The 72,089-nt window shown below is 37.9% G+C and overlaps 1 protein-coding gene and 5 non-coding genes across 6 annotated transcripts; 1 reads left to right on the forward strand and 5 right to left on the reverse strand.

Moving 5' to 3' along the window:
* Nucleotides 1-12,492: 12,492 nt before the first annotated feature.
* LOC127086205 (uncharacterized) lies at nt 12,493-16,749 on the forward strand. Its single transcript, XM_051026925.1, has 4 exons — nt 12,493-12,649; nt 12,750-12,828; nt 12,963-13,067; nt 16,352-16,749. The coding sequence occupies exons 2-4, from the start codon at nt 12,760-12,762 to the stop codon at nt 16,391-16,393; spliced, it is 216 nt and encodes a 71-aa protein (XP_050882882.1). The 5' UTR covers nt 12,493-12,649; nt 12,750-12,759; the 3' UTR covers nt 16,394-16,749.
* A 4,964-nt stretch (nt 16,750-21,713) lies between these two features.
* TRNAN-GUU (transfer RNA asparagine (anticodon GUU)) lies at nt 21,714-21,787 on the reverse strand. The gene has a single exon. It is a non-coding gene; the product is annotated as a tRNA-Asn (tRNA).
* Nucleotides 21,788-24,811: 3,024 nt separating this feature from the next.
* On the reverse strand, nt 24,812-24,885 carry TRNAN-GUU (transfer RNA asparagine (anticodon GUU)). The gene has a single exon. It is a non-coding gene; the product is annotated as a tRNA-Asn (tRNA).
* A 3,163-nt stretch (nt 24,886-28,048) lies between these two features.
* On the reverse strand, nt 28,049-28,122 carry TRNAN-GUU (transfer RNA asparagine (anticodon GUU)). The gene has a single exon. It is a non-coding gene; the product is annotated as a tRNA-Asn (tRNA).
* Nucleotides 28,123-31,555: 3,433 nt separating this feature from the next.
* Nucleotides 31,556-31,629, reverse strand: TRNAN-GUU (transfer RNA asparagine (anticodon GUU)). Its single transcript has one exon. It is a non-coding gene; the product is annotated as a tRNA-Asn (tRNA).
* Nucleotides 31,630-36,538: 4,909 nt separating this feature from the next.
* On the reverse strand, nt 36,539-36,612 carry TRNAN-GUU (transfer RNA asparagine (anticodon GUU)). The gene has a single exon. It is a non-coding gene; the product is annotated as a tRNA-Asn (tRNA).
* Between the last annotated feature and the right edge of the window lie 35,477 nt (nt 36,613-72,089).

Raw genomic sequence — 72,089 nt, forward strand, 5'->3', positions numbered from 1 at the left:
TGGGCATTTTCTTTTAGAATTTTTGCACTTCTGATTTGAGTCATAAGCTTTAACTTAAGTTATATCAAGAAGATTTTTTTTGAAAACAAATTAAAATGAAAAGATGCAAAGTTAAAAAAAACTTAATGAAACGCAACATTAATGATATGCAAATTAATGAAATGCAAAATTAATGTAATGAAAAAGAAAAACCTTAATGATACATGAACCAAAGTTATTTGAATAGTGCATGTGTGAGATATTGGATCGAACTCTAGTATGGTCGAAGGGTAGCTTCTTGGCTCAATAATTCGACAGGATCTTAGCATTTCGTCAAAGTCTGTTCACATGTTGCAGTCGGAGTATGCTAGGATTGTTAGCATGTCGAATTAGGCCTGTTAGTTATGCTCAATTGTTTAAGTTAGATTGGTATCTAAGTTAGCTTGTGTAATGGGCCTGTGTGTAAAAGGCCATTAGTTTAGTATGTTAGTTTTCTTATAAATAGCATACTAGTCTCTCATCAAGATGATTTTAACTCATTTGATATTCTTGTGGTTTCAAGCGGCGACTCAAGTCAAGAGTGGATTATGGATTCAGGTTGCACTTGGCACATGACTCCAAACAAAGACTTGTTCTAGGAACTATGTGATTAAGATGGTGGATTTGTATTGCTTGGAAACAATAAATCTTGCAAGATTACATGTGTTGGATTTGTGAGATTCGAGCTCCATGATGAGTAAATAAGGTTGTTGATTAAAGTCATGTATGTACCTGATTTAAAGAGAAATTTGATTTCTCTTGGTGAACTCGACAAGAAATTATATGTTTTCAAAGGAGATAAAAGTATTCTAAAAGTCATGAAGGGGTCAAAGGAAGTCTTATGAGGAGTGAAGAAACAAGGCTTGTATACCCTTGAGGTTGAAGTTGTCAGTGGTTCTGCAAATGTTGCATCCACAAAACCTTTGTCGAAGATAGAAACCTGGCACATGAGGTTGGGCCATGTCAGTGAAAGGGGTATGGTCGAATTGGGGAAACAAAATCTACTTGGTGGAGACAAAGTCGAAAAGCTGAAGTTTTGTGAACCCTGTGTACTTAGAAAATCTTGCAGAGTGAAGTTTAATAAAGGCAAACAAAGAACATATGGATCCCTTGATTACACCCATGCTGATCTTTGGGGGCCTGCAAGATGTCCATCATGTTCAGGAGCAATGCATTTTCTATCCATAGTTGATGATTATTCTAAAAAGTTATGGGTATTCATCTAGAAGACTAAGGATGAAACTTTTGAGAACTTCAAAGTTGGAATACTTTGGTTGAAAATCAGACTGGCAGGAAGGTCAAGAGGTTGGGAACCAACAACGACCTTTAATTTTGCAATGAGGCGTTCGATAGTTTTTGTGCAACCTCTAGTATTGCAAGGCACAAAACTACTATAGGTACTCCCCAACAAAAGGGTTTGGCTGAAAGCTTTAATCGAACCATTTTAGAAAGAGTTAGATGCATGTTGACTAGTGTTGGGTTGAAGAAGGTGTTTTGGGCAGAGGCTATTTCGACAATAACATATCTGATAAACATATGTCCTTCAACTGTGTTGGATATGAAGACACCTAAAGAAATTTGGTCGGGACATCCACCAGATCTCGATAAACTTAGAGTATTTGGATGCATAGCCTATGCTCACATTAGGTAGGAAAAGGTCAAACCTAGAGCTCTAAGATGCATGTTCAAGGGATACCCTGAAAGAGTCAAAGCTTATAGGATATGCTGCCTAAAGTCAGGTCACATGAGGTGTATCACCAGTCAAGATGTAGTTTTCAATGAAGCTGAGACGGCTTTCAAGAAAACTAAGGACGTTAGTCGAAGTTCACGGATATCTGAAGAAGAGATGGAACAAGAAGAGATTCGTATTGAGGTGGAGCATGTCGATGTTGAATTGCGTATCCCAGATCAAGTTGAAGAAGAGGCACAAGATGTTGAAGATACTGAGGAAGATGAGGAAACTTTCAATGACTACCTATTGGCAAGAGATAGGCCAAGAAGTGTCATCAAGCCACCTCAAAGACTTGAGTATGCAGATTTGATAGCTTATGCTTTAATCTCTACAAGTGAGGTTCTAGATGAAGAATCTAGAGACTATAAGGAAGTTATGAGAAGTCTAAATAAGACTAAATGAATGAAGGCCATGGATGATGAGACGAAGTCTCTTCATGATAACCACACTTGGGAACTATTCAAGAAACCTGTTGGAGCCAAGTTAGTCAGTTGTAAGTGGATTTTCAAAGTTAAGGAAGGAATCGAAGGAGTGACTTCAAAGAGATATAAGGAAAGATTAGTCGCAGGGGGTTCACACAGAAATAAGGTGTCAGCTTCAATGATGTTTTCTCTCTTATTGTGAAGCACAGATCCATTCGAATGTTATTTGCCATAGTGGCACAATTCGACTTAGAACTGGAACAAATGAATGTGAAGACTGCTTTCTTGTATGGAGATCTAGATGAAACAATCATGATGAGGAAACCTGAAGGCTATGCAGAAAAGGGTAAGGAAGATTATGTGTGCAATCTGAATAGATCTTTATATGGACTGAAACAATCTCCTCGACAGTGGAATAAGATATTCGACAAGTTCATGGCATACATATATTTCATTAGAAGTTAGTTCGACCACTGTTTTTACTTAAGATTTTGACCTGGAAATTCATTTGTTATTTTATTGATTTCTGTGGATGATATTCTCATAGAAGACAACAATGTCGAGGATGTAATAAAGGTGAAGGTTGAACTCAATAAGGAGTTCGATATAAAGGGTTTAGGAGCATCATCTAGGATTCTTGGGATTGACATCTGAAGAGACAGACATCATTAAAAATTATGCTTATCTTAAGAGACATACCTATGGAAGATTCTCGACACGTTTGGTATGTTGAATTTAAATCCTGTTGTGACTCTGAAAAACCCTCAATTCAAGTTGAGTATAGACCAGTTTCCCAGTACTGAGGTCGAAAGAGCTTATATGAATAACATCCCATATGCTAACATAGTAAGTTCTTTGATGTATGTTATGGTCTGTACTAGACCCGACATAACATATGCAATAAGTCTTGTAAGCAAGTACATGGCGAATCCTGGAAAGGCTCACGTGTAAGCATTGAAGTGGATTCTAAGGTACATAAATGGGTCTCTGAACAGAGTCCTGATTCATGGTGGAGCATGTGGTGAAAATAGTAAAGCATAAATCGAAGGGTATATCGACTCAGATTATGCAGGTTGTATGGATTCCATAAAATCTATTTCTGGATATGGTTCACTATGTTTGGCATAACAATTAGTTGGAAAGCAACACTTCAGAAGGTTGTTGCCTTATCAACCACTAAAGTGGAATATATTACCCTCACTGAAGCTACGAAAGAAGCTTTGTGGCTTGAAGATTTTGCTAAGGAACTAAAACTTCAAGGTCGAGTTATCACTGTTAAATGTGATAGTCAAAGTACTATACACCTGTCAAAGAATTCAGCCTATCATGAGCAAGCCAAGCACATCGATGTGAGGTTGCATTTCGTCAGAGGGGTAATCGAGCATGGAGAAGTCCAAATGCTGAAGGTTTCGATCGATCACAATGTTCTTGATATGATCACCAAGTCATTACCAAGTTGCAAGTTTTTACACTGTATGCAGTTGATAAAGTTGCATGACGAAAGCTAGTTTGATCTCGTGATGTTATAGAGTTTGTTCCAAGGTGGAGATTTGTGAGATATTGGATCAAACTCTAGTATGATCGAAGGGTAGATTCTTGGTTCGACAATTCGACAGGACCATAGCATGTCGTCGAAGTCTGTTCACATGTTATAGTCGAAGTATGATAGGATTGTTAGCATGTTGAATTAGGCATGTTTGTTATGCCCAATTGTTTAAGTTAGTTTGTGTAATGGGCATGTGTGTAAAATGCCATTAATTTAGTATGTTAGTTTTCTTATAAATAGAATACTAGTCTCTCATAATTGTACAATGCAAATCTTAATTAGAGTGAGAGAGGTTAATTGCTATTCTGTAACACTTGTAATCTTGTTTCAAAGAGAAAGTAAAGAATATCAATTTATAACTAATTTCAGTGTGTTCTTATTGTTTTATCCTTTTCTACCCTTGTGGGTTTCTTACCGATCAAGAAACCAATTATACTTTGTAATTCCGACATCATTTGCACAATAACATGAATGAATGAAGAATGCTCAAGTGAAGTAATAATTTGATGCACAATATGTTCAGATGAATGAAACATGAAATAAACATACACACATTTAACAGAAACATCACATTTAGCATAAAACAATAATCATAAATAAGCGTACTACAATAAGAATGAGGGAGGTTAGAATAATTATACCAATTATGAAGATTTATGTTTAACTTAGTGCACACATAAAGGATTAGTAAACGATAATAAATATATTATAAGCGAAATATGATCAAATCATATACAAATGGATAAGATTCCTTTACACGTACGAAATGCACTATAAGACACTTTGATGACTTCTCGGCAAGTGTACTGATAGTGTCGCAGTAATAAAATATCAAATCCACATGGACTGCTTTTTAACAAGATAAAAAGTGTGCAATGCGTAGAAAATAGTAAATGGCGGGGTTCAAGTTCAAGTGCAAAAATAAAACAAAGTGTTCTGACAGAATTATGAAAACAATGAGGTTGTGTATATAATCCCTTATTTCTCTATTCTTGGTGTTTGATACCTTACATGAATAACCTTATCACTATAATCCCATAGAGAATTAACAAAACCATTATAACCAATCCCTTGCGATATAGCTCACTAATCACTACTCTGAGTTTCCTATCCCTAGCCCACTAGCATAAGCAGGATTAGGCGATGCAACAAAGGGTTAATTCACTATTCATTACTCAGGGTTTTCTATCCAAAGTCAATCAGCGTAAGCATAACAATTTCCCTAGGTCCAACACATAGACTATGGTCAGTATTCCTTATATGCTCAAAATCAGATTAAAAGAGTAGGTCACATAAAAAGCATTATGAACAAGAAGTAATTGAATTAATATAGATCAAAGAATTCATGCAAAATGAAATCAACATATTATCTAACAATATTAAAACAGTTTCATCAACACAACCTAATCTAGAGGAGTTTAGCTACTCATAATTCAAAATACAAAACCAAAAACAATTAAGAAGAATTGTATATGAGATTCCTTGAAGGATTGGACTCCAATGGCTTCAATGCTCTTAAAATCACCTTTGATGCTGTAAAACTCATACTCCTTATGCCAAAATTCGTAACCCTTGAAAAAGCGTAGAAAATCCCCTTAAGAGCCTTCAGAATGGACCATAACTCGTCAGAAAACCCCATAAAAAGTACCATCCCGCGTGTGATGACTTGTATCGCATGCACAATATTGTTGATATATCCTTATCCCGCGTGCGATGCTGTGCGTGATTATTCCAATAGTTGCACGATTTTGCTCCCTTTTCAACTGATTTTTCACTAAGTCATATTTCTTCACACTTAGCTATTTTTTCCTCATTATTTGGTCTTTCTTCATTTTTTCTCCTCTTTAACTTGTTTTGATTTGTCTCTTTGGCCGAATTTATGTAATGACAGGTTATCATCATAATCCTAAACTTGAATTATTGTTTGCCCTCAAGTAACTTGCCAGCAACTGCACATTTAAACAAAAAACATGTTACACAATAACAATTGAACATCACCATATAATTTTTTTTCTTTACTTGGCCATCGTTCTAACTTCCAACTTCCATCCGGCAAATTCGAAAAACATCCTCAAACTTTGACGAGTACTCAACTTGGCTCTCATCTCACCTTGACTCACTCAATGGATAAGGTAATCTCTCAATCAACATGCAAAATCATTTATGCTTAGCTTGATCATATTCTAATATAATTCATCAAAGAAATAAAAACACACGCATTTGAGGACTGTTTAGGTTGTAGCTTGGCTTATGTTTGGGTGGGATATTTTTAGGAATATAGGTTTGAAACTTTGGAGTTAGGTGCATAGTTTTCCTTCTATCATCACACCTCTTTGTTCCTTCTTGATGGTATTAGAGATTTTTCTATTATGATCCTTATTATGCTTGACATTCTTTTACTTTTTTTTGAAGAAATGTCCTTTTCCATTTCTTATTTTCTCACAATTTTTGAATTTTTGACAAATTTTCTCTAGTACCCCAACCCCAAACTTAAAACTTTGCTCACTTCCAAGAGAAACCCCAAACTTAATCTTTTTTCATACAACTTAAGAACTATAATTCTACTTAACTCCAAAGAGAGGGTGGAAAGATAAGATCTTTCAAGTCATACGACTAAAATGGAGGCTAAGTCATCAAAAGAAAGTCTAAGCTCATAGTGGTTAGCAATGGATATACCTAATACTACAGGGTGGCTAAAAAGACTCAAAGTTATAAACAAACAATTGACTTAGTGTATGTTAATCAATCGATACTAATTTAATCAGAAATAGTTCAAACCAGATAAAATAATAATGCATGAATACACTCAATAAGAAAGAATAATAAACAATGGAACTTATTTGACTCAAACCTTACTAGTTGAGGCATCTGAGGGTTGAGTACAAGTCTTTTGATTTTTTTCTCATCCTTTGCCTTCAAGTTGTAAGTTTCTTTCATGATGACAAAACTCCTTTTGGTTCATTTGTTCAATGCTAAAGTTTCAAATTTGTAAATATGAAAGAAACACAGCTATAAACTTGTTCATTAAAGACAAGCATAAATTATTGGTGCAAAGGAGAATCAAGTATTGTAGCTAATACTCTAGATTGACTTGTTGGACGTAAAAGGGAATCGCAGAAATTAATACAAATTCAAAAAACTCCAAATTAACATGTCATTGGAGCGGAAAAAGTCATGCATGTCGTGATTGGTGTTATTAAAGTCTTGGTTCTGCTTCGTCCACTCTGCCCTTGTTTGATTGATGATGATGCTCGAGAAGAGCGGTTTCGCTTTGGACCTATTGCCTGAAATAACAACAATAATAACACTAGAAAATGCAAAGAGATTAGAAAAAAATATAGGATTAGAGAGAGTTTTTAGTCTCTCTTTCTTCTTTCAATCCCTTTCTCAAGTCTTTGTCCTACTGCTCCAAAATGTGACATGCTACAAAACAAAAATAATTAATTGAAATAAATTGAAATTTAAATGTTGCAAATGAAATAAAAACTTATCTGATGGGTTGCCTCCCATTAAGCGTTTCTTTAAGGTTCCAAGCTTGACCTTTCGATTTTTGTGTTAGGGCGACATATATGACACGAAAAACACATCATCATTCTTCTTCCTTTTGTTTGGTAGGAATTCTATCACTTTCAGGAATTGAAGGTTTTTCTTCCATATTCTCTTCAGCTTGATAATATTGAACAATGCATCAATCTCATCCAATACTTCATATATTTCTCCTCTTTTATCATCCTTGTTACTAGGTGTAGGACTATTCTTTTGTTGAAGATCTTCTGGTTGGATATCTAAGTCTGAACGAATTATTAAAACTGAAGCTTCATCCAAAATGACACAATCTTCATCTTGCATTCTGGATCTTTTTCCACATATCTTTTTCACCTTTGTTGCTTCTATTTCTTTATCAGGTGTTGTGCATTATCCTTCTTCCTTCTCTTTTTCAACTTCTCCTTCATTGACTACCTCACATTCCTGTTTGAATTATCATTCAATTTCTTTATCTCTAGGACTATCTAAATCATTTCCATTAAAATCCCCACTAGAGCTCAGCTTTAATGCTAATTTGCTAGATACTAGACCAAGTTGCATAGCTAAGTTCTCGAAGGATGCTTCCATGTCCCTTTGAAAGGTTTCTTGCTGCCTGTTGATTTTCTGGAAATTGAGTTGAGTAATCTTTATGAATTGGGTCAAGGTTCATTCAAATGAATATGATGAATCCTCCTCCCATAATTGCTCAGTGTTGATGTACGGTTCTGGTTCAGAATAAGTTCTCGCAATCTTTTGAATTAGAGTTTCTGCTCCACGTTCCTTCGTATAAGCTACGGACTTTGCTAACGTAGTAGCTATATCCTTTTGCATGATTGTCTTGATCTTGCATCCAACAAAAAGAAAAATACATTAGTAGCATTGCACTAGATAATTTTTAAAAAAAAAAATACAACTAAAAAGAAAAAGAATATGAAATAAAATTTAAGAAGAAACAAAAATAACAAATTACAAAAAAAAAATATATTAACAATTGAAAAAAAATTAAAAGTTGTACAAGCGTCACCTTGTTGAAATATCAATAGTCCCCGACAACAGCGCCAAAAACTTGATGACTTCTCGACAAGTATACCGATAATGTCACAGTAATAAAATATCGAACTCACTTCTTTTTAACAAGACAAAAAGTGTGCAATCTGTAGAAAATAGTAAATATGCGTGTGTGTGTGTGTGGGGGGGGGGGGGGGTTAAGTTCAAGTGAGAAAATAAAATAAAGTGTTAAGGCAAAATTATAAAAACTGCCAGGTTTTGTATATAATCCATTATTTCTCTATTGTTGATGTTTGATGGCTTACATGAATAATCACTATAATCCAACGGCGAATTAACAAAACCGCTATAACTAATCCCTTGTGATATAGCTCACTAATCATTGCTTGGAGTTTCCTATCCCTAGTCCACTAGCGTAACCAGGATTAGACGATGCAACAGAGCATTACTTCAATAGCCATTATTTAGGGTTTTCTATCCTTAGTCAACCAGCGTAAGCATGACAATTGCCCTAGGTCTAACATATAGATTAATGATCAGCATTCCCTGTATGCTTAAAATCATATTAAAAGATTATCTCACATAAAAATTATTACGAACAAGAAGCAATTGAATAGAATTATAGATAAAAGAATTCATGCAAAGTCAAATCAACATATTACCCAACACTATTGAAACAGGTTCATTAACACAGTCTAACCTAGAGGAGTTTAGTTACTCATAATTCAAAATACAATACCAAAAACAATTAAGAAGAATTACATATGAGATTCCTTGAAGGATTGGCCTCCAACGGCTTCAAATTCTTTCAAAATCACCTCTGATGTTGTAAAAATTATACTCCTTATGCCAAAATTCATAACCCTTAGAAAATTTCTTAATTAAATTAATGATCAAATAGCATTCTAGTAGAGAATTACTTGACATTATTCCATATTGATTAGTCAATGATGAATCAATCATTAGGAAATCAATGAAATATACATGGTTTCCACTTAGATGAGAAAGCTTCCAAAAAAATCTTTTAGGATAAAAAAGAATTTATATTCCCGATTTTTGAAGTTGCTTAGACTCAATCAAAAGACCAGCTCCAAGGCCACTTGTTGTTTGGGAATATAAATAAGAAAAAGTCTAGAAGGGGAGATTGAATAGACTAATCCCCTTTAAAAAACAATTTCAAAAACTTTTAACACAATATCATAGAGTTAGGGACGAAAGCGAAAATAAAATGAGATGGAAGTTTAGAAGCTCATCAAGATAATGTCTAACCAAGATATTTCTATATTGTCACTAAACTCATGATCCTTTCATAAACATAAACACAATAGGATAATACAAGCTGCTTACATCAAGCAATTTAATATCCCAACATAAACATGTTTTTTTTATTATCAAAATTGACTTGAAGATGGTTCAATAGGTTTGATGCAACACATACCTATGCTTACACAATAAATCTCTATAAGCATGATCTAGCCTAGATGACATATAAATAATGACATGATGCAACAATTGCATAACAAAAGCAAAAAACTAAAGAGAGATAAAGGAGAAGGAAAGTACACAGAGATATATATTGGTTTAGTGTTATCGTCCTTGTAGACACCTAATACACTCTTCAATGGTTTAAAACCATTGGGAGAATAATCACGTCTTCCACTATTTTCAAGATTTAATGTACAAGTATTTTGATACAATGAACTATCATCAATTTGGACACTAATAGTCACACTGCATTGGCCTACACAAAAATCAAATGACAATTCCTTCTGTTGATGTAGATACTCAATTGGTACATTCAAGATCCTCAATGATCTTGATCCAATAATCTTGCTATCCACAATAACCTGCTCCAAGCTTCATTTTGCAACATTCTTTCCTAGAATATGACGAAGACTTGTCTTAGTGATTTTCATTAGCCTCAAATAATTTGGATGACTCCCAATTTTGTTTTGCAACTACCTTCACATGGTTTCAACAATGTCTTCAATGGAGTATAGAGAAACTCTTCTCTCTTTGTGAACAACATTAACTAGAATCCATGTCTAAGAAATGATTCTTCAACCTGATACACAAAAGAATAACTTCAAACAAAAACATTAGATACCCTAATGTACCTTTAGTCTACCTCTCACACTCAATATTTAGAGTTTGAAATCCACAACAATGATTCATGACAAAGGTTTAAAATGATGAATAGTATATAAAGAATCTCTCTCTCTCTCTCTCTCTCTCTCTCTCTCTCTCACACACACACACACACACACACATATCTAACTCTCATAAGATTCATATTCTAGGAGGTTAATCACATGGTATAAACATGGAGATATGTGTTGGTCAATAAAGATCACACACTTGGTTCTCTCAAGGTTATTGGCAAAAAAGGGTTTCAAGGTTCTTGGTGAATGTTCAGAGATTGATCAATTCAATCAATTGGTTGATCAACCCACTCTCTTGAACTTTTGTTCTACTACAAAAAGACACATTAATGTTACAAGAGATTGTGTTACTAAACTCTTGGAGATTCAATCTCTTTTTAATTTTTGGTGACACACTCTATATATCATAGACAAAACAAAAGAGATGAAAAAGATGGGTGATAGAGGGTAGACAGACTCTAAAAACAAGAAAACAATGAGCTTTTATCAAATCATGAAATAATGATTTGAATAAAAGAAACAACAACTTGAATCAAAGCATGAAAGGAAATGAATAAAGCCATGATTCGAGTCATGTGTGTCTCATCATTTTAGTCAAGTAGAGATATGATTCAATTCACACTCTTCTATGATTCGACTCAAGTAGAGATATGCATGATTTGAATTTTTGTCTTGATTCAAGCATTCTAACTTTTGATTCAAGCAATACTTAACACATTGATATAAATTAATTTGTTAGGCTAAAAAAGGAGACAATTCCATGAATAAAACTACTAAATTAATGAATGGAGAGGTTCTCAAAGGTACAATACTAATTATAGCCGAAGCAAATGAATATAAACTATTCCAAATTAGTTACAAGCATGAATTACAACCATAATGCATATTCATAAAATTGACAAAATACAAATACGCGATAAATCAAATAATGCATACACACAAATTAACAAATCATCAAAACTAAAATAATACCGACGATGACTGCAATTTCAGTCAAATTATAAAAATTTGAATTATTGAAAAAGGTTGATATTGTTTGTATTCAATGGACTTAGGTCATAATATAACAGACAAACATCAACATAAGACTTGCACGGGTGAAGTGGTTAAAAGGGATAAGAGTTCAATATAAGTATATCAATTTCATCTCTTTTCATCAAATTCCTAAAGTAGCCTTAGGTTCTATTTGCAAGTTTGGAGGATATGAAAAATGGGAAGGGATTAGAAGAAAAAACAAAAATCTAATCCACTTTTTTTTAAAAATATTTTTGTAAAGAATTATAAATCAATATTTTTTGTTAATATATTTTAAGACTAGGAGTATTATGATATCATAAGTTAAATTTAATTTTTTTTTATCTAAACCCTCTAACTCCTTCGATACAATTTCCAAAAATTTCCAAGAATAAAAAGCTCAACAAACTTATTGAAAGAGACTTTTGGAGTTTTAGAAAAATTAGATAAAATTTTCTTATTCAATCTAAAATGTTTTAATCCTTTTAAAATTTTAAAATATGATAATAATAAACGTTCACTTATCATTTTTTATAAAAAATGTTTTTTTCAAAAATAATATATTTTTCTTTAATTCTTCTTCAAAAATATTTCTATATCATTCTCCTTCAAACTCATAAATAAGTCTTAAAGAACGAATCTAATATTTTTAAGAAAAAAAATTAATTTTTTAGAAATTAAATATTCTTTACAAAAATTAATCCCTCAAATCAGATAGAATTGCAATGAATAATTTTGTCATTCCTTGAAAGAATTTAATACTTCTGTGTATCCATAATTTAATTCGAATTCAAGATTTATAAATAAATTAGAAGAGATTTTTTATCATCTTATCCAGGATTAAATTAATTTAATATATATACACATAACTTTAGTTTTAGTTTATAATTAGATCCTTGACAATTTTTAAAATTTTTGTAAGTTTTTATGTCACTAAATTTAGACACTTAATCATAAACTTTTTAGAGTTTATACAAATAATTTTTAAAGTAAAACAAATAAACCATTGACATTTTTTAAGCTTTTAAATACTTATCTAAAACTCTTTCAAATTAAATATTGAATTTAGAAAAGATTTTAAACCGGGTCGGGTCGAAAACGTCCTCGTAATAAACCACTTTAGAAAAACCGTCTGGGGTTTTCCAGAGTCGCTTCTTCAAAATACTGCAAAAAACCGTCACGGAGAAAAAATTGTTCCTTTCTGCGAAAAAAGCGCTTCAAGGTGCAACCTTTCTTCATGCTAATATTCAATTTCATTTTTGTTGTTTTTTCTTTCAATTTTGATTATTGATGTTGCTTTATGATTCTCATGTTTCTTATAGGTGAAGGACGATGTCCAAGTCTTGCAAGGGATTGGCCATGGAGCTGGTGAAGTGTCTCAGTGAATCTGATTGTGTTAAGGTTCGGTTTGTTTGTACTATTTTTTTGTGGTGTTATTGAATTTTAACATGATTTTTTTGTTATTAGTGTGATTTCTGCAATGTTTAATTTTGATTGTTTTGATGATTAATGGATGATGTGTTGTTGGTAAATAGGTTCAGAATAGATCCTACAGGGAGTGTGCTGGAGAGAAGAGTCCATCAATAGCAAGCGAGTGTGTAGGACTCAGGGAAACCTATTTCAATTGCAAAAGAGGCCAGGCAAGTTTTTATTATTTCTTAGCTTTATCATGTTACCTTGTTAGCTCTGTGTAATACTGACATATCTGAAAAAAGATGTGTCTGAAACTAACACCGGCACTTATGATTACATTTAATTTATTTATTTTTTTCTAGATTATTACTGGTGTCGACGTGTCGGTGTCGGCGTCGTGTTTCTGGTGTTCGTGTTTCATAGCTTGCTAGTTGTTATATATTTGTGGGCTTTTTAGATGGTTTTTAACCCCCTTAAGTGGGTTAGTTAATTTGAGTTGGTTAGTTAGATTTTATATTTTGTTTGTTTATGCTAACCAACTAGTATTATATAAACTTGTATAAGTTATGGAATTCTATGAGAAAATTTTAGTTTTCCCAAATTTCACCCTACCGGTCTTCCTTACAGCTGGTATCAAAGCTCCATGAGGGGTCCGATATAGAAACTGTCTCTGTATAAGTGACACTTATGATGGAAGATGTGTCTGGTGTTCGACACTTGTCATGTTGGACACTGACATACGGCACTGACATTACATAGACACATGTGACTACATTCAATTCATTCATTTTAAAAAGTATATGGTGTCGACGTATCAATGTCGTGTCCAGAGTCTGTGGCTGGTTCAGTGCCTCATAGAAAAATTGTAGTTTCTTAAATTCATGGCTAATGGGAGCAACTTCCTGCAATCCCATATGGTTTGATGGTCACTATCTATGACTAGTAGGAAACTTTTATGGAGAATCTCCTTTCATTGAAGGAGTATTGGAACTTGGTGGAAACTAGGATTCTGTTTCTCCCAGTTGTAGCAACTTAAAAACCGGACAAGATTGTCTAAGAGAGCAAGTTAAAAGATCTAAAGGTGAAAATATATCCATTTCAAGCTAGGGGCAAAAACTATCAAAGTTCTACATGGGTTAAAGACGGTCGGTTGCAAGCACTAAGGAGGGAACATGAAATTCTTGGAATGAAGGAACGGGAAACTGTTGATGATTGTTTTTTGCAAGAACTCATGCAATTGTTAACAGGATGAAGATTCATGATGAGAAGATGGAGCGACGTATGATTGTCTAAAAAATCCTCAGATCTGTGACTGCAAGATTTGATGATGGGGTATGATCTTTTGAGGAGTCGAGCAATGTAACCACCATGTGACTGGTCTCTTGGTGCACAATCAACGGATGAAAGGCCAAAAAGGAGAGCAAGCCCTTATAATCTCCAACGCTAGACAGGGCAGGAGGAAGATGGAGGGGTTGTAGGGGAACAGGTACAGGAAGACAACCTGTAACAAGGAATTGGTGGAATGTTACAAAATGCAATAAGTTGGGGCATTACCAATACCAATGTCCTAGTGTGGAAGGGAGTGCCAACTATGCAAAATTCGATGAAGAGGAGATGATGCTCATGACATCTACAAAGGCTACAAATACCACAATTGAGGGAAACAAGTGGTTTATTTATCATGAAAGATTCAACGAGTTTGGGAAGCTTGGAGAAAATTCAAAGATGTCAGTCATGTGGTAAGGAATATTAAACTGGAAATTAAGGGACTTACTCAGCTCATTGCTGATGCATTTTACACCCCTGATTTGTAAAATAGCCTCCTGAATGCTGTTCAGCTTCAGCAGAAGGGACTGATTGTTGTGTTTCAGCAAGATATGTGCAAGGTCTATCATTCTGAAAGAGGCCTTATTTCTAGCAATATATCTGTTCATAGATTGTATGCCATTATTGTTCCTACGATTCTCTCTTCCTGTTTGCATATAATGGGTGCAGACAACGCTCAATTGTAACTCTAGACATATGGTCATATCAGCATTGAAGACTTGAGAATTTCTTCACAGAAGGAGATTGAGTTATCTGAAAGCTTCTTAGAGACTTGATCTTTGTTCATTCTGACATTTGTGGACCCATCAAACCTAAATCAAATGGAAAATAAGAGGTATTTCATCACCTTTCTTGATGATGAAGTACAAAAACATGGGTTTACTTTCTGCCAGAAAAATCTGCTGCCTTTGATATTTTAAAGAAGTTCAAGGTTATACTTCCTTGGAATAGACGGGTTTATAAAAGTTCAAGGTTCTACTTCCTTGGAATAAACGGGTTTATAAAAGTTCAAGGTTATACTTCCTTGGAATAGACGGGTGGAGAGTACAGTTCTTCAGTATTTGATGTATTTTGTAGAACTAATTGCATTAAAAGACAATCCCCGTGACATACATTCCAGGTAGAATGAAGTAGCAGAAAGGAATAATAGAACTGCAATGATTTTGGTTAGAGGTATGTTGTTAGATAACGAGGTTCGTGAAGAATTTTGGACAATATACATGCTCTAGCGGAAAAGGACGCCACACTGTACTTGAGGAGGCTTGGAATGGTTAGTCCGTCACTTTCAAGTATTGAGCGCATTATACATATTAATGTGCAGACACTCTTAAGAAAGAAATTGGACCACAAGAACATCAAGTGTGTTCTCTTGGAAGTCAATGAAGGAGTCTGATATGACACATATAGGTAGAATGAGACATTTCATAACACTAGAAGTGGCTCAAAATGATTGTGGAATATGCATATTTCATTGGTCAACAAAAATATGCTAAGGAGGTCTTGGAAAGGTTAGGTTTTGAAAAGAGTAACAATCCAACTGTCCTAGGATGCAAGTTATCAAGAAATGATGTAATATGAACGTTGGATCATGGAGTATTATACAAAAGAAGTAAAGGGGCGAGTTTGACAGCATACTCGGATATTGATTAGTGACTATGCAGTGGATGTGGGTAATAGAAAGAGTACATATCAAAGAAGAAATCGGTGGTAACTTTATCAATCAGAGAGGCTGAATTCATTTCTACATCATCTTTATGCTTACCAAGGGGTTTGGCTAAGAAGCTTGGATACGAACAAAGGAAGCTGTCACCATTTGGAACTGCAAGCTACAGTCATTGAAGAAGAAATAGCGTTGATATTCGGGACACAAGATAGTGCGAGTAATTGTTAATGATTCGTTTGAAGTTTCTTCTTGCTTTAGCTTTCAAAGTACAGGAAAACAATGGTAACGTTTTAGTCTCAGAAGGTTGATAGTATTTTCTCTCTGGTAGACGGAGAGATTTTGTTGAACTAAAATTCTCTTAACTAGTTATTGTGTTCAAGGTTATGCTCCATCAATTGTATAAATGCATATATTTGGTGAAGAAAATGAATATAGCTTTTATGTTAGTATGAATGTGTAAGCTTCAGTTCAGTATGATTTTGAAACTAAACAGCTATTTTTTTTGTTTTCATTCTTTATCAGGTTGATATGAGAGCAAGGATTCGTGGAAACAAAGGGTATTAATGAATGCCATAAATTGAAAAACAGTGGTATTGTACTGTTCAGTTTTGATACTCAATTTTTTACTCAAGATGGAGCCAACTCAAAGTGAAAGATGAGAATGAATCAGAGAAAAGGGAGACTAATAATTGTTTGATTCATGGCATTTTAAGGTTCCATGCACATGAAAAAATGTATTTTGATATGTTAGAAAGATTAGTATAATGCTCAAGTCAGAGTTTCAATTCTTTATATTAGTATAATGCTCTTTTTACTACAAGATTAGTAAAATTAGTATATTGCTCAATTCATGATCGTAAATGTTATGGACTACTGTATAATTTTCAAGCTAACGAGTAGATTCTATGTGAATTCCCACATATCGTGCTGACATTGTTAATTATTTTAATTAAAATCATTACAATAAATTATTAGTGATAGCATTGGTGGGTAGTGACATTACTTATAGAATAGTTTAATGTTTTTGTTTTACCATAAGATCAAAATTATAATTATGTAACTATGTTTTTGTTGATAGTTAGATACTGTTGATAGTTAGATAATTATAATAAATTATTAGTGATAGCATTGGTGGGTAGTGACACACACACATATATATATATATATATATATATATATATATATATATATATATATATATATATATATATATATATATATATATATATATATTGCGTCTATCATATACACATGCTATTAGGTGATTTATTTCAGAATACATATCTAGTTTGCCTCTCAGTTCACCAAGGCAAGAAACAAGAGACTCATAAATTGCATTAAAGTTTTCTTTCTTTCCGTAAAGTCGTATGTATGATTCTTTATGAGTCCTCAACTCATAGATAAGTTGATGACAAACAAGTGTGTGATTATATTCTCCTTTATCGAATATAGTTGAAACAGTTTGATAAGCACAATTATCGTCATCCTAAACATTGATGATCTGCTCGATGTATTTGTGCATAAAAATCCGCATATCGTTAATGAATGAAATCTTTGGTGGAGGTGTGGAGTAGGTGGTTTGCTAATGCGAGCTCCTTTGAAAAATATTTTTTTGAGATTTTGGAATTTGTGAGTCCGAATTTTTTTTTGTCAACATGTTCAAAATATGAAGGAGACCGCACCATTAAATTGTCACTCGGTGTAGGTTTGAGCTTCTTCGGAGCACCTTTTATTTTTACCGATTCACATAGTGGTTCCAAGTCAGTGGTTTTCGGATAAGCAATCTTCCTCAATTATTCTTTTATGTGGAGTATCATATTGTCATCGGCTTTCAAAAATTTCTCTTGTATCACTTTTCATTTGGTCAAGATAGAGATGTTCGATTTACCATCTTTCATGACACCATCATCATCAAACATAAGCCTCTTCCAGTGAGTGCAAACCTCATCCATTCTTATCAGGATATCAAGTTTCATCTTCTTTGCAATAACACAAGCACATGGGAGACCATACATTTTTATGTTTTTTGAAATCAAATTCAATGTCATGTCTCAAACACATTCCTTCTCTTCTGGCATGAGGCGACACACAATTGAATAACCGACTAACTTTTCAGACTTGGTTATGTAAACCACATATGACATTAAATCTCCATTTCTTGTTTGCCAATATATAATCACATAACTTAAAAGAGCAATCACATTTTTTTGAACCAGTGTCATCTCATTTAAAATTTCGGAGATGAGGTCTATATTTTTCACTTCTTTCGCACGTCACTATCACAAATGCACATCTTCTATTCGAACCATTATCGGACATTTCAATTACCACACTAAATCTCAGTTTGGAGACCTCCGTGCGAATCTATTGAAGCATGTGATCACGAAAATCAAACTCTTGCTCATTTTTAAATTGGTTGTCAACATCTACTGTCTTCACAATAATACATTTGACATTCAGAGATACAACATGTTTGAGGAAAACATTGGGGGTGTACCATATCTAATAAAAAAAATTACAAATAAAAAATACTCAATAAGTGCAAATTCTGTAAACAGAGCTGAAAAATAAACACAGCCAGATATCAGAAATGCATCTCCGAACGAGTTCATATAGAATTCAAAAATGTATCTCCAGAATAAACGCACGTTTTCAGACTGAAAATAAGATTAATGTGAGCAATAAGACTTGAAATAAATGATCTTTACCTGAAATTTCAACTTATTTTGCTCTCTTTGTGTGATGAAACACAAGATTGAAGATTTGGAGTGAAAATATGGATTGAGAATGGAAGAGTTTTTGGTAAGGGTTTGGAGTGGAAAAGTATAGTTGTGTGATATGCAGTTCAGTGTTTTATCAAATTATTTCGGAGATGCATCTCCGAAAACATCTGACATACAAAGTTGATAAAAATTTCAAAATCTCGTCCCAAACCTCCGAATATGCATTTCCGAAATATCCACTAGACTAATCAATTATGAATATATTTGTTGAAAATACTCGGAGATGCATCTCCGAAATAGTTTTTAGTATTAATCTAGGGTGACACTCATTTAGTGTGTCATAAAATTGATACATAGTACATTCAAAGATACATCTCTAAATTCTAAAGGGCAATTTCGGTTTTCCATGAGGTGTTTTATACATTGATATCACGTTTTAAAATTGCCTTTTGTGAAAATTTTGTTATTCAAGAGCCTACAGGTAAACATTAATATTTTAAATCCAATTTTTTCAGCAATATCTTATCAATTGTTTAACTAAATATTATTGTCCAATGAGTTTCAAATTCATAAGTCTTTCTCATTTTCCTAAAAAAAGTGTTACATAGATAATAGCACCAAAAAAAACATTATCTCGTCATTTTATATTTTCACTGAAATAATTTTTCTAATCGAAAGTAGACAATCATATTTTTCCCGGCCGTAAATAGGAATCTATCGAAAAAATAATTATTTACTATGTTTGTCTTTGACTCATCCTCTCTCTCAACCAATGACCCCCTTTACCTTGACTTCCTCATCCATATGATAAATATTCTTCCACCAACTAAATTCTCTTCTAGTGCCTTTATGCTCCCCATCCTCTATCAATGCATATTTATAAGACATGCTTTAAATTATAATTATGCTATTTCAGTCTTACACTTCCAACACCATTTTTTAGAAAAGTCAAGTTGAACAACTTAATATTATGAACACCTAACTCAGCTTGACACGCTCACAACAATATTTTCTAACTTAATCCAATAAATCTTACACGAATCCTCCCTACTCCACCCATAAAAAAGATTTAAAAAGAGATTTTTTTTAAATAATACTTAAATGAACTCAAAGAAGGAGTACAAATAAATGTGAAGAACGGACAAAACATATTTTAGAATAACAAGATAGTCTTTCATGGACTAATAAATTTTTTATTCAGTGAGTCTTTTGCAAATTCTATCAATTTATCGAATTCTAAAAATAAAGTCATTTTGGAAAATGTTATCCTCAAATAAGAATATCATTTGCAAATTGAAGATAAGAAATATTCAAATATCAACTCTTTAATATTGTGACCTTCAAATAGCTCGATCATTTATGATGATTTTATCATCACATTCAAGTCCTCTATTGTCATTAAGAGTATAAAGGGCTACAAAGGATCTCATTGCCTTGATCCATTCATCAAAGAATTTTTTTATGTGATTTCTATTAACCAAAACAAGTGTTGAAACACTCATACATTCACCTATCCACTTTCTCCTTATCTCAAAAAATTTCATGGATTACATTACTAAATTCAAATATTTCAATTCTACTAAATCACATGTCTTCTCAAAGTCAACCTTAAAAATTAAAATTTGGTTCCTCTTTTTTGTGTGTCACCCACCACTTCATTCGCGATTAAAATTCCATCAAAAGATTGTTTTCCCTTCATAAAAGTTGTAGGAGTTTTTGAGATTACCTTTGCAAAGATGTTTTTTAATCTATTTTCTAAAATCATTGCTAACACTTTATACATGCACCCAATCAGAGATATGAGCTTAAAATCGTTCAAACTATGAGGATTTTCCTTTTTTAGAATTGAAGCGATGAAAGTATTGTTGGACCTTTTCACAAGTTTACAATTCACCAAAAATTCATGCAAAAACTTCATAAATCAATTATCATCTATCATCGCATCCAAAAACTCTCGGATGAATCCAAATTTGAATTAGTCTAGCTTTAATCTCTTAAAACTATCAAAGTCCTACACCATATTCTTTTTATCCGCTTCTTCAAAATCTATGATTTAAATGATTAACATCTCAATATAAATTTTTTGAAAATCATATGTCAAACTCGTCCGTGCATATAATGATTTGAAATTAGACTTTTTATTAATAACTTTTGTATATTAAATATTATAATTCTTATTTTGTATGTATAACTAAAATACACAACTACATCAAACATATCGCATGTTAAAATATTTGTCATAAAATTGTTGTAAAACTTGAAAAAGATGGAGATGAAATGATGATAATTGCACAAATAAATTTAAAAATGTGTATGAATACATTATGTTAAAATTGAATTCACATCAATTTTTCTCAATGTATTTTGAAAACATTGACATAAATTACATATCATGTCAAGTATGTCAATTAAAAATATTTGGGGGATTATGTAATGTCATTGTCTTTCATTAAAAGCACTTTGCTCTTACACGCGTAATGTTTGGGGGACTATGTAATATCATCGTCTTCCAATGAATCACTTTGCCCATATGTGCTTCGTGCCTGGGGGACTATGTAATGTCATGATCTTCCACTAAAAGCACTTTGACTTTATACACGTCGTGTTTTAGAAACTATGTAGTAGTAAATATTTTTACATCATGACATCCATGTTCAGTGAGATAAACACCACACATAAGAGTTCACAAATATCCTAGAGAATACCCATAACAAGTGGGTAGAATATGAGATACTTAAAATGAGATCAGATAAGTTCTCCATAAAGAGACAAGGGTGAGGCCCATTGGATTTAAGACCAACGCGCCATAAGTGAGGAGATCAGCTTGGCACGTGGATGAGACAACCCAATAAAAGGGATTTATTACATAAATAATACATTCAAGATAGATCAATGAGCATTATGATTCAGACTCAGACAAAGGAACAAGAGCATTTATGGTCATTAAGTGGACATCAAACACAGAGGTTACTCAAATTCGTATATATACTAATGATAGTGGAAGACAACCGACAAACATGTTTATCAATATGTTTGTGGACCAATTCACTTTGTTGTATTTGATTTATTACCACTTAATGTAGTTTTTCTTTTATGGTTTTGGTGTGCTTCCAAAATTAAAATTCGGTTGTATATGATATGTCAAAAAAATATATTTAAAACGCTAGAAGGAGGGGTTGAACCTCCAACCTTGTGGTTAACAGCCACATGCTCTAACCAACTGAGCTATTCCAGCTTGTTGATTAAAATTTAATTTATTCCAATTTATTTTGTTAAAAGGTATAGTTTATGCGAATTTTTTAACCAAAATACCCAACTTTTTCAAAAAAAAAAAAACTCTGATTTCAAAAAAAATCTCAAACTACCCCACTTTTAAGAGGAGGCACCAATTGGATTGGCTAGGGCTCCTGGTGCTGCCAATCCAATTGGCGCCCATGTGTAAAGCTTAAAGGGAGGCGCCAATTATATTGGCACCTCTGTGTGTTTTGTAATTTTTTTTCAAAAAAAGTCTACATGATACATAAAGTCGAAATCGAACCAATTCATATTAATATTAATTCCAGTTTACACAAAAAAGACTAATGTTGATGACCGGAACCGACCTCCAGTCCCACATCCCCTAGCTACCTGAACTCGTGGCCCTAACCCACGTTGATGATTCACCCCAGGTGTTTGAGCATCTGATGGCCCAGGAATATCACTACCAACTGCATGAGATTGCCTGTTGGAATAGTCAGACAAATCAACGTAGTCTTATGTATGCATCGAAGGTGTACCACCATAGCTGAGTTCATGACCCATGCCAGAGTAATTGGGTTATGTTTGACTTATTGGTTGGCGACCGGGACGATTGAAGGGACACACTGGTGTGAATGATGCATCGAGAAAAGGTTGGAAAGATTGTTGTGGTGTTTGGTAGAGATAGGGTTGTTGAAGGTTTCAGTTTCGAGATGGTTGAGCTTCTTGGCTATGGTAGGAGGAGGGATGGTTGGTGTTAAATGATCATTGAGTGTTTTGGCTAAGGCGACTTTGGTAGGGTGATGTGTTGGGTGAGAAGCGAAGTTGGGTCTCAAGTTGATGATCTAGTTGTTAGTGCTGGTACGAGGCATGATCTTGGTATTGTGGTTGAGTGTATGGCATGTTAGGGTTGTATGTTTGTATGTTTGTGGAACGAAAAGTTTGAAGGATAGGGGGTTGTGTGTAGCCGGTCTGACAATGTTGTTGGGGGTTAGATATTGAGGCGTCTGGTGTGTAAGTTTCCTGGCGTGGATCGTATAGGTACATATCCTCGATGATGAACTCAAAACCAACCTCTCTGTACCAAGTCATATAAGTACGACACGGTTTTTCTTCCGTTGGCATCACTGCGTCAGCTAAGACATGGTCATGGTGGTGCTTCCATTTGCGACAGTCAGGTCTAGAGAAGTTTTGCCATGGGTTAAAGTTCCATTAGTCATTAACTTTGCATAGATGTCATTCTCCTAGGTTTGCTGGGGGGATCTGAGATGTGTTGTAGCATACCGAATTGCAATTTCACACGATCATTGAAAGCCTTTCGCCAAGACGTGCCTCATATTTGGGGGATTATGTAATGTCTTTGTCTACCATTAAAAGAACTTCTCTCTTACACGCGTAATGTTTGGGGGACTATTTAATATCATCGTCTTTCAATGAATCACGTTTCCCATATGTGCTTCGTGCCGGGGGGACTATGTAATGTCATGATCTTCCACTATAAGCACTCCGACTTTATACACGTCATGTTTTAGAAACTATGTAGTAGTAAATATTTTGACATCATGACATCCATTTTAGTGAGATAAATACCACATATAAGAGCTCTCAAATATCCTAGAGAGTACCCATAACAAGTGGGTAAAATATGAGATACTTAAAATGAGATCAAATAAGTTCTCCATAAAGAGACAAGGGTGAGGCCCATTGGATTTAACACCAACGCGCCATAAGTGAGGAGATCAGCTTGGCACGTGGATGAGACAACCCAATAAAAGGGATTTATTATATAAATAGTATATTCAAGATAGATCAATGAGCATTACGAGTCAGACTCAGAAAAAGGAACAAGAGCATTCATGGCCATTAAGTGGATATTAAACACAGAGGTTCCTCAAATTCGTATATATTCTAATGCTAGTGGAAGGCAACCGACAAACAATCCATACACATATAAATGATATTTTACTATCCATCTCTAGTATAGTTTACATGGATAAAAATTTCAAGTATAATTACCATTAAAGGATAATATGATTTATTATGGAATTCTAAACGATGACCATTCTTCATGCATTAGAGAGTGTGGAAGAGAAAACGTGTTCATCATTTACACTTTTATTGTGAGTACTTTGAGTGTATTTGGTTGAGCATTTTGAATTGGTTAGACATCCATAGTGTTTTACTCAGAAGTTATATCATTCATGCTACACTCTTTAAAAAACTTATTTATGGATGCAAAGAGTCTCGCAAAATAATTTGTTTGACTCGTGTGTGGATTTTGTGGAAATAACATAATAAACTTTTTAGATAAAAGAACTCTTTATATTGCATATTCTATATTGCATATTCTAGATCAAGTTAATATTAATGTGTGGTAGTGGTAAAAGTCTAAGAATAAAAGTTTTACATTTGATATGAATATTTGGTGGACCAATTCGCTTAGTTGTCTTTGATGTATAACCACATATAATATAACTTTTAGTCTTACATTTTGGTCCTATAACCACTTAATATAATTTTTCTTTTGTAGTTTTAGTGTACTTCTGTAATTCCCATGGGGGTTCTAGTTGACGTGTCAATTGTGTTTTTTAAAAAGAATATTAAAAACGCAAGAAGTAGGGGTTGAACCAACCTTGTGTATGGATTTTGTGAAATGAACATGATAAACTTTGTTAAATATGATGTGCGGTGGTGGTAATATTCTAAGAATAAATTTTTTCTATTTGATATGAATATTTGGTAGATCAATGCAGTTAGATATCTTTTATTTATAATCACATAATATAATTTTATTTTATTTTGTTTTGGCGTGCTTCTTAAATTCTCCTCGATTGTAAAACGAGTTAAAAAGATTAAAAATGCTATAAGGAAAGGTTCTATTTGATCTCAATATGTTTGTGGACCAATTCACTTTGTTGTATTTGATTTATAACCACTTAATGTAGTTTTTCTTTTATGGTTTTGGTGTGCTTCGAAAATTAAAATTCAGCTATATATGACATGTCAAAAAAAATATTTAAAACGCTAGAAGGAAGGGTTGAACCTCCGACCTTGTGGTTAACAGCCACACGCTCTAACCAACTGAGCTATTCCAACTTGTTGATTAAAATTTAATTTATTCTGATTGATTTTGTTAAAAATTATAGTTTATGCAAAAAATTTACCAAAATACCCAACTTTTTCAAAAAAAAACTAAAATAACCCTGATTTCAAAAAAAATCTCAAACTACCCCACTTTTAAGAGGAGGCGCCAATTGGATTGGCTAGGGCTCCTGGTGCTGCCAATCCAATTGGCGCCCATGTGTAAAGCTTAAAGGGAGGCACCAATTATATTGGCACCTCTGTGTGTTTTGTATTTTTTTTTCAAAAAAAGTCTACATGATACATAAAGTCGAAATCGAACCAATTCATACTAATATTAATTCTCGTTTACACAAAAAAGACTAATGTTGATGACCGGGATCACCTAACCGACCTCCGGTCCCACATCCCCTAGCTACCTGAACCCGTAGCCCTAACCCACGTTGATGATTCACCCCACGTGTTTGAGCATCTGAGGGCCCAAGAATATCACTACCAACTGCATGAGATTGCCTGTTGAGATAGTCAGACAAATCAACGTAGTCTTGTGTATGCATCGAAGGTGTACCACCATAGTTGAGTTCATGACCCATGCCAGAGTAATTGGGTTGTGTTTGACTTATTGGTTGGCGACCGGGACAATTGAATGGAGACATTGGTCTGAATGATGCGTCGAGGAAAGGTTGGAAAGATTGTTGTGGTGTTTGGTAGAGATAGGGTTGTTGAAGGTTTCAGTTTCGAGATGTTTGAGCTTCTTGGCTATGGTAGGAGGAGGGACGGTTGGTGTTAAATGATCGTTGAGTGTTTTGGCTAAGGCAGCTTTGGTAGGGTGATATGTTGGGTGCAAAGCTAAGTTAGATCTCTAGTTGATAATCTAGTTGTTAGTGCTGGTACGAGGTATGATCTTGGTATTGTGGTTGAGTGTATGACATGTTAGTGTTGTATGTTTGTATGCTTGTGGAACGAAAAGTTTGACGGATAGGGGGTTGTGTGTAGTCGGTCTGACAATGTTGTTGGGGGTTAGATGTTGAGGCGTCTGGTGTGTAAGTTTCCTGGCGTGGATCGTATAGGTACATATCCTTGATGATGAACTCAAAACCAACCTCTCTGTACCAAGTCATATAAGTACGACTTGGTTTTTATTCAATTGGCATCACTGCATCAGTTAAGACATGGTCATGGCGGTGCTTCCATTTGTGAAACTCAGATCTAGCGAAGTTTTGCCATGGGTTAAAGTTCCATTGGTCGTTAACTTTGCATAGATGCCATTCTCCTAGGTTTGTTGGGGGATCTGGGATGTGTTGTAGCATACCAAACTGCAATTTCACACGATCACAATTGTGCATATATATATATATATATATATATATATATATATATATATATATATATATATATATATATATATATATATTCATTTGGCGGCTATATTAAAATTGATTATTGTAATGTCATGGTTTTTCATTGAAAGCCTTTCGCCAAGGCGTGCCTCATATTTGGGGGATTATAAATGTCATTGTCTTCCATTGAAAGCACTTCTCTCTGACACGCGTAATGTTTGGGGGTCTATGTAATATCATCGTCTTTCAATGAATCACTTTTCCCATATATGCTTCGTACCTGGGAGACTATGTAATGTCATGATCTTCCACTAAAATCACTTCGACTTTATACACGTCGTGTTTTAGAAACTATGTAGTAGTAAATATTTTGACATCATGACATCAATATTTAGTGAGATAAATACAACATATAAGAGCTCACAAATATCCTAGAGAGTACCCATAACAAGTGGGTAGAAAATGAGATGCTTAAAATGATATCAGATAAGTTCTTCATAAAGAGACAAGGGTGAGGCCCATTGGATTTAACACCAACGCGCCATAAGTGAGGAGATCAGCTTGGCATGTTGATGAGACAACCCAATAAAAGGGCTTTATTACATAAATAATACATTCAAGATAGATCAATGAGCATTACGAGTCAGACTCAGACAAAGGAACAAGAGCATTCATGGCCATTAAGTGGATATTAAACACAAAGGTTACTCAAATTCGTATATATACTAATGATAGTGGAAGGAAAGCGACAAACAATCCATACACATATAAATGAGATTTTACTAGCCATCTCTAGTATAGTTTACATGGATGAAAATTTCAAGTATAATTACCATTAAAGGATAATATGGTTTATTATAGAATTCTAAACGATGACCATTCTTCATGCATTAGAGAGTGTGGAAAGAGAAAATGTGTTCATCATTTACTCTTTTATTGTGAGTACTTTGAGTGTATTTGGTTGAGCATTTTGAATTGGTTAGACATCCATAGTGTTTTACTCAGAAGTTATATCATCCATGCTACACTCTTTAAAAACTTATTTATGGATGCAAAGAGTCTCGCAAAATAATTTGTTTGTCTCGTGTGTGGATTTTGTGGAAATAACATAATAAACTTTTTAGATAAAAGAACTCTTTATATTGCATGTTCTATATTGCATATTCTAGATCAAGTTAATATTAATGTGTGGTAGTGGTAAAAGTCTAAGAATAAAAGTTTTACATTTGATATGAATATTTGGTGGACCAATTCGCTTAGTTGTCTTTGATGTATAACCACATATAATATAACTTTTAGTCTTACATTTTGGTCCTATAACCACTTATTATAATTTTTCTTTTGTAGTTTTAGTGTGCTTCTGTAATTCCCATGGGGGTTTAGCTGACTTGTCAATTGTGTTTTTTAAAAAGAATATTAAAAACGCAAGAAGTAGGGGTTGAACCAACCTTGTGTATGGATTTTGTGGAAAGAACATGATAAACTTTGTTAAATATGATGTGCGGTGGTGGTAATATTCTAAGAATAAATTTTTTCTATTTGATATGAATATTTGGTAGATCAATGCAGTTAGATGTCTTTTATTTATAATCACATAATATAATTTTATTTTATTTTGTTTTGGCGTGCTTCTTAAATTCTCCTCGATTGTAAAACGAGTTAAAAAGATTAAAAATGCTATAAAGAAAGGTTCTATTTGATCTCAATATGTTTGTGGACCAATTCACTTTGTTGTATTTGATTTATAACCACTTAATGTAGTTTTTCTTTTATGGTTTTGGTGTGCTTCGAAAATTAAAATTCAGCTCTATATGACATGTCAAAAAAAATATTTAAAACGCTAGAAGGAGGGGTTGAACCTCCGACCTTGTGGTTAACAGCCACACGCTCTAACCAACTGAGCTATTCCAGCTTGTTGATTAAAATTTAATTTATTCCCATTTATTTTGTTAAAAGTTATAGTTTATGCGAATTTTTTACCAAAATACCCAACTTTTTCAAAAAAAAACCAAAATAACCCTGATTTCAAAAAAAAATCTCAAACTACCCCACTTTTAAGAGGAGGCGCCAATTGGATTGGCTAGGGCTCCTGGTGCTGCCAATCCAATTGGCGCCCATGTGTAAAGCTTAAAGGGAGGCGCCAATTACATTGGCACCTCTGTGTGTTTTGTAATTTTTTTTCAAAAAAAGTCTACATGATACATAAAGTCGAAATCGAACCAATTCATACTAATATTAATTCTCGTTTACACAAAAAAGACTAATGTTGATGACCGGGATCACCTAACCGACCTCCGGTCCCACATCCCCTAGCTACCTGAACCCGTAGCCCTAACCCACGTTGATGATTCACCCCACGTGTTTGAGCATATGAGGGCCCAAGAATATCACTACCAACTGCATGAGATTGCCTGTTGAGATAGTTAGACAAATCAACGTAGTCTTGTGTATGCATCGAAGGTGTACCACCATAGCTGAGTTCATGACCCATGCCAGAGTAATTGGGTTGTGTTTGACTTATTGGTTGGCGACCGGGACAATTGAATGGAGACATTGGTCTGAATGATGCGTCGAGGAAAGGTTGGAAAGATTGTTGTGGTGTTTGGTAGAGATAGGGTTGTTGAAGGTTTCAGTTTCGAGATGTTTGAGCTTCTTGGCTATGGTAGGAGGAGGGACGATTGGTGTTAAATGATCATTGAGTGTTTTGGCTAAGGCAGCTTTGGTAGGGTGATATGTTGGGTGCGATGCAATGTTAGATCTCTAGTTGATAATCTAGTTGTTAGTGCTGGTACGAGGTATGATCTTGGTATTGTGGTTGAGTGTATGGCATGTTAAGGTTGTATGTTTGTATTCTTGTGGAACGAAAAGTTTGACGGATAGGGGGTTGTGTGTAGTCGGTCTGACAATGTTGTTGGGGGTTAGATGTTGAGGCGTCTGGTGTGTAAGTTTCCTGGCATGGATCGTATAGGTACATATCCTCGATGATGAACTCAAAACCAACCTCTCTGTACCAAGTCATATAAGTACGACTTGGCTTTTATTCGGTTGGCATCACTGCATCAGTTAAGACATGGTCATGGCGGTGCTTCCATTTGTGAAACTCAGATCTAGTGAAGTTTTGCCATGGGTTAAAGTTCCATTGGTCGTTAACTTTGCATAGATGCCATTCTCCTAGGTTTGCTGGGGGATCTGGGATGTGTTGTAGCATACCGAACTACAATTTCACACGATCACAGTTGTGCATATATATATATATATATATATATATATATATATATATATATATATATATATATATATATATATATATATATATATATATATATATATATATATATATATATTCATTTGGCGGCTATATTAAAATTGATTATTTTAATGTCATGGTTTTTCATTGAAAGTCTTTCGCCAAGGCGTGCCTCATATTTGGGGGATTATGTAATGTCATTGTCTTCCATTGAAAGCACTTCTCTCTGACACACGTAATGTTTGGGGGACTATGTAATATCGTCGTCTTTCAATGAATCACTTTGCCCATATATGCTTCGTACCTGGGAGACTACGTAATGTCATGATCTTCCACTAAAATCACTTCGACTTTATACACGTCGTGTTTTAGAAACTATGTAGTAGTAAATATTTTGACATCATGACATCAATGTTTAGTGAGATAAATACAGCATATAAGAGCTCATAAATATCCTAGAGAGTACCCATAACAAGTGGGTAGAAAATGAGATGCTTAAAATGATATCAGATAAGTTCTCCATAAAGAGACAAGGGTGAGGCCCATTGGATTTAACACCAACACGCCATAAGTGAGGAGATCAGCTTGGCATGTTGATGAGACAACCCAATAAAAGGGCTTTATTACATAAATAATACATTCAAGATAGATCAATGAGCATTACGAGTCAGACTCAGACAAAGGAACAAGAGCATTCATGGCCATTAAGTGGATATTAAACACAGAGCTTACTCAAATTCATATATATACTAATGATAGTGGAAGGAAACCGACAAACAATCCATACACATATAAATGAGATTTTACTAGCCATCTCTAGTATAGTTTACATGGATGAAAATGTCAAGTATAATTACCATTAAAGGATAATATGGTTTATTATAGAATTCTAAACGATGACCATTCTTCATGCATTAGAGAGTGTGGAAAGAGAAAATGTGTTCATCATTTACTCTTTTCTTGTGAGTACTTTGAGTGTATTTGGTTGAGCATTTTGAATTGGTTAGACATCCATAGTGTTTTACTCAGAAGTTATATCATCCATGCTACACTCTTTAAAAAACTTATTTATGGATGCAAAGAGTCTCGCAAAATAATTTGTTTGTCTCGTGTGTGGATTTTGTGGAAATAACATAATAAACTTTTTAGATAAAAGAACTCTTTATATTGCATGTTCTATATTGCATATTCTAGATCAAGTTAATATTAATGTGTGGTAGTGGTAAAAGTCTAAGAATAAAAGTTTTACATTTGATATGAATATTTGGTGGACCAATTCGCTTAGTTGTCTTTGATGTATAACCACATATAATATAACTTTTAGTCTTACATTTTGGTCCTATAACCACTTAATATAATTTTTCTTTTGTAGTTTTAGTGTGCTTCTGTAATTCCCATGGGGGTTTAGTTGACGTGTCAATTGTGTTTTTTAAAAAGAATATTAAAAACGCAAGAAGTAGGGGTTGAACCAACCTTGTGTATGGATTTTGTGGAAAGAACATGATAAACTTTGTTAAATATGATGTGCGGTGGTGGTAATATTCTAAGAATAAATTTTTTCTATTTGATATGAATATTTGGTAGATCAATGCAGTTAGATGTCTTTTATTTATAATCACATAATATAATTTTATTTTATTTTGTTTTGGCGTGCTTCTTAAATTCTCCTCGATTGTAAAACGAGTTAAAAAGATTAAAAATGCTATAAAGAAAGGTTCTATTTGATCTCAATATGTTTGTGGACCAATTCACTTCGTTGTATTTGATTTATAACCACTTAATGTAGTTTTTCTTTTATGGTTTTGGTGTGCTTCGAAGATTAAAATTCAGCTGTATATGACATGTCAAAAAAAATATTTAAAACGCTAGAAGGAGGGGTTGATTTATAACCATTTAATGTAGTTTTTCTTTTATGGTTTTGGTGTGCTTCGAAGATTAAAATTCAGCTGTATATGACATGTCAAAAAAAAAATATTTAAAACGCTAGAAAGAGGGATTGATTTATAACCACTTAATGTAGTTTTTCTTTTATGGTTTTGGTGTGCTTCGAAGATTAAAATTCAGCTGTATATGACATGTCAAAAAAAAATATTTAAAACGCTAGAAGGAGGGGTTGAACCTCCGACCTTGTGGTTAACAGCCACACGCTCTAACCAACTAAGCTATTCCAGCTTGTTGATTAAAATTTAATTTATTCCAATTTATTTTGTTAAAAGGTATAGTTTATGCGAATTTTTTACCAAAATACCCAACTTTTTCAAAAAAAAACCAAAATAACCCTGATTTCAAAAAAAAATCTCAAACTACCCCACTTTTAAGAGGAGGCGCCAATTGGATTGGCTAGGGCTCCTGGTGCTGCCAATCCAATTGGCGCCCATGTGTAAAGCTTAAAGGGAGGCGCCAATTATATTGGCACCTCTGTGTGTTTTGTAATTTTTTTTCAAAAAAAGTCTACATGATACATAAAGTCGAAATCGAACCAATTCTTACTAATATTAATTCTCGTTTACACAAAAAAGACTAATGTTGATGACCGGGATCACCTAACCGACCTCCGGTCCCACATCCCCTAGCTACCTGAACCCGTAGCCCTAACCCACGTTGATGATTCACCCCGCGTGTTTGAGCATCTGAGGGCCCAAGAATATCACTACCAACTGCATGAGATTGCCTGTTGAGATAGTCAGACAAATCAACGTAGTCTTGTGTATGCATCGAAGGTGTACCACCATAGCTGAGTTCATGACCCATGCCAGAGTAATTGGGTTGTGTTTGACTTATTGGTTGGCGACCGGGACAATTGAATGGAGACATTGGTCTGAATGATGCGTCGATGAAAGGTTGGAAAGATTGTTGTGGTGTTTGGTAGAGATAGGGTTGTTGAAATTCTGGCGTAGTCAGAATTCAGATGTTCTACTCCAAGTCATGACATCTGATCCAACATTGTAACTAATACAGCAAAACAGTTAACACATTAAAAACCCTGTACCGACGCACTCTTTCACAGATGTCACGACATCTCCTTCTATGTCACCCTAGAAGGAAGGAATCCCTAGTCCTGTGCATCTGGTATACAAACTCAGCAAAGATCAATCATAGCACTCACTTATGTTGTTTTCCTACACAGTTATCAGCCCGATGTCTTAATATTGGTTTGGACATCATCTGTTACATTATTCCAGTATGCTTGCCTTTTACTTGTAATTCCTGAAATAAGGTTGAACACATTAATCTAATTACCACTTATTAGATTGCTAACAAATAGGCCATTTGTTAGGTTCATTAATTGTAGGGTAGTAGTTGGTTTCCTGGATTTTAGCTCAGCTGTTGGATTCCTAAAGAATAGCCTGAGAAAAATGCTGTAACAGAAAAACTAATTATCCTACACTTTAGCACATGCTGTCAGGAATGAATGTCACAACATTCAGTTTGACAGTCAGAACATATACAGCATGTTGATTCTGTTATGTTCCTGAAAAAACAGACTGTGCTAAATTTGCTGTACTGTAAAAGACCAATCAGTCTCTAATTTAGTATCAGCATACATGAACAACTGTCTAGACATCCAGTTTGACAGTTTCACAATGATCCTTTGGCCAGGTCTGTTTTCCACTTGAAAACCAGACTTAAATATATACTGAACTGAAGCATAAAAGCCAACTTGCCTATTATTCAGTATATGCTGTCAATGATGAATGTCAAGACATTCTGATTGACATTCAACCAGAAGGCTATGTATCAGGTCTGTTATTATCTTGGTTGGCAGACTGACATACAAGCTTAGTTATGGCATACAGGATTATAACATATGCAGAAGGAAAACAAACACAGGAAATTGTTAACCCAGTTCAGTCCAACATGACCTACGTCTGAGGGCTACCAATCCAGGAAGAAGATCCACTATCAGCAGTATTAATTCAGAGTTAAACTCCCCCGTTTACAACTCTTCACTTAATCTCTACCCAATGCAATCTATACCTAGGAACTCCTAGATAGAAACCTCCAGTTTCCATTCCTATCACTACAAATACAATGTAATGTTAACACACCTTGAACTTGCTTCACAGCTTCATTCAAGAACATAATCACTCTTGCCTACAGGCTTTGAGTTACAAATACTCTCAGCTTTGACCACTGAGAAACACATGGTAACCTTCCCACAGATTGGGAGGTTTACCTCACACACACCCCTAAATTTTCATTCTAAGAGGCTTACAAAAACTAGGTTACAATGCGCTATTTATAACCTAATCACCCAACTGGATTTGGGCCTTCAGAAATCGCAGCAAACTTGTTCTTTGCTGTTACAAATACAGCAGAAAATTTCTGCTACAAACAAGGTCTTCAATCCTAGAATCTCTCCATATATATCTCCTTATTTTGAGCCTATATATATATTCTGATTGAGTCTTTAAGACCTCCACATGGGAGTTAGGATATTCACCAAATATCCTTACTAATCCCAGAATATATACTGAATTAATTAATTCAGTTTTCTACACATGTGCGATGTCACAGACATGATGTCGTGACATCGTACATGACATGTTGGTCCAGATGTTGAACTTCTTCAACCCAACATATTAAAACAACAGAGATGATTACATTATTTGTTATACAAAATTAATGCCAATTCCAAGGTATTAACAGTTGTTGAAGGTTTTAGTTTCAAGATGTTTGAGCTTCTTGGCTATGGTAGGAGGAGGGACGGTTGGTGTTAAATGATCGTTGAGTGTTTTGGCTAAGGCAACTTTGGTAGGGTGATATGTTGGGTGCGAAGCAATGTTAGATCTCTAGTTGATAATCTAGTTGTTAGTGCTGGTATGAGGTATGATCTTGGTATTGTGGTTGAGTGTATGGCATTTTAGGGTTGTATGTTTGTATGCTTGTGGAACGAAAAGTTTGACGGATAGGGGGTTGTGTGTAGTCGGTCTGACAATGTTGTTGGGGGTTAGATGTGGAGGCGTCTGGTGTGTAAGTTTCCTGGCGTGGATCGTATAGGTACATATCCTCGATGATGAACTCAAAACCAACCTCTCTGTACCAAGTCATATAAGTACGACTTGGTTTTTCTTCAGTTGGCATCACTGCGTCAGTTAAAACATGGTCATGGCGGTGCTTCGATTTGCGACACTTAGATCTAGAGAAGTTTTTCCATGGGTTAAAGTTCCATTGGTTGTTAACTTTGCATATATGCCATTCTCCTAGTTTTGCTAGGGGGATCTGGGATGTGTTGTAGCATACCGAACTGCAATTTAACACGATCACAGTTGTGCATATATATATATATATATATATATATATATATATATATTCATTTGGCGGCTATATTAAAATTGATTATTGTAATGTCATGGTTTTTCATTGAAAGCCTTTCGCCAAGGCGTGCCTCATATTTGGGGGATTATGTAATGTCATTGTCTTCCGTTGAAAGCACTTCTCTCTGACACGCGTAATGTTTGGGGGACTATGTAATATCATCGTCTTTCATTGAATCACTTTGCCCATATATGCTTCGTACCTGGGAGACTATGCAATGTCATGATCTTCCATTAAAATCACTTCGACTTTATACACGTTGTGTTTTAGAAACTATGTAGTAGTAAATATTTTGTAATCATGACATCAATGTTTAGTGAGATAAATACAACATATAAGAGCTCACAAATATCCTAGAGAGTACCCATAACAAGTGGGTAGAAAATGAGATGCTTAAAATGATATCAGATAAGTTCTCCATAAAGAGACAAGGGTGAGGCCCATTGGATTTAACACCAACGCGCCATAAGTGAGGAGATCAGCTTGGCATGTTGATGAGACAACCCAATAAAAGGGCTTTATTACATAAATAATACATTCAAGATAGATCAATGAGCATTACGAGTCAGACTCAGACAAAGGAACAAGAGCATTCATGGCCATTAAGTGGATATTAAACACAGAGGTTACTCAAATTCATATATATACTAATGATAGTGGAAGGAAACCGACAAACAATCCATACACATATAAATGAGATTTTACTAGCCATCTCTAGTATAGTTTACATGGATGAAAATTTCAAGTATAATTACCATTAAAGGATAATATGGTTTATTATGGAATTCTAAACGATGACCATTCTTCATGCATTAGAGAGTGTGGAAAGAGAAAATGTGTTCATCATTTACTCTTTTATTATGAGTATTTTGAGTGTATTTGGTTGAGCATTTTGAATTGGTTAGACATCCATAGTGTTTTACTCAGAAGTTATATCATCCATGCTACACTCTTTAAAAAACTTATTTATGGATGCAAAGAGTCTCGCAAAATAATTTGTTTGACTCGTGTGTGGATTTTGTGGAAATAACATAATAAACTTTTTAGATAAAAGAACTCTTTATATTGCATGTTCTATATTGCATATTCTAGATCAAGTTAATATTAATGTGTGGTAGTGGTAAAAGTCTAAGAATAAAAGTTTTACATTTGATATGAATATTTGGTGGACCAATTCGCTTAGTTGTCTTTGATGTATAACCACATATAATATAACTTTTAGTCTTACATTTTGGTCCTATAACCACTTAATATAATTTTTCTTTTGTAGTTTTAGTGTACTTCTGTAATTCCCATGGGGGTTCTAGTTGACGTGTCAATTGTGTTTTTTAAAAAGAATATTAAAAACGCAAGAAGTAGGGGTTGAACCAACCTTGTGTATGGATTTTGTGAAAAGAACATGATAAACTTTGTTAAATATGATGTGCGGTGGTGGTAATATTCTAAGAATAAATTTTTTCTATTTGATATGAATATTTGGTAGATCAATGCAGTTAGATGTCTTCTATTTATAATCACATAATATTATTTTATTTTATTTTGTTTTGGCGTGCTTCTTAAATTCTCCTCGATTGTAAAACGAGTTAAAAAGATTAAAAATGCTATAAGGAAAGGTTCTATTTGATCTCAATATGTTTGTGGACCAATTCACTTTGTTGTATTTGATTTATAACCACTTAATGTAGTTTTTCTTTTATGGTTTTGATGTGCTTCGAAAATTAAAATTCAGCTGTATATGACATGTCAAAAAAAATATTTAAAACGCTAGAAGGAGGGGTTGAACCTCTGACCTTGTGGTTAACAGCCACACACTCTAACCAACTGAGCTATTCCAGCTTGTTGATTAAAATTTAATTTATTCCAATTTATTTTGTTAAAAGGTATAGTTTATTGTTAGATACCCAAAAGTGCTTATTTGAGCTATCAAATATGGGCATCTTTCACTCCATTTCCTTGCTAAAGTGTTCGAAACCACCTTTGTTTTTGATGAATTGCAATACAATGATAAACGATCGTGGTACCTTTGATTTGTGTGTTATTGTGCAGGAATTAGGCATGAAATAATAGAAAATGAAGCCACAAGAAAGTTGGCAAAGGGACCAAAAAAAGGATGCATTCATCAGCTTGCTCGCTAGGCGAGGGCTGTGGCGAAGAGCTCGCTAGGCGAGCACCTAGAGAGAACCAAGCGAAGAGCTCCAGTATTTTACAATAGCAAACATCAACAAACTCGCTAGGCGAGCAGCCAGCGAAGGGTGTAGCGAACACGTCCAGACTTGGTCAAAAGCGCAGCCAACACTCACTCGCTAGGCGAGCCATTAGCGAGCTCCCAGCGAGCAATTCCAGTAGCAAAACCTCCTAAGCTCGCTGGAGCGAATGGTGAAGCGTGGGCTTCGCCTAGCGAAGGTTTTGTTCGCCTAGCGAACATGCCAATCTGGCAAAGGATATTTCTTTGGGCGCATGTGCCTCAGGTGCCTCATTTTGGGGCTCGCTAGGCGAGCCATTCGCTCGCCTAGCGAGCATGACAGCTCAGTAGCAGCACTATAAGTAGCAAGGGCTACTTTTTGGATCCATACTTTTACACCTCCATACTTTTGTACTTTTGAGATATTTTTCCAGCATTGCTCTAGAGATACTTTGTGACCTAGAAATCATTTCTCTTCATCTCTTAACAATCTTTCACAAAAAGAAGGTGGATTCCCATCCAATCTCGATTATTCGACTCGGATATTGATCAACCTTCTTCCGAAACTTGTTGACCAAGCTACCATGAAAATGAGTAGCTAAGTTCTTCATTTTGTCAAGGTTAGATGTAGATGATCATTAGCTTTGTGTGTAAATGGGATGATCTTCATTTGTAAACTCTTTAATGGTGAATATATGGTGAAAACTTTGTTTTATTGAAAACTCTTTGTGTTGGTTTATGATCGAGAGATGTTTACCAACTCTTTACCTAGGTTTTCATCCAATCTTGTTTGTTAGCTAGAGATAGTAATGAATGATTTTGTTCACCATAAGGTTGAACCAAAAAGTTGTCATTTTGATATATTGTGTTAGAGATAAACAATGGATCAAAATGGGAAAACTCACAATGTGTGTTAGAGATAAACACATTGGGAGGACTTTGTGAAATAGTTTATCATCTAAAGGAGTTTATAAGTTTTGTTGATCGAACATATACATGCAAAGTGATCGTCGAATCCTAACTTTGGCAATATTTCTCAAATATTAAAACCAAATCTTTTACCGCAATTTCTTACACTTTTATGCAAGATACCGTGACTAAAACCAAAAACCCCCTTGTTACTACGAGTTAAGAATTGAAACAACTGTCGAACGGCGGCGATATCTCACAATCCCTGTGGAGACGATAACAAAAACCCGACACTTAAAACACAACCAACAAAATGGCGCCGTTGCCGGGGATTGTGAATTGATATTGCGAGCATCGCAATAGTTGCTTAATTTTTAGCTTTCGAATTTTTGACTTTTGCTTGTAATTTGTTTGGTTTAGTGTGCAGCTTTCATTTTATGCAAGGGCAGATTCCTGTGGACGAACTTCTTTTTGATCTCGAGATCGAAAGAACCGCAAGGAGGCTGAATAGCAGAACGAGACGAAGGAGGCAACAAGCTAGACAACAACAAGAACAAGGAGAAATTTCTTCTACCACACATCCACCGCCGTTCATACCTATCATGGAACCACCACCACCGTCCATTTCCACTCCATGTGTAAACAGTCCAAGGAATACTGCTCAATTTTCCAACCACACGGGAAGGCAAGCCGAGATGAAAACGGGAACTCTTAATTTACTATATGGAAGTCCATTCACCGGAATGGACCATGAAGATCCCTTTTCTTTTCTCACCAAATTTTACGAGATAGCATTGGCGGCCGGAGTTAATCAAGCTCAAGAGCTACCGTTGTTCAGAAGATTATTTCCCCACGCTTTGCTCGGCAAAGCAAAAGATTGGTACTTAGATCAAACACCTGCCGTCATGACAGATTGGAACGTGTTGGAAGAGAAGTTCATCGAAAGATTTTTCTCCCACAACCGGTTCATGGAATCCAAGATGGCCATCTCTGTGTTTTCACAAGGAACCAGCGAATCATTAAATGAGGCGTGGGAAAGATTCAAATCCATGCTTCGGAAATGTAAAGGGCATGGTTTTGATGAATTGACTCAAATCCATATTTTCAAAACTGGACTTCAACCAAACTGCAAGACTTTGTTGGATGCTACCTCGGGTGGTTCTTTATTGTCTAAAAATGCCGAAGAAGCTACAGATATCATAAATCGAATGGCTCTAAATGATCTCCAAAGTCAAAGTAGAGGCAACTCTTTGAAAAAGCCGGGAGTGCTTGAACTTGGGACGAACGATGTCATTCTTGCCCAAAACAAACTCATTTCAAAACAAGTGGAACTCTTAACGCAGCAAATAAAAGAGTTGAGAGAACCTTCAAAAGCTAAACAAATAGCTTGTTGTGAGCTTTGCAAAGGTGAGCATGACACCGGATTTTGTCCACCTCCCGGGTTTGAAGAAGTAAACTACATGGCAAACCAACGGGACTACCAACCGAGACAACAACAACAACAACCTTATCAACCACATCCTCAAAGTCAACAACAACACTTCCAACGGAATCAAGGGTTCCAACCTAGGAGTAAATATTACCATAACCAAGGTTATGGGGGTGGTTCTTCTAGCCGTCAACACCCTCCCCAAAATCCTTATCAACCTCAACAACCGTCGGTCGTAACTTCAAAGTTAGAAGAGACATTGACACAATTTATGCAAATGTCAATGGCTAATCAAAAGAGCAACGATGCGGCAATCAAAAATCTCGAGACTCAAGTTGGACAACTTGCTAAGCAACTAGCGGAACAACAACCCGGTCCTTCTTTTTCGACGAACACACAAACAAATCCTAAGGAGCATTGTAAAGCGATCACGACGAGAAGTGGGAGGGAGTTGATTAGTGAGAATAAAAAAAGAGATGAGAGTGAACAAAGAGAGGAAAAGAAGAAAAATGAGGAGGAAATATTGGAGGATAATATTGATGGTGAAGTGGGGGAGTGGAGTGAGGAAGAAAGTGAAAAGAACAAAAAGAATGGTGAAGTTGAAAAGAAAGAAAGTGTGGAAATTGAGAAAAATAAGAGTGATGAAGTAATGGGGGAGGAAGTGAAAAAGAAAAGAGCGAGAAGTTCTAGAGTTGCTAAAGGAAAGGAGGTAGTAAGCGCTACTCCAATCCAAAACCTTCCTTATCCACATGCTCCATCTAAAAGGGAGAATGAACGGCATTACGCCCGGTTCATGGATATTTTCAAACAACTGCAAATCAACATTCCGTTTGCCGAAGCATTGGAGCAAATGCCCAAGTATGCCAAATTCATGAAGGACATACTTACAAAAAAGCGGAGGTATACGGAACCGGAGACCATTGTCCTAGATGCGAGCTGTAGTGCAATCATTCAAAGGACGCTTCCGAAAAAAGAGGTTGATCCGGGACGAGTTACTTTGCCGGTTAAAATTGGTGATATCTATGTCGGAAAAGGACTAATTTTTTTGGGGTCAAGCATTAATCTTATACCATTGTCTATTGTAAAGAGGCTTGGCAACATTGAAATTAAGTCCATCCGGATGACTTTGCAATTGGCCGATAAGTCGACTACCCATCCTCATGGCGTAGCCCAAGATGTTTTGGTTAAAGTCGACAAATTCTTTTTCCCGGACGATTTTATTGTTATTGATATGGAAGAGGATGATGATGCTCCGCTCATTCTGGGCCGACCGTTCATGAAAACCGCGCGCATGATGATAGACGTTGATGACGGTTTGATGAAGGTGAGAGTCCAAAATGAAGAAGTTACTTTCGATCTATTCGAAGCAATGAAGCATTCAAAAGATAGAAGTGATAGCTTTCGCATCGATGTGATCGAAGAGGCAATTTTGGAGGTTTCTAAGCATATTCATGAGATATCTCCTTTGGAGTTAGCTCTTGATGACTCATTTGAAGTTTTCACAGTTGAAGAAGAGCAAGCTCTTGATAAATGCTTAAGGGAACTTGATGGTTTAAACGAACTACAACCGTGGGAAGTTGAGGAGGAAGACTTGAAGAAGGAGGTTAATGACGAAAAAGCGCCAATTGAATTGAAAATGTTACCTTCTACTTTGAAGTATGTATTCCTAGATGAGACCGAAGCAAAGCCGGTCATCATAAGCAACCTTTTGTCAAATGATGAAGAAGCCTGTTTGATCAATGTGCTAAAAAAAATCAAGAAGCCATGGGTTGGACTCTTTCCGATCTCAAACGAATTAGTCCTTCCTATTGCATGCACAAGATCTTAATGGAAGAGTATTTTAAGCCGGTAGCTCAACCACAACGCCGCTTAAATCCTACTATGAAGGAGGTTGTTAGAAAGGAAGTTGTCAAGTTGTTGGATGCGGGAATGATTTACCCGATTTCGGATAGTCCATGGGTTAGTCCTGTGCATGTGGTTCCGAAGAAAGGTGGAATTACCGTGATCCGAAATGACAAGGATGAGTTGATCCCTACTAAAGTTGCAAGGGGATGGCGAATGTGTATTGATTATAGGCGGTTGAATACCGCAACTCGAAAAGATCATTTTCCACTCCCGTTCATGGATCAAATGCTCGAAAGACTCTCGGGGCAACAATACTATTGTTTCTTGGATGGCTATTCCGGGTATAACCAAATTGCGGTTGACCCGGCCGATCATGAAAAAACGGCTTTCACATGTCCTTTTGGAATTTTCGCATACCGAAAAATGCCCTTTGGGTTGTGCAATGCACCGACGACTTTCCAAAGATGTGTGCAAGCCATTTTTGCCGACCTTATTGAGAAAACAATGGAAGTCTTCATGGATGACTTCTCGGTATTTGGTGGTTCCTTTAGTTTATGCTTGGCAAACTTGAAAACGGTGCTTGAAAGATGTGTGAAGACCAATCTTGTGCTCAATTGGGAGAAGTGCCACTTCATGGTGACCGAGGGGATAGTGCTTGGCCATAAAGTCTCTTCAAGAGGGCTTGAAGTTGATCGTGCTAAGGTTGAAGTGATTGAAAAGTTACCTCCTCCGGTGAATGTGAAGGGAATCCAAAGCTTTTTGGGGCACGCCGGGTTCTATCGGCGCTTTATCAAAGACTTCTCAAAGGTAGCTAAGCCTTTGAGTAATTTGCTAGCTAAGGACCAGGTATTTCTCTTAACTGATGAATGTTTGCAAGCTTTTGAGACTTTGAAAGAAAAATTGGTTACCGCTCCAATTATAGTCGCTCCAAATTGGAATTTAAATTTTGAGCTAATGTGTGATGCGAGCGACTATGCAATCAGGGCGGTATTAGGCCAAAGAAAAGAGAAAAAATTTCATGCGATACATTACGCAAGTAAAGTTCTTAATGAGGCTCAAATTAACTATGCCACCACTGAAAAAGAATTACTTGCGATAGTGTATGCGCTTGAAAAGTTTAGGTCTTATCTTATAGGGTCTAAAGTCGTAGTGTATACCGACCACTCGGCGATTAAATATTTGCTCACCAAACCGGATTCGAAGCAAAGGCTCATCCGTTGGATCCTCTTGTTGCAAGAATTTGATGTTGAAATCAAAGACAAGAAAGGATCGGAAAATTTGGTGGCGGATCATTTATCTCGCTTAGTTAATGTGGAGGTTACCGCTTCAGAGAAGGAAATCCGGGAAGAGTTTCCTGATGAAAAACTTTTCAAAATTCAAGTTAGGCTGTGGTTTGCAGACTTTGCGAACCACAAGGCTAGTGGTTTTGTGCCTCCCGACCTAACTTCGAACCAAAAAAGGAAGTTTCTTTCGGATGCTAAGTATTACGTATGGGATGACCCGTACTTGTTTAAGTTGGGTAGTGATAACCTTTTAAGGAGATGCGTTACTGGCGATGAAGCGCAGAGCATCCTTTGGCATTGTCACAACTCGCCTTACGGCGGACACTATAATGGGGTGAGAACGGCCACTAAAATCCTTCAGTCAGGATTTTATTGGCCCACTATTTTCAAAGACGCACATACCCATGCGCAAAGTTGTGATAGTTGCCAGAGAAGCGGTGGGATTAGTAAGAGAGACGAGATGCCTCTCCAAAATATCCAAGAGGTCGAAGTATTTGATTGTTGGGGCATCGATTTTGTAGGACCGTTCCCACCCTCTTATGGTAACGAGTATATGCTTGTCGCAGTTGATTACGTTTCTAAGTGGGTTGAGGCGATTGCCTCACCTCGGGCGGATGCGAAAACGGTAATAATTTTTTTGAAGAAAAACATATTTTCCCGTTTCGGAACCCCCCGAGTGTTGATAAGTGACGGAGGGTCACACTTTTGTAATGCACCGTTGGAAAGCATTTTAAAACATTACGGTGTATCACACAGAGTGGCAACTCCGTATCACCCACAGGCTAATGGGCAAGCCGAGGTCTCTAATCGTGAGATTAAGAGAATTCTCGAAAAAACTGTGTCAAATTCGAAAAAAGAGTGGTCACAAAAATTGGATGAAGCGTTATGGGCATACCGTACCGCCTTTAAAGCTCCAATTGGGCTCACTCCTTTTCAATTGGTGTTTCGTAAAACTTGCCATTTGTCGGTCGAATTGGAGCACAAAGCCTTGTGGGCTCTGAAATTTTTAAATTTTGAAAAGGATTTGGCCGGTGAGAAAAGGAAGGTGCAACTGCTCGAGTTAGAAGAGATGCGCAATGCCGCATATCACTCAAGTTGGTAGTACAAAGAAAAGGTAAAAAGATATCATGACAAAAAGCTTCGAAAGAAAGAATTTGTGTCCGGACAGTTGGTCCTATTGTTCAATTCCAGGTTGAAGTTATTCCCCGGAAAGTTGAAATCAAAATGGTCTGGGCCATTTCGGGTCAAAGAAGTTAAGGAGTACGGAGTTATTGTTATTGAGGACATGGAAAAGAAGGAGAGTTGGACCGTTAATAGCCAACGTTTGAAGGTTTATCTCGGCGGTCATGTGGATCGCGAGAGCTGTGCTATTTCTTTGGATGCTCCTCTGTGAGCATCGCACCGTCGAGCTTATCCGACGTTAAACAAGTGCTTGTTGGGAGGCACCCCAACATTGTAAGTATTTACAGTTTTTCTGTGGTGTCGTATTGGGATTCCAATTGTTAAACCTTGCTGAATGTACCAGGAATGCTATTTTTGAAAAAGCAAATGCTGTCATGCTCGCTAGATGCTCGCTAGGCGAAGCAGTAGCGAGCGGATTCGCTAGTTGCTCGCTAGGCGAAGCAGCAGCGAGCGCTGCGTGGCAGCACTCATTTAATTCTCAGCAGGCCACTCTTTTGGGCCCAAGTGCAATTTTTCTTTTTATCACTCTGAATTGTAGCACTCACAAACACTCTCTCACTTTTCATCTCACTCAAACCCTAAACGGTTACATTGCATTGCAAACCTCACTGTGCACTTCAAATTCAATCAATCTCTTTCACTAAGGTTTGCCCTAATTCCATTTCTTTATGTTTTAACTTTGTAAATTTCTGATGAATATGTCATTTAGGGTGAATTTGGGGGAATGGGTACATTAGGTTTTGCATGTGGGTGTAGATTTGCATGTACCTTAGAACGATGCCTTTCTTGATGAATCATTTTGTTCTGAAATAGATACCATGAGACCTTGGGTTTTGTCAAAATTTCAGTGTAAACATTGCAGAACCCAAAAACCCGTAAAATTCGCTAGCAACTCACTAGGCGAATCAGTGGCGAGCATTCGCTGCCACTTCGCTAGGCGAACCTGTAGCGAAGCTTCGCTAGGTTCTCGCTAGGCGAAGCAGCAGCGACCATGACACTAGTTGGAATTCTGTGTTGCTTTCTAATCTGTTTGATGTTGTGTTGTTTCCTCTCTATGTCTGTGCAGATGGAATCCAGGTCCGGAGCTTCGAAAAAGAGAAAGGGTGGGAACACTTCCCGTCCCGTACCAATACAATTCGACACCGACAAATTTGTCGGGCCAAAGCAAGCAGCAAGATATGTTGCTTTGGAAAAGCAAAAGATTTTGCCGGAAAAGAGATTTATAATCAACCCTGAAGGCACGAACCGTACATTCGCCGGGTTGATTAACAGCAAAAAGTGGGACCGGTTAATATCCCCCCTGGAGCATTACGACATCGCAACAGTGCGTGAGTTCTATGCGAACGCACTGCCGAACGACGACGAGCCATTCACATGGACGTCTAGAGTGTCCGACTGTCCTGTTGCGTTTGATCGGGATGCAATTAACCGTGTCCTGGGTGAACCGCTCCATCTGGGAGCCAATGAGAGAGACACCTACCACCAAGATTTAAGGCTTCACCGGGATACTGATTCGATTTCTGCTGCCCTGCTTTTGGAAGGGAAATCAGTTGAGCTGAACCCATCTGGGGTTCCGATGAGATACCATAGGGAGGACATGATTCCCTTGGCTCAACTGATCCTTTTGTTGGTTCTTACAAACATCAAACCCAAGTCTCATACTTCTACCGTGTCAATCCCAGTGGCACACTTGGTACACAGCATCCTCACAAATATCCAGATTGATGTGGCGAGGATTATTGCTTTGGAGTTGAAGTCCGTGATTGAAAGCGGGCTAAAGTCGGGGGCACGAGTGAATTGTCCCCTGGCTTTCCCTTGTCTAATCATGGCTTTGTGCCAGCAAGCGAGGGTGAGGCTACCCTCTAAGGGTCAAGTAAGGATCCCGCCGGCCATTGATGACCGATACGTGGCCAAGTACTGCAAACCGAAGAATGTAAGAAGTAGTTCAGCTGCTGAGGTTACCGGGGCTTCTGATGGTCCTGGTACTTTTACTATAGGATCCGATCCTTTCCAGCAGGCTGTCTGCAACTACAACTGGGATTGGATGGCGGCAACTCAGCGCGCCATGCTCGATATGCACGATTCTATGCAGCTGTTACAGTTGCAGATGCGCGACCCCTCCGGTGAGCATTCTATGATGTCACGTGAGCAGTTTCTGCAGCATGCTAGCTGGCCTGTGGACAGGCCTGTGTTTGGAGAGGGGGCGGGTGCTGGTGCAGCTGGTGCTGGTGCTTCTTCTGGTGCTGCTGAAGATGAAGATGATGATGATGATGATGAGGCTACCGGTTGTGAAACCGGTAGTGATGAGGGTTATGAGTCCTTGGAGGGCTAAGTTTATTTTATTTTTCATATTATGTTTTATTTCTATTGTATTTTCAGATTTGTGTATTTTGATTTTGGTTATGTACTTTTGGGGTGTTTTGTCCCCCATGAACAATTTTAAATTTTGAAGTAATGTTATTATTTATGTTTTAAATTTCTTCTGTTTTAATAAATTTTTGGTTGGTTGAGTGTCAAACCTTCTAGATTGGTTGCTCCTCAAAGAAGTATCCAATGAAGGTGCATCCGAGCTTGGATGGCAATGATAAAAATAAACAAGTGAATAATGCTAAGGTACATGGTTACCTCCGGCTAGAATTTTAGAATGCATTAAGAACTTTACTCTTTTTTGTAATTGAATATTGTCTTTTTGCAACATAATTGAATGAATGTTTCATCTAGGACTTAAAACCACAAATTGTGAGGAAACCTCCATTTGTACACTTAAATGCTGGATTCTAATAAGCTTTGTTGATTCATTTGATTCATGCTTTGTCTTTTTTTATTGTGAATATGTGGAAGCAATTAGAAATGGTCAAGGCATTTGTTTTCTATCGAGCACAACCAGTTCCAAATACAACTTACCTGTGAGCAGAGAGAGTATTCGTTAACCCCTTTGAGCTTAAACAGTTGAATCTCAGCTTGAAATAAAGCGAGATTTCAAAAATCTTTTTTTTTTCTTACAACCCGGAAAATTTTGATAATTATTCTTTTGCCGTAAAAAGTCAAGAGCATTCACTTAGGGTGAGTAAGAAATAAGTTGGGGAGAACGAAAATGAGAATCGGTAAGTGCCACAACTCTTGAAAAACCGAGCAAGCATAAAAAATATATATATAAAATATAGAAAAGAGAAACATCTGTTTTGTAAATATGATGTGAAAGAAAAGAAAAAATAGAGAAAATGAAAATGAATGCTTGCTTGGAAGAAAAATAGTGAAAAACAAAAATTGAGTTGTGAAATAAGAGTTGGGAAGGTTTCAAATGAGAAAAAAATGGAACGAAGTTGAGATGTGTGAATAATGTACAGTGAATGTCTCTTTTGCATCGGCAATTTCGTTTTCAATGGCCTTAGAAATGACCCTTGTTTGTTAACCTAACCAAGCTTCAACCGAAAAGTCCTTAGTGATCTTCGTGCTTCCACATTACCATTTATAATTGTTAGACATTGTATGAATTGAATTGATTTCTTCATTGTTGTTGGAGAGTGAGATTATTCCCGCGGTTGCAAACGCGTAATTTCTTCAATCCTTATTCGAAGAGGAGAGATAAGGTGATTCATTCAAGATAATATTGTTGTGGATAGATACATATTTCGCATTGCTACTAAGTTTTAGTTCTTGTGTATTATTTTATTATAACTGTTGGAAATTTGTATCTGCTGATTCGCTTGTGTTTGAGCCGTTTTATCCGATTTCGGAGAAACCTTTTTCTTAATACAAATCCTCTTGTCCTTCAAGAGGCATACTTTGCTTGAGGACAAGCAAGAATCTAGCTGGGGAGAGTTGTTAGATACCCAAAAGTGCTTATTTGAGCTATCAAATATGGGCATCTTTCACTCCATTTCCTTGCTAAAGTGTTCGAAACCACCTTTGTTTTTGATGAATTGCAATACAATGATAAACGATCGTGGTACCTTTGATTTGTGTGTTATTGTGCAGGAATTAGGCATGAAATAATAGAAAATGAAGCCACAAGAAAGTTGGAAAAGGGACCAAAAAAAGGATGCATTCATCAGCTTGCTCGCTAGGCGAGGGCTGTGGCGAAGAGCTCGCTATGCGAGCACCTAGCGAGAACCCAACGAAGAGCTCCAGTATTTTACAGTAGCAAACATCAACAAACTCGCTAGGCGAGCAGCCAGCGAAGGGTGTAGCGAACACGTCCAGACTTGGTCAAAAGCGCAGCCAGCACTCACTCGCTAGGCGAGCCATTAGCGAGCTCCCAGCGAGCAATTCCAGTAGCAAAACCTCATAAGCTCGCTGGAGCGAAGGGTGAAGCGTGGGCTTCGCCTAGCGAAGGTTTTGTTCGCCTAGCGAACATGCCAATTTGGCAAAGGATATTTCTTTGGGCGCAGGTGCCTCATTTTGGGGCTCGCTAGGCGAGCCATTCTGCTCGCCTAGCGAGCATGACAGCTCAGTAGCAGCACTATAAGTAGCAAGGGCTACTTTTTGGAGCCATACTTTTACACCTCCATACTTTTGTACTTTTGAGATATTTTTCCACCATTGCTCTAGAGATACTTTGTGACCTAGAAATCATTTCTCTTCATCTCTTAACAATCTTTCACAAAAAGAAGGTGGATTCCCATCCAATCTCTATTATTCGACTCGGATGTTGATCAACCTTCTTCCGAAACTTGTTGACCAAGCTACCATGAAAATGAGTAGCTAAGTTCTTCATTTTGTCAAGGTTAGATGTAGGTGATCATTAGCTTTGTGTGTAAATGGGATGATCTTCATTTGTAAACTCTTTAATGGTGAATATATGGTGAAAACTTTGTTTTATTGAAAACTCTTTGTGTTGGTTTATGATCGAGAGATGTTTACCAACTCTTTACCTAGGTTTTCCTCCAATCTTGTTTGTTAGCTAGAGAAAGTAATGAATGATTTTGTTCACCATAAGATTGAACCAAAAAGTTGTCATTTTGATAGATTGTGTTAGAGATAAACAATGGATCAAAATGGGAAAACTCACAATGTATGTTAAAGATAAACACATTGGGAGGACTTTGTGAAATAGTTTATCATCTAAAGGAGTTTATAAGTTTTGTTGATCAAACATATACATGCAAAGTGATCGTCGAACCCTAACTTTGGCAATATTTCTCAAATATTAAAACCAAATCTTTTACCGCAATTTCTTACACTTTTATGCAAGATACCGTGACTAAAACCAAAAACCCCCTTGTTACTACGAGTTAAGAATTGAAACAACTGTCGAACGGCGGCGATATCTCACAATCCCTGTGGAGACAATAACAAAAACCCGACACTTAAAATACAATGCGAATTTTTTACCAAAATACCCAACTTTTTCAAATAAAAACCAAAATAACCCTGATTTCAAAAAAAATCCAAAACTACCCCACTTTTAAGAGGAGGCGCCAATTGGATTGGCTAGGGCTCCTGGTGCTGCCAATCCAATTGGCGCCCATGTGTAAAGCTTAAAGGGAGGCGCCAATTATATTGACACCTCTGTGTGTTTTGTAATTTTTTTTCAAAAAAAATCTACATGATACATAAAGTCGAAATCGAACCAAATCATACTAATATTAATTCTCGTTTACACAAAAAAGACTAATGTTGATGACCGGGATCACCTAACCGACCTCCGGTACCACATCCCCTAGCTACCTGAACCTGTGGCCCTAACCCACGTTGATGATTCACCCCATGTGTTTGAGCATCTGAGGGCCCAAGAATATCACTACCAACTGCATCAGATTGCCTATTGAGATAGTCAGACAAATCAACGTAGTCTTTTGTATGCATCGAAGGTGTACCGTCATAGCTGAGTTCATGACCCATGCCAGAGTAATTGGTTTGTGTTTGACTTATTGGTTGGCGACGGGGACAGTTGAATGGAGACATTGGTCTGAATGATGCGTCGAGGAAAGGTTAGAAAGATTGTTGTGGTGTTTGGTAGAGATAGGGTTGTTGAAGGTTTCAGTTTTGAGATGTTTGAGCTTTTTGGCTATGGTAGGAGGAGGGACGGTTGGTGTTAAATGATCGTTGAGTGTTTTGGCTAAGGCGGCTTTGGTAGGGTGATATGTTGGGTGCGAAGCAATGTTCGATCTCTAGTTGTTAGTGCTGGTACGAGGTATGATCTTGGTATTGTGGTTGAGTGTATGGCATGTTAGGGTTGTATGTTTGTATGCTTGTGGAACGAAAAGTTTGACGGATAGGGGGTTGTGTATAGTCGGTCTGACAATGTTGTTAGGGGTTAGATGTTGAGGCGTCTGGTGTGTAAGTTACCTGGCGTGGATCGTATAGGTACATATCCTCGATGATGAACTCAAAACCAACCTCTCTGTACCAAGTCATATAAGTACGACTTGGTTTTTCTTCAGTTGGTATCACTGCGTTAGTTAAAACATGGTCATGGCGGTGCTTCGATTTGCGACACTTAGATCTAGAGAAGTTTTTCCATGGGGTAAAGTTCCATTGGTTGTTAACTTTGCATATATGCCATTCTCCTAGGTTTGCTAGGGGGATCTGGGATGTGTTGTAGCATACCGAACTGCAATTTCACACGATCACTGTTATGCATATATATATTTATTTGGCGGCTATATTAAAATTGATTATTGTAATGTCATGGGTTTTCATTGAAAGCATTTCGCCAAGACGTGCCTCATATTTGGGGGATTATGTAATGTCATTGTCTTCCATTGAAAGAACCTCTCTCTTACACGTGTAATGTGTAGGGGACTATGTAATATCATTGTTTGTCAATGAATCACTTTACCCATATGTGCTTCGTGTCTGGGGGACTATGTAATGTCATGATCTCCCACAAAAAGTACTCCGAGTTTATACACGTCGTGTTTTAGAAACTATGTAATAGTAAATATTTTGACATCATGACATCCATGTTTAGTGAGATAAATACCACATATAAGAGCTCACAAATATCCTAGAGAGTACCCATAACAAGTGGGTAGAATATGAGATACTTAAAATGAGATCAGATAAGTTCTCCATAAAGAGACAAGGGTGAGGCCCATTGGATTTAACACCAACGCACCATAAGTGGGGAGATCAGCTTGGCACGTGGATGGGACAACCCAACAAAAGGGCTTTATTACATAAATAATACATTCAAGAAGATCAGTGAGCATTACGAGTCAGACTCAGACAAAGGAACAAGAGCATTCATGGCCATTAAGTGGATATTAAACACAGAGGTTCCTCAAATTCGTATATATACTAATGATAGTGGAAGGCAACCGACAAACAATCCATACACATATAAATGATATTTTACTATCCATCTCTAGTATAGTTTACATGGATGAAAATTTCAAGTATAATTACCATTAAAGGATAATATGATTTATTATGGAATTCTAAACGATGACCATTCATCATGCATTAGAGAGTGTGGAAAGAGAAAATGTGTTCATCATTTACTCTTTTATTGTGAGTACTTTGAGTGTATTTGGTTGAGCATTCTGAATTGGTTAGACATCCATAGTGTTTTACTCAGATGTTATATCATCCATGCTACACTCTTAAAAAAACTTATTTATGGATGCAAAGAGTCTCGCAAAATAATGTGTTTGACTCGTGCGTGCATTTTGTGGAAATAACATAATAAATTTTTTAGATAAAAGAACTCTTTATATTGCATATTATATATTGCATATTCTAGTTCAAGTTAATATTAATGTGTGGTATTGGTAAAATTCTAAGAATAAAAGTTTTATATTTGATATGAATATTTGGTGGAACAATTCGCTTAGTTGTCTTTGATGTATGTCGCATCCGCGAAAAAACAACCGGCGGGCTGAAACAAAAACACAACACAGAGCTGCCACTGCGCGTTATTTATCCCAAGATAGGGAAAGGAAACGCTCAGAGAAACCTGGAAAGGAAATGGTCTCGCGACCAAAGAGAAAGGGTAAGGGAGTCGGTTACGCAAGGGGAAGGTATTAGCACCCCTCACGTCCGTCGCACTCGACGGGATCCACGTTCTAAGAAAAGAAAAGGTTGCTAAAACATCACACACACACACACCGAAGACAACACAGGTAGGGTTAAGGGGAAGAGAGCTCGATAGGACGTCGCATCCTATGCCTACGTATCTCGTCTGGAACGAGAATCAGAGCTGCCGTAGTTCGGCCCACGCACGCCAAACAAGCAAATAAACACACAGGCAAACATGGAGCCTGAATGCCAATCACTGGGCTTACATCAGCATCCGAACCAAAACGCGCACAAAACGGCAAACGTGGAGCCCGACCGCCAATCACTGGACTTACGTCGGCATCCGAACCAAAATACACGCAAGAAGATAACAAGCAAACACACGCAAAAAAGAAAAAAGGTGCCCGGAGAGGTCTCGCACGACCTCCTGCCTACATACCTCGTCTGGAACGAGGATCAGGGCGATGTAGTTCCCCCTCAAGGGAAAGAAAATCTAGCCAGAAACCAAGGGAAGACACACTACCAGGGAGCTGGACTCGAGCCTAGTGTTGTCATGCATCATTGCCCTACGTTGAGGTTTCTACCTACTTGCACAACTGCAATCTAATCCTATCCAGGAAGAAAGCAAGCATACAAGCATACAAGCATCAATAGATCAAAACAAGCATTTCAAGCAAGTATTCACATAGCACACACTATAACCAGTCAAGTGAGGCTCAAACAATGGGTTTGACTGCCGAAGCAAGTCATCTGTACATGGGTAGTATTCGCTCTTAACCTTGCCATTGCGGGGCTAAGGTGAAGCAGATGAAAGGTGAGTGAAGATTAGACTTCACAGCTCTTATCCCTGACCAGGGAGAGCTTTAGACAAAGGAGCGTGGGTCCAGAATGGAGGGACCCTTCTACGCTCAAAGACTCTGACTCGATTGTGCAACAGCACAAGATCTTGGGTTTGTGTCCCAATGCATCAACACACAGCCGTGTGAGCAGAGGGACGACTCACAGAATAGTGGGGGATAGATTGCATATCCCTTTGATCCACCAATTGCCTCATAGAGGTCTTTACCTGCTTGGCACAAAAAGTAAACAACCACAAATATCGCCTCTTAAGGAGGACTTCAGACAGTTGCCTGGCCAAGTAACAGGCCAGGTCTTCCAGACTACATGAAGAATAGAAGTCCTACCTCAAGTGGTTTAAAAACCAAGCAGCAGCAAGCAAGTTCTTAAAGAACTGTAAGCGACTAAATGTACCTGAAATCAATCAAGTATCATCAGTACTCAGACAAACCAACAATAAACAGCAAATGTCAATCTATACAGACAACACAAGTTAATGCACACAAGTGCAAGCCATAAGCTCAAGCTCAAGCATCACAACCTACAAAACAAAGTCAAGTTAGTTTATAAACATCAACCAAACTCAATTCAAATTGCCTTGAAGCAATCTCCTTAAGCATTGTGCATTTCATCCTGAAAATCCACACCAAATGTGAGAAACTAGACCACTAGGCCAAGCCTAGGGTCCAAAAGGGAGAAAAAAATATAAACAGCAAGCCAAACCAATCCAAAATCAAATTAAAACCATTCAAAAGCAAATGCAATTGGTCCCATGCTTATACCATTCTCCATTATCATTTCATGACCAATATACCACAAACTAGGTCAAATACAACTCCAAAAGTCCAAACAGAATGACTTCAATAAAAAGCATACCAAAACAACTCCAAAAATCCTCAAATAATTCACAACTAAACAGGACACATTCAAGGTATAGCATGTCAATTTTCAGCTCAATTGGAAAAAAGGAACTAGGTCAATGAAAATCAAGAAATCCAGACACAATTATTCAAGCCAATTCATAGCATCAGCACAAGCATTCACTTCAAAAATTCATAAAACAGTGAGAACAATTAAGAAATGAATGGGACCAAAAGCATGATGTCCTACAATGTGTCTACAATCAGCACACCAAATTTCATCTTCATCCAAAACCATATGAGAATTTCACAAACAGTATACAAACATGTGTCACACAATGTTACCAAATGAGCATACAGTGAAGAAAATTATCAATCAAGTCGAAAATGCCATAGAAAAATCCAGAAAAATTCACATGTTATCTTGACATATCAATGATCATCCATGCAAAATTTCAACTCAATCAAACAATCATAGGTCATGCAAATAAATTCATGAAGTTGACCTAGCTAGGTGTGACACAAATTGTCACACCTAGATTCAAAAATTCATATCTAATCAACCAGGTATCCAAAATTCACAAACTCTACATGAAAATCACCATCAACATGTCCAGAATAAGCACAAAAATTTTCAATCATTTCTTTAAATGTATGAGCATTTCATGTTAAAAATGGCAAAACATGCAAAAAATGTACACAAGTCAAAAATCAATAGGTCAGGTCAACATTTTTCCATGCACAACTTATGTTATCATATCTATAAAAAACTAGAGAGAATTTGGGATCTATAAAAAAAAGTCTCACTATTTTTGGATTAATAATTAATTTTTTATGATTTTTATAAGTTTTGTTAATTGTGAAATAATTATTTAATTTGTTAATGAATAAAAATGAAATTATTAAGCTTCAGTGGCATTGTTGTAAATACCGTGCCAAGGACCAAAACGACTGTGCAGCCATTTAATGCGTTGTCACACGCTGATTGGCTCAGCTTGGAGGGAAACAGAATTCGAATTTGGCATGCGAAAACAATGGATCGAAACAGCATAATTTCCAGATTTTCGCTTCATCTTCACGCGCTCAAACAAGTTCATCACCTTCCAATGCGGTTTCGCTCATTTCTCAACCAAAATACACAAACGGATATCCATTGGAAAGGTCTAAGCATGAGGATTCCAAATATGTGATCAATTTCACCTAATTCCTAACATAGCTCACGGATCGATCAAATTAGGTTTTGCATTCAAAGCTTTCAATCGAGATTTCTCTCACCTCACTCAATCATTTTGCAAACCACAAGTTTCACGTTAACCTATGATGAACGATCTATACAACGCATATGATAATTCACCAAATCATGAGATTCGAAAATTTACCTTAATTTGAAGGCAGTGTCGAATTCGCGTGTGATTGGAGTTGTTTCTTCAAAACAGGTGAAGAAGAAGCTTCAGGAAGGAGAATGCAACAGCTAGCTTGATCCAATGTTGCTCCTAGTGCAAGAAATTTCCATTTGCCATTGTTAAGTCAAAGAGGAACAGTGGAGATTCGTGAGGATTTTGGCAACAATTCCTCAAAACAGTCCAAGAGGAAGATGATTGGAGGAGGAAGCAAAAAGAAATTCGTGAATTGGTGAAGAATTGGAAGAGTTTGGATCCAAAATGCTTGATGAATGTTCTTGAGCTTTGGAGAAAAATGGAGGGAAAAACTGTTGGATTCTTGAGATTTGTGATTCTGATCCAAAGTTAGTTATGATTAGTGATATATACCTCCACTTAATCCATCCTTAATCATCCAATTAACCAAAATGAAATGTGATTAGCAAAAATGCATTTTACTAAGCAAGGGCAAAATGGACTTTTCACATAGGGCTCTGTGACAGCTGTATGACAGCTCACACACTCTCCAAATACCAGCTGTGATGTGTTGGCACTTGTCTCACATCCATTGGCCTTGTAGTTTTCATTTTCACCATGTCATGCCACAAAATGCATTTTCAAGTACAATTCCAAAATGACTTAGTCAAATATTGGACTTTGAAAGTTTATGACAATTGAAACCATCTCTAATTGGCAAATGTGAGGTGTTGCAAAAATCCCCATGCCAAAATTCTCATTATTTCTCAACTTGGACCATTTTGCCCTTGGATTTTTAACTGTACACTTGAAAATTGACCTTTTGCATTGACCACTTTTGATGAATTCCAATTATGCACCATGAAAGTACATGTCAAATGGAGTTTGCACATAAAAAGATCATCCCATTTGGACACTCCATGTGGAAGTTATGCCACTCTGATTATGGGTCATCTTTGAAATTGAATGGACCATAACTTGCCAACCATGCATGGGATTTTCAAGTTCTTGGACTTTTTGGAAAGGTGAGACCAAGATCTACAACTTTCATGTTGAACAAATTTTCATTTGAAGCTTCCTTGGACATGTAATTTTGAGGTCAAAAACTTTCCATTTTTGGAAACTTCCATTACAAGTCACTTTCTATTTTTGGCAATTTTTGTCCTGACTTTATTTTCTTCATTCTTGAGCTTTGACATGTCAAATAACACTTGTTCCAACATGAATGAAGTATATCCAACTCATTTCCACCTCCAAATCCATAAAATCAAGCACAGTTGACCACAGTTGACTTTTTCAACTGATAGATGAATCTGGCAATGCATTGATCCAACTGAGCCCCAATCTTGTGATGAAATGGCTCAAGGGTGAAACCCTAGCCTCAATTAGCTCCATAAAAACATGAAATGATCCCCATATACATCATAGACCCCATCTCCTGATCATGCCCTGATTGGCCCAATGCAACTGATTAGGGTTGACCAGAGGTCAAAACCCTAATCTCAAGGTATCTTGATCAAACTCTTGATGATGACAAACCATGATGATGATGATGATGAATCATTTCAATCAGGATGAAGACCAATCTCCTTGAGAACCACAAAACCCTAATTTGGACCTCCACATCCTCAGATGATTAATGACCAGTCCAATGAAACCCTAGCTTGCACACAACCTCTTATCTTCTGACCAAGACTTGGGAGGATGATTTGCACAATGTAACCACATGATATGCAATATGCAATGCCTAATGACCTAAAATGATATGCAATATGTTAAGCTAGTCCCAAGAGAGGAGGGCAAATTTTGAGGTGTTACAGCTGCCCCTATTCAATCCACTGTGAACCTGTCGATATGAATAGCCTCGACTTTCAGATGATCAGGATGAAGAGTGATTGAATACCAAGAACAGACGAACAATTTGCACTCTGATCGGGAAAATAATTAACAACGCCCGTCAGCATCGGCGAAGAAACAGTCTTGAAAGAACAAATCCGTCTGGTACGGAGAAAGTCGGCCTAATCACCGAAACAGCAACGTCGACCTGGATACCAAAATAAATGGTAACGCAGGGATAACTATGGCCTGAACACCACATCCGCTCGGGATTATTATTCTCTCTTCTTTTTATGCTTTTCTTGAACCCCGAAATTTTCTCTTCTTTTTTCATTTTCTTGGCCTGAACACCACTTTGGTCTGAACACCTCTTCGGTCTGGATACCACTTCGGTCTGGATACCGGGAAACTGGCCGGATTGCCGCAAGCTGCATCGATCTAATCATCGTGAGCTTCTTCGATCTGGAAATCGGAACTGGCCGGAGTGCCACAAGTTCTTCGTCCTGACTGTTGAGAACCTCTTCGATCTGGAAATCGGAAACTGGCCGGAGTGCCACAAGTTCTTCGTCCTGACTGTTGAGAACCTCTTCGATCTGGAAATCAGAAACTGGCCGGATTGCCGCAAGCTGCATCGATCTAATCATCGTGAGCTTCTTCGATCTGGAAATCGGAAACTGGCCGGAATGCCACAAGTTCTTCGTCCTGACTGTTGAGAACCTCTTCGATCTGGAAATCGGAAACTGGCCGGATTGCCGCAAGTTCTTCGTCCTGACTGTTGAGAACCTCTTCGATCTGGAAATCGGAAACTGGCCGGAATGCCATAAGTTCTTCGTCCTGACTGTTGAGAACCTCTTCGATCTGGAAATCGGAAACTGGCCGGAATGCCACAACGACCCATGCTGAGGATGACAAGCCCTGAGCCGACTGCTCTCTATTCAACCCTGGCAGACAAACACTTCGCGTTTAGCTGGGGATTATCTTCTTTCTTGTTTTTCTTGAACCCCGAAATTTCCGATAATCGCTTTTTTTTTCATTTTCTTGAACCCCGAAATTTTCTTCTGCGCAAATGATCCTCAAATCACTGCATTTGAACCCCGCTCTCCTATTTGCCAAATAATGAACCCCATTCTCCAGTTTGAACCCCAGTCGCCTGACGATAACTCACGATCGCCATTGTGAACCCCGTTCTCCAGAAAATGCCGCAACATTTCCTTTTCTCCATTTGAACCCCGATCTCCAATCTCTCGTGATAATTCCGCTGGCAACGTCGGAAATAACACCAAACACCACTCTGAGGGCGACATGTCAGAGGGTATACCTTCACAAAGGAAGGTAGCATGTGTATCTCTTCCTCAGAAGACACCTTATAACGACCTCCATTGGCCTCAGCCAGAGTCTAAGGTGACACATGAACAGAAGATAATCCTAAGGACCTCATCCCGGATACATTCTTCAACTCCAATCTTCATTTGAACCCCAGAAAATGCCTCAGCATATACTCTTCTCTGATTGAACCCCGATCTCCAGAAAATGTCGCAACATCTCCTTTTCTCCATTTGAACCCCGAAAATCGCGCTGATCGCGTAACGTCTTCTGATATTATTTCCATCTCTGCCCGACGGAAACATTTCCTCCAATATCGCACTACTGGGGAACATTGCTGATCTGACGTCGGGATGCTGAACTCCTCGGAGTACCATCTTCACCATCTGATGAAACCAAACCTTCAAGCAGTAACCACGGCTTGAACCGCGCTGATCGCGCAACCTTTCCATCTCTGCCCGACGGAAAAACTCCTCCAGTATCGCACTACTGGGGAAATACCTTTGATCAAATTATGAGGCCAAACTCCTCGGAGCAACACCTCTACTTCTGGTAAAACCACCTCTCAAACGGTAACCACGGCTTGAGACTAGCTTGTGCTTGCAATGATGCATGACTTTTTCTGCGTAATGCTCCATACTTATGGAAATGCTACGCGATTTATTATTTTTCTATGCAACATGCTATGCTATTTTTTTTTATGATGAATGCATAAAAAGGTATCCCCCTCGAGGGACTCTTCTGAGGAGCACGAGACACTCTGCTGAGGAACTCGGCAATACTCTGATCTCCACCCTGCTGGGGAATACCACTACTGTTGGGAAATAGGCAACCCTTGCTGAGGAAGAACTTCCTTTGCACCCAATCCGCTCGAGAAACTGCTGGGGAAGACACCACCAACACTATGTGGGGATACAACAGTCTTTTGACTTGCTGGGGATATCAATCCCGAACCTGCTTGGAGAAACCCTCACAGATACCTGACGACTTCACTGGGGAAATTCTCACAGATACTCTGCTGGGAAACAGCCACCTCCAGGCCTGGCAACTGGGGAAGCATCGATCTAACACTTGCTGGGGATAACCATCCAAACCCTGCTAGGGAAAACGAATGCTACTCCGCTGGGGACAACCCATGCAATCCATAGATAGAATACACTCAGCTGGGGATGCAAAAATCCGTCTGCTACGGAAACTCATTCAATCCACTGGTAGGATGAACACTGCTGGAGATATATTTCATTGAGGCCCGCTCCACTCGGGGATAGCAACCTTCAGGCCTGGCTGCTGAGGAAACACCGTTTTAAACCTGCCGGGGACAATCATCTCGACTCGGCTAAGGGATCCATAGACCTTGGATCTGCTGGGGAGTTGGTCCTCTAATTCTGCTTGGGGACCTAGTTGGGGAAATGAGAAAAGTTGGTACAGAACACCCGCCGACTCGTCGAACCATGGTATCCACCTCCCAATCTCGTATCAGCTTTCCACTTTTGAGAACTCCCAGACTCGTCTGGACCTTTTCTGCTCCATCATCTTGTATTCCCAATCGCTCCGCGCTCGACGGAGAGCGAACTCCTGGGACTTATACAGAAATTCCAATTTTCGACTTTGAAGAGTCTTCTTGATTAATTCCAAAGGTCGTCGGACGTCTCGTCGTCTCTCCGTCCTTTCTTCATACACTCGTTCCTGATCGGAATCTGCGGGGAATTTCTACAGACTTTCAAATCTTCCGACTTTGAAGAGTCTTCTTGATTACCATCAAGGATCATCGTACGTCTCAACGTCTTCTCCGTCATCCCTTCATATTCATTCGTCCCTGTCTGGACTCCCTGGGGGTTTGTTTTTGTCGACAAGCTTCCACATCACAACCTGCAAGTGAGTGAAAATAACTAACAGTACCTGCAAAACAGAATGTTAGATAAAACCGTGCCCCAGGCGTGTCAAGATTTCAACACTTGGGTCACTCAACCTTCCGACTAAGATTTCAAGCTTTCAATCTTATAAACATGCATTGGAAGGAACCTGTATGTCTTAAAATGCAAGATTCTTTATCAAAACAATTGGATGTTTTTGCAATCAAAGCGGTAATGAAAACAAAAAACAAAATTATTTGACTGAATATGCATTTTATTGATTGGAAAAAGTGTGGCTCAAATTGAGCAATACAAAGGAAGCAATTCCTGAAAAGAGGTAATCGCACAAAAAGAAAAACCTATCCTAATGGCAATGTGAAACCCGTGATCTCATCGAGTTCCAACTCGGTTACACCCCATATGTCCTCAGACTCTCCGTGCTTTCTGCCTTCTGAACAAGATAATTCCAACTGATCCCTACCGGGTATTATCCATGATGCCTTAACCAAAGCGCAAACGATCATGCTAGACGCAGTTGTTCGTTTCAATCCCTCTTTTGCCTGGACCGCCCTTTCGGGTTTTCAGTCCACCGGGATACCCTTTTTTGCCCAAGTCGCCTTTTCAGGTTCTCGACTTGCCGGGTGTACATTTTTCTTTTTATCCCTAATTTTTGCCCGAACCTTTCTTTCTGTTTTGGTTCGCCGGGATGCCCATTTTTGCCTGGACTATTTTATTCTTTTCGTCCAGCGGGTCTTTTATACGAAGTATTTTTTAACTGCGTCCGCATTCACAGGGGATGGAAAATCCTCACCATCCATAGTCGTTAACAACAAGGCTCCGCCAGAGAAAACCTTCTTGACCACGAATGGACCTTCATAATTCGGTGTCCATTTGCCTCTTCGATCGTTTTGAGGAGGAAGGATCCTTTTCAGCACCATATCACTTACGTGATATACTCGAGGTCGTACCTTTCTGTCAAAAGCACGCTTCATCCTTTGCTGGTACAACTGCCCATGACAGAATGCCGCTAGCCTCTTTTCCTCAATCAGGCTTAACTCTTCGCACCGGGTCCTTACCCATTCAGCCTCTTGCCATTGCACGTCCATCAGGACTCTCAAAGAGGGAATCTGGACCTCAACTGGTGACACGGCTTCCATCCCATACACGAGTGAGAAAGGAGTTGCCCCAGTAGATGTACCGAAGTTCGATACCCAGGATACCAGCTTCCTACTCAATCACACCGTCGGTGTATTCAAACGTTATCCGGGCAGCAAAAGCTTATTCACCTTAACCTCCCCATCAGACATCAGAATCCGTTCGGATTCAGGGTCACGCCCCTCCTCCGGGATCGGTTACTCTCAATCTTTCGATTAGAGCACCTCGAGATGTCCTCATCAGGGAACTCAAACTTCATCGATTGATAATCCTTCACGAGTTGCTGAGCGACGTAATCAGACAATACACCCCTTGATTGCTTTCTAAGAGTATATCGAATATCGCATTCAATCAAAATCATTGGCCCTGTCGCAACCCGTCCGGTCATTGCTGGCTCTTTCAGAAATCTACCTGATCAGATCCATCTCGAAATCCACAAAATGGTATGAATCAGCATATACTGTCTCAGTCGGCGAGCAGCCTATGCCAAAGTACATCAAGTTTTCCCGAGCAGTGAATGTATTGTTTCACAATCGGTAAACTTTTTGCTAAGGTAAATTGCATGCTCTTTTCGACAAGACTCGTCATACTGACCCACTTCACCTCGTAGACCCCTCGAAGGCTGTCAAGTACCAGATTAACAATCGCTCCTTCCACAGGAAGGCAACAGAATCAGAGGCTCCTGCAACTTATTCTTTTATTTTTCAATGTGCCCCTTGGCAATCATTATTTCACCTGACCGTTTGATCTTTTTTCTTGAATGGGTTCCCACGTGGCTGTTAGGTGAGATGTGAACCGTGACATGTAGTTCAATCTACCTAGGATACCACAAACCTCTTTCTTTATTTTTTTCCTCGGTTCAGGCATTTTTTTTTTTTTTTTTGCAGGATCAACCTCGGATTCCTCTCTGACAATAAACCCCAACAGCTTACCGGATCGCACTCTGATAGTGCACTCACTTGAATTCAACCTCAGTCTGAATTGTCTCAACCGGTCAAACGACTTGCCCCGGTCTGCCAGATGCCCCTCTCCTGCTTGGGACTTTGCTATCATGTCATAGCATAGCATTCGATTTCATGATGAATCATCTCATGAAACAAAGTCACCATGGCTTTCTGACAAGTAGCACCGGCGTTCTGCTCCTCTAGAGGACAGTCTCCTTCCCGTGGTAGCTTGTGCGCAACGACACCGGTATCCGACCCTGGCATATCCTGACATGACCAGGCGAAGGTATCGACATGCTCCTTTAACAGGACCACCATTCCGCTCTCGACTTGCCTCTGAAACGGCCCCAATTTCCTATTTCCTTCCTGACCTCGACGGTGCTTGGAATAACAATCTCAACCCGCTTCACGTGCGGATGAATCAACTTCTCCTCTTGTTTTGACAACCTGACTAATTCCAGCAGATCACAATCTTCTTCGCCTTCTTCTTCGGCATGATAGATCGGTTTGTCGAAGTCATATGAGGTGTAACCAAATTGTTATCAACGAGATCCGGAGAATTATTTTTGAATTTTGGGACGAGACAAATCAAAAAAGAGAAAAATGAAAACAAACATTGCCATTTTTATTTGTTTTTAAACTGCAAAAATAAATGAAAAACAGAGAACACCGTTTTTTGACTAAAAAACATCCATTTATTAATGATGCAGAAATGTTGCAAAATATAACATGAGGTGGCCCTTACAATGGACCAATACGTTCCAGGCAAAACGTATGGCTTTCATGCAAATAAAACTGAAAACAGAAATTATTACTCTTCCAGCAGAGTGACCGTGCAAATCTTTTCAGGCCTTCCAGTTTCCTGGTACGCACGCTTTTATCCACGACTCCAGCTCACAGTCACTGTCAGTCTCTTCCCCCATCGCACAGACGCGATCTGAATTTTCAGCAATTGCACCCACCATTGCCTGTCCATGCGCCGGCATGGGATTGGCATTAGCATTCAATGACAATGTAAAATTGAGGGCCTTGGAATCCACCAGATCTTGGACAGTATGCTTGAAGGCTCTACAACCCTCAATGTTATGTCCAGGCGCACCAGAATGGAATTCACACCTGGCGTTCTCATTATAGTTAGGTGGCCTCTGATTTGATCTCAATGGAGCTAACATCCTTGGCTGAACCATCCCCAGATCCATCAACTTTTTAAACAGAAGAGCATACGTCATGGGTGGTCTATCAAAATGACGATCAACCCCCTTTCCTCTCACTTGGCTCCCAGCTCCCTGTGCCCTCTGTGGAGTTGTCTGAGGTTGCTGTCGGACTGACTGTTTACCAGCAAGGATGGTTACTGCAGCAGTGTGCTGGTAGTAACGACCCCTACCGTGTCCTCTCTGGGCGTACACAGCACTCGATTCACCCTCATCCTTGTGCTGGTCATTACCAAAGGATTTCTTCGGTCCAGATGACGAAGCGTTTCCTTGCATGTTCCCCATCTTCAGCCAGTCTTCAATCCTCCCCACCTTTTCGGCAATTACTTTCTGCCCCAAGGCGAACTCTTGCATGACATGAATCAGCTCTCCCATCTTCTCTTTCAGCTCGAGAACGTCGGTGTTGGACGGATTCATCATTCCTGTGTCAATCAAACAGGTTAGAAACTGACACCTGCAAAATAGAAAACAAGTTATTATGCATGAATGCAATGTCCATCCACATGAGGAACACTTTGTCTCTTGATCCTGGCTTCATTGAGACAAATAATAATCCGGCCGCAATATTCTGATATTCAATATTTACTTCCCTCATACAAATCAGAGATATATGATTTAGCATGAATACCCCAACCATGTGTGTGCTTGTGTGAGTGCATACGGTAAAGCAAATAAAGCTTGAAGATCAACCACTGAATGAAAAATACCATCACATAGCCAAAAGTGCACAATAAGTGCCATAGTCATACATCAAATCAGATACAAATCTCCAGAATCGAGAAAGAAATACAAGCAAACGAATTCCGTCAACAAGCCTGACGGTAATCCAACACAAATGAAAGATCTAGCTGGATGAGGGTCCCACAGATGGCCCTATCTCATCTTCCATCTTCGCGAACTCAACGGCGAACCTGAGCTCGGTGTTCTCCTGCTGCAATCTCCCCACTTCTTTCTGATGAATCTTCATCTGCCTGAAGTAGTGATCTCTCTCTGCCATATAATGATCCCTCTCAGCTATACAGTGATCTCTCTCGGCGACAATCTTCGCTTTCTCCGCTTCCTTAACCTTCAGCTTGGCTTCCCACTCAGCAATGAGAACTCTGACTCTGTCGTCTCTCTGATCCTTCACGAGAATCTGCCTCCTCTTCTGATCCTCAATAACCTTTGCAGCTCTGGCTAGCTTCTCCTTAGTGACGTCGTGCTCTCTGGTAGATGACGCTAAGGCTTGGCTGACCTTCCCATAATAGGCAGTATCCATCTCGAAACGCTTTGCTTCCAAAGCATGCCGCTAGTCTTGATCTTCCATCCTTACTTTGATCTCCTGATTAGCCATCTGAATCCGAGCAACAGTCATCTCCAATTCCGTCCTCTCCGCAAGCAACTGATCTTTGGCCCTCTTCATCTCGAGGAATTCTTCCATACTGACATAAGAACGCGGACCCTCAATCATAGGACACCAAGGATCACCTCCCGGAAATGGTAGATGAGTGATCTCTATCCTCTTCCGCAACCAATCATCAAATAGAGGAAAATACCGACTGTTGACCTTACCAAACGGGACCTTCCCTTTCCTCTGAATGTTACGCCATGCCCCTGACACCTGCCTCAACTTGGCCTGATCGCCCTCAGCTGTGAAGTAAAAGGACTCCTGAATCTCTCGCTCGAGAGGAGGAACCTCCATGGCAAACCCCATCTGTCTCCTAAGAAGCGTTGGGTTGTAATTAATGCAACCCTGAACACCTATGAGAGGCACGTTGGGAAATCTCCCACAACTGTATATGAAATCCCGTCCAGCCATACCGTTATGAGTCCATGCTATATCATCAGCCCGCAAACCCATCAACCTGAATGACCATTTGACAGTAGGATCAAGATGAGCAAAAGCACCTCGAGAAGGCAAATACCCCATAAACCACCTGAAGAGCATCTGAGGACAGCACCTGATCAAACCCCCACGCCGCTTCTCGTTTCTGTTATGAACCGAGTAGTAAACATCTCCAATCAGTGTAGGAATAGGGTTTCTCTGCATGAACAGTCTGATAGCATTATGGTCCACAAAATTCTTCTGATTAGGAAATAAGATAATCCCATAAATGCTTACAGCAATCAGAGCGCAAACCGTCTTCCAATTACCCATAGCAGCATGCTCTTTGGCCTTAGCTTCCAAGAAACTCAAGTGAAAACCCGGTAATTTTCCTTTCTCCTTCAAACCCTCCTTGACCATCTCCGGACTCAAATAAAGAGCACGGGAAATCCCAAGGACATCAGGCTCTCCTCTAATAGCACAGAAAGGAATCTGATCTCGGATCGGAATACCCAGCATACTAGCATAGTCCTCCATCAGAGGTCCCAACAGATAATCCGGGAATACAAAACATCTCAGACCCGGGTCATAGAACTGGAGAAGAGTATGAATGGCACTTCTGTCGCTGTCAGTGAGTCTGAAAACCATCTTCAGGATACTACCGTATGACTCTCTGAACATCCCCACATGGTCGGGTATAATCAATGCTATCATATCTCTCAACTCGTCAATCTCTGGGTTGAAGAAACTGTAGGCAACGTTGTCTTTCAAACCGGTCCTCATATCTCAGCAGAAAGTCTCTCAACCAGGATCTCGATCAAAAATGTCCCTGCATATGGATAAACATGTGTTAGATGCAGGTAAATGCAAAATGTAATGATGCTGATGAATGAATGCAATGCATTGCCATCCTCCAAGCCGTCTGATCATCTGCACTGAAACCTGGTCTCTGAACTGATCATAACCATCTGAGGGAACAAGTAACCACCAATCCATCTCAAGGGTTCCGAAATAAACGGAAGACAGATACATCATCATCATCATCAAACCATCTCTGAACAGATACCCACAGTCATCTGAATCGGCTCGGGGAATCCTGAAATAAACGGATCCCCACTGATAAAATCGGCCCAGGGAATCCTGAAATAAACGGATCCCCACTGATAAATACCACGGACAGCACTCCGGCGTCACGACAATAAATGGCCATAAATCCGACTTATAAATAGGACTCTGATCCATGGAACAAAAAGTCACCATCTGAACATGCATCTGTAAGAATCACCCTCCCCTCACAGGTAAATTCTAATCAGGTCACCCTAAGGCGGATAATAGTCTCGACAATCGGGCGGAGATACTCAATGGGTTTGCCCTTTCGGGTGTGCCATTGTAGCTCTCCTGAGATCGTCTAAACCAAAGATCCGGGAAATGATCGGTCACCAGAGTCAACAGCTCAGATGAAGTAACTCAACTAAAGTGAAATATTCCACAATGGAAAGCACTATCAAATGAACCTCGTCCGGTTTGTGGTATGTCACGTTGCAACATCATACTAATATAGCAAATGAGGAACGTGAGACCCACACTAATCCTAGGTGTATACTCGGGCCTGGGTTTTAGCCCCACTCAGAACACCCACCCCAAACAGAGGAACCACCTGCACAGAGGACGGCAACATGATAGTATGATGCGTGCAAATATTTATGCAAATATATACACTGGTTAGAATAATAAATGCAATAAATCAAACATCACAAGCAACCTAAACTATCCTAAAACGCTAGAAAGGACTCGCTTAGGGAAGATGGACCAGCACAGGTCAACATCTATGAATCCCCAGCAGAGTCGCCAGCTGTCGCATCCGCGAAAAAACAACCGGCGGGCTGAAACAAAAACACAACACAGAGCCGCCACTGCGCGTTATTTATCCCAAGATAGGGAAAGGAAACGCTCAGAGAAACCTGGAAAGGAAATGGTCTCGCGACCAAAGAGAAAGGGTAAGGGAGTCGGTTACGCAAGGGGAAGGTATTAGCACCCCTCACGTCCGTCGTACTCGACGGGATCCACGTTCTAAGAAAAGAAAAGGTTGCTAAAACATCACACACACACACCGAAGACAACACAAGTAGGGTTAAGGGGAAGAGAGCTCGATAGGACGTTGCATCCTATGCCTACGTATCTCGTCTGGAACGAGAATCAGAGCTGTCGTAGTTCGGCCCACGCACGCCAAACAAGCAAATAAACACACAGGCAAACATGGAGCCTGAATGCCAATCACTGGGCTTACATCAGCATCCGAACCAAAACGCGCACAAAACGGCAAACGTGGAGCCCGACCGCCAATCACTGGACTTACGTCGGCATCCGAACCAAAATACACGCAAGAAGATAACAAGCAAACACACGCAAAAAAGAAAAAAGGTGCCCGGAGAGGTCTCGCACGACCTCCTGCCTACATACCTCGTCTGGAACGAGGATCAGGGCGATGTAGTTCCCCCTCAAGGGAAAGAAAATCTAGCCAGAAACCAAGGGAAGACACACTACCAGGGAGCTGGACTCGAGCCTAGTGTTGTCATGCATCATTGCCCTACGTTGAGGTTTCTACCTACTTGCACAACTGCAATCTAATCCTATCCAGGAAGAAAGCAAGCATACAAGCATACAAGCATCAATAGATCAAAACAAGCATTTCAAGCAAGTATTCACATAGCACACACTATAACCAGTCAAGTGAGGCTCAAACAATGGGTTTGACTGCCGAAGCAAGTCATCTGTACATGGGTAGTATTCGCTCTTAACCTTGCCATTGCGGGGCTAAGGTGAAGCAGATGAAAGGTGAGTGAAGATTAGACTTCACAGCTCTTATCCCTGACCAGGGAGAGCTTTAGACAAAGGAGCGTGGGTCCAGAATGGAGGGACCCTTCTACGCTCAAAGACTCTGACTCGATTGTGCAACAGCACAAGATCTTGGGTTTGTGTCCCAATGCATCAACACACAGCCGTGTGAGCAGAGGGACGACTCACAGAATAGTGGGGGATAGATTGCATATCCCTTTGATCCACCAATTGCCTCATAGAGGTCTTTACCTGCTTGGCACAAAAAGTAAACAACCACAAATATCGCCTCTTAAGGAGGACTTCAGACAGTTGCCTGGCCAAGTAACAGGCCAGGTCTTCCAGACTACATGAAGAATAGAAGTCCTACCTCAAGTGGTTTAAAAACCAAGCAGCAGCAAGCAAGTTCTTAAAGAACTGTAAGCGACTAAATGTACCTGAAATCAATCAAGTATCATCAGTACTCAGACAAACCAACAATAAACAGCAAATGTCAATCTATACAGACAACACAAGTTAATGCACACAAGTGCAAGCCATAAGCTCAAGCTCAAGCATCACAACCTACAAAACAAAGTCAAGTTAGTTTATAAACATCAACCAAACTCAATTCAAATTGCCTTGAAGCAATCTCCTTAAGCATTGTGCATTTCATCCTGAAAATCCACACCAAATGTGAGAAACTAGACCACTAGGCCAAGCCTAGGGTCCAAAAGGGAGAAAAAAATCTAAACAGCAAGCCAAACCAATCCAAAATCAAATTAAAACCATTCAAAAGCAAATGCAATTGGTCCCATGCTTATACCATTCTCCATTATCATTTCATGACCAATATACCACAAACTAGGTCAAATACAACTCCAAAAGTCCAAACAGAATGACTTCAATAAAAAGCATACCAAAACAACTCCAAAAATCCTCAAATAATTCACAACTAAACAGGACACATTCAAGGTATATCATGTCAATTTTCAGCTCAATTGGAAAAAAGGAACTAGGTCAATGAAAATCAAGAAATCCAGACACAATTATTCAAGCCAATTCATAGCATCAGCACAAGCATTCACTTCAAAAATTCATAAAACAGTGAGAACAATTAAGAAATGAATGGGACCAAAAGCATGATGTCCTACAATGTGTCTACAATCAGCACACCAAATTTCATCTTCATCCAAAACCATATGAGAATTTCACAAACAGTATACAAACATGTGTCACACAATGTTACCAAATGAGCATACAGTGAAGAAAATTATCAATCAAGTTGAAAATGCCATAGAAAAATCCAGAAAAATTCACATGTTATCTTGACATATCAATGATCATCCATGCAAAATTTCAACTCAATCAAACAATCATAGGTCATGCAAATAAATTCATGAAGTTGACCTAGCTAGGTGTGACACAAATTGTCACACCTAGATTCAAAAATTCATATCTAATCAACCAGGTATCCAAAATTCACAAACTCTACATGAAAATCACCATCAACATGTCCAGAATAAGCACAAAAATTTTCAATCATTTCTTTAAATGTATGAGCATTTCATGTTAAAAATGGTAAAACATGCAAAAAATGTACACAAGTCAAAAATCAATAGGCCAGGTCAACATTTTTCCATGCACAACTTATGTTATCATATCTATAAAAAACTAGAGAGAATTTGGGATCTATCAAAAAAAGTCTCACTATTTTTGGATTAATAATTAATTTTTTATGATTTTTATAAGTTTTGTTAATTGTGAAATAATTATTTAATTTGTTAATGAATAAAAATGAAATTATTAAGCTTCAGTGGCATTGTTGTAAATACCGTGCCAAGGACCAAAACGACTGTGCAGCCATTTAATGCGTTGTCACACGCTGATTGGCTCAGCTTGGAGGGAAACAGAATTCGAATTTGGCATGCGAAAACAATGGATCGAAACAGCATAATTTCCAGATTTTCGCTTCATCTTCACGCGCTCAAACAAGTTCATCACCTTCCAATGCGGTTTCGCTCATTTCTCAACCAAAATACACAAACGGATATCCATTGGAAAGGTCTAAGCATGAGGATTCCAAATATGTGATCAATTTCACCTAATTCCTAACACAGCTCACGGATCGATCAAATTAGGTTTTGCATTCAAAGCTTTCAATCGAGATTTCTCTCACCTCACTCAATCATTTTGCAAACCACAAGTTTCACGTTAACCTATGATGAACGATCTACACAACGCATATGATAATTCACCAAATCATGAGATTCGAAAATTTACCTTAATTTGAAGGCAGTGTCGAATTCGCGTGTGATTGGAGTTGTTTCTTCAAAACAGGTGAAGAAGAAGCTTCAGGAAGGAGAATGCAACAGCTAGCTTGATCCAATGTTGCTCCTAGTGCAAGAAATTTCCATTTGCCATTGTTAAGTCAAAGAGGAACAGTGGAGATTCGTGAGGATTTTGGCAACAATTCCTCAAAACAGTCCAAGAGGAAGATGATTGGAGGAGGAAGCAAAAAGAAATTCGTGAATTGGTGAAGAATTGGAAGAGTTTGGATCCAAAATGCTTGATGAATGTTCTTGAGCTTTGGAGAAAAATGGAGGGAAAAACTGTTGGATTCTTGAGATTTGTGATTCTGATCCAAAGTTAGTTATGATTAGTGATATATACCTCCATTTAATCCATCCTTAATCATCCAATTAACCAAAATGAAATGTGATTAGCAAAAATGCATTTTACTAAGCAAGGGCAAAATGGACTTTTCACATAGGGCTCTGTGACAGCTGTATGACAGCTCACACACTCTCCAAATACCAGCTGTGATGTGTTGGCACTTGTCTCACATCCATTGGCCTTGTAGTTTTCATTTTCACCATGTCATGCCACAAAATGCATTTGCAAGTACAATTCCAAAATGACTTAGTCAAATATTGGACTTTGAAAGTTTATGACAATTGAAACCATCTCTAATTGGAAAATGTGAGGTGTTACAAAAATCCCCATGCCAAAATTCTCATTATTTCTCAACTTGGACCATTTTGCCCCTGGATTTTTAACTGTACACTTGAAAATTGACCTTTTGCATTGACCACTTTTGATGAATTCCAATTATGCACCATGAAAGTACATGTCAAATGGAGTTTGCACATAAAAAGATCATCCCATTTGGACACTCCATGTGGAAGTTATGCCACTCTGATTATGGGTCATCTTTGAAATTGAATGGACCATAACTTGCCAACCATGCATGGGATTTTCAAGTTCTTGGACTTTTTGGAAAGGTGAGACCAAGATCTACAACTTTCATGTTGAACAAATTTTCATTTGAAGCTTCCTTGGACATGTAATTTTGAGGTCAAAAACTTTCCATTTTTGGAAACTTCCATTACAAGTCACTTTCTATTTTTGGCAATTTTTGTCCTGACTTTATTTTCTTCATTCTTGAGCTTTGACATGTCAAATAACACTTGTTCCAACATGAATGAAGTATATCCAACTCATTTCCACCTCCAAATCCATAAAATCAAGCACAGTTTACCACAGTTGACTTTTTCAACTGATAGATGAATCTGGCAATGCATTGATCCAACTGAGCCCCAATCTTGTGATGAAATGGCTCAAGGGTGAAACCCTAGCCTCAATTAGCTCCATAAAAACATGAAATGATCCCCATATACATCATAGACCCCATCTCCTGATCATGCCCTGATTGGCCCAATGCAACTGATTAGGGTTGACCAGAGGTCAAAACCCTAATCTCAAGGTATCTTGATCAAACTCTTGATGATGACAAACCATGATGATGATGATGATGAATCATTTCAATCAGGATGAAGACCAATCTCCTTGAGAACCACAAAACCCTAATTTGGACCTCCACATCCTCAGATGATTAATGACCAGTCCAATGAAACCCTAGCTTGCACACAACCTCTTATCTTCTGACCAAGACTTGGGAGGATGATTTGCACAATGTAACCACATGATATGCAATATGCAATGCCTAATGACCTAAAATGATATGCAATATGTTAAGCTAGTCCCAAGAGAGGAGGGCAAATTTTGAGGTGTTACAATGTATAACCACATATAATATAACTTTTAGTCTTACATTTTGGTCCTATAACCACTTAATATAATTTTTCTTTTGTAGCTTTAGTGTGCTTTCGTAATTCTCATGGGGGTTCTACTTGACGTGTCAATTGTTTTTTTTTTAAAGAATATTAAAAACGCAAGAAGGAGGGGTTGAACGAACCTTGTGTATGGATTTTGTGAAAAGAACATGATAAACTTTGTTAAATATGATGTGCGGTGGTGGTAATATTCTAAGAATAAATTATTTCTATTTGATATGAATATTTGGTAGATCAATGCAGTTAGATGTCTTTTATTTATAACCACATAATATAGTTTTGTTTTATTTTGTTTTGGCGTGCTTCTTAAATTCTCCTCGATTGTAAAACGAGTTAAAAAGATTAAAAATGCTATAAGGAAAGGTTCAATTTGTTCTCAATATGTTTGTG

This window comes from Lathyrus oleraceus, chromosome 5, assembly GCF_024323335.1.
Source record: "Lathyrus oleraceus cultivar Zhongwan6 chromosome 5, CAAS_Psat_ZW6_1.0, whole genome shotgun sequence".
Classification (NCBI taxonomy): domain Eukaryota; kingdom Viridiplantae; phylum Streptophyta; class Magnoliopsida; order Fabales; family Fabaceae; genus Lathyrus; species Lathyrus oleraceus.

Excerpts from the sequence above, each read along its gene's own strand:
- LOC127086205 (XM_051026925.1), top strand. The coding sequence starts at position 12,760 with ATGTCCAAGTCTTGCAAGGGATTGGCCATGGAGCTGGTGAAGTGTCTC. Across the intron at positions 12,829-12,962 it reads GTGAATCTGATTGTGTTAAG|GTTCAGAATAGATCCTACAG; the intron begins GTTCGGTTTGTT and ends GTTGGTAAATAG. Across the intron at positions 13,068-16,351 it reads TCAATTGCAAAAGAGGCCAG|GTTGATATGAGAGCAAGGAT; the intron begins GCAAGTTTTTAT and ends ATTCTTTATCAG.